The sequence below is a fragment of the Octopus bimaculoides genome, chromosome 4 (genome assembly GCF_046866305.1).
Source record: "Octopus bimaculoides isolate indiv1 chromosome 4, ASM4686630v1, whole genome shotgun sequence".
NCBI lineage: Eukaryota > Metazoa > Mollusca > Cephalopoda > Octopoda > Octopodidae > Octopus > Octopus bimaculoides.
The window spans coordinates 127,470,309-127,542,397 of NC_142931.1; the positions used below are offsets into that span (position 1 = coordinate 127,470,309).

A 72,089-nucleotide genomic window follows, 5' to 3' on the forward strand; every position below is an offset into this window, starting at 1 on the left:
AGGGCATCCAGCTGTAGAAACTCTGCTGAATCAAATTGGAGCCTGGTGTAGCCATCTGGTTTCACCAGTCCTCAGTCAAATCGTCCAACCCATGCTAGCATGGAAAGCGGACGTTAAACGATGATGATGATGATGATGATTTGCTGTGGCTGAGAAACCTAATATGTTGGACTACTGAGCATTTAATCAGTTCAAACTTTGCTATGACCATTGTGTTCTTTCACTATAGGCGCAGGAGTGGCTGTGTGGTAAGTAGCTTGCTTACCAACCACATGGTTCCGGGTTCAGTCCCACTGCGTGGCACCTTGGGCAAGTGTCTACTACTATAACCTCAGGTCGACCAAGGCCTTGTGAGTGGATTTGGTAGACGGAAACTGAAAAGAAGCCCGTCATATATATGTATATATATATATATATATATATATATATATATATGTGTGTGTGTGTCTGTGTTTGTCCCCCCACCAACGCTTGACAACCTATGGTGGTGTGTTTACGTTCCCGTAACTTAGCAGTTCGGCAAAAAGAGACCGATAGAATAAGTACTAGGCTTACAAAGAATAAGTCCTGGGGTCGAGTTTCTCGACCAAAGGCCGTGCTCCAGCATGTCTGCAGTCAAATGACTGAAACAAGTAAATGAATAAATGAAAAAGGAAGTAATCCTTTTTGTCAGAGTCTGAATGGTTAACTGTAGTTAGAGCATCCAGTTTGTTGACACTCCATAGTTATACATTCATTGCTAGCTGGCAGTTATAACGAATTTACTGTCAACAACTTCATACTGTAATGACTGTTTATATGCAACAACATTAAAACCACACATATACAGTTACATTAATTTTTCCTTTGTTATTTTGTAATAATAATAATAGTATATTTTTCCAGAGTCTCTTGTTGTGTACATTTATGACCTGAATGCACCACTCTGCTTTGCCACACCTCTCTTACAGTAATGCATCAGTGAGTAGGTTGTACATGTACAGTGTGAGACTTCAAATACTTAATATCATTAGGAAGGTGGTAAATTGGCAGAATTGTTAACACATTGGACAGAAATGCTTAGTAGCATTTCATCCAACTCATTACATTCGGAGTTCAAACTCACTTTTCATCCTCTCAGAGTCAATAAAATATGTACCAGTCAAATACTGGGATCGATGTTAACAATTTGCCCCTTCCTCAAAATTGCTGGCCTTGTGCCAAATTTAGAATGTGGTATTATTATTATTATTATTATGTAATATATAATGGAGTAAAGTGAAAATAACAGACTGTATGATGTTTACTTAATGGCTACAATACATCTACTACTGTACAATTTTTTAATTTCATCTCAGATCAAATCACTCATACAAACATTTGGATTAGATAGGATTGCCTATGTTCAGTTCAGTGCAAGATGAAGGCTTCAAGTCCTCTCCCTCAACCACAATATGATGTAGAAGCTGTGAATTTGAGCTTCAGATCATATTGGTATGATGAGCCTATTCTGCCACACTTGTTTGTCATGGCTTATCAGAAGGGTGCAGTTTTTTTTTTCTTTACTCTTACCCAGGAATATTTTAAGTTGATTACATCAACCCCCAAGTGCTCAACTGGTATTTATTTTATCCAACCCCCAAAAAGATAAAAATCAAGTCAGCCACAGCAGAATTTGAACTCGAAATGTAAAGACAGATGAAATATCACTAAGTATTTTGCCAGCTTGCTGCCAAACATAAAATAGAAATTTTAAAAAATAGGCCACTTCATCAACTGAACTAAGAAGTTGATGTCTTTCTCAACCTCCCCACCACACACACACACACATACGCAGTACTCCATGGAATTACAATTGAGGGAATTAGACCAGAAATTGGAACTAATGTGAAGTCACAGAAATTCTCCAACAACTGCTTCTGACTCTCCAGAGGTATGGCAAGGAACCAAACTCTACTGCTACTCCTGTTCTTCCAGCAGTAATCCTTTCCATCTAGGGTTTGACCACAGTTTCCAGCAGCCTCACACAGCTGTTTGATGAAGCCCTCTCCAAAGACGTAGGATAAATTTCAGAATGCCTACTATGTCCTTTCTTGCTGCCCCCAGTTTTGTAGTCTCCATTGCAGCTGTCCATATCATGTCTTGCTGCCTTTTACAGTGTTCACAGAGCATTGTGCAACAGTTATGTTGCAGGCATTTTGACATCCAGAGCAAATGATCATGATACAGGTAACTCTTTTCCAATATTCAGATGGCTTCCAGTCCTAGATGTCAGCTAACATTTTCTCAATCTTTATACTCCATCACTGTTGACTGTTTACCATTAAGTTCTTCTTGAAAAAAGGAAACCTGGAAAAAAATCAGATTGAGCCCAAACACAAGTATTTACAAAATACTCTTGTTACTGTATTGAGTGCAAATCCAGTTACAACTAAACAAGTAAATTATGCAGCACACACATGCTTCCAAAGTGTACTGTTTCTATAATGTCATTCAACCTCTGCCAATATGCATAGCTAAGTGCCAGTGTGGCACCTGTTTTATAGCTTGATTTATTAAATAAATTAGTGTCTTGGCAGTAATAATTTCATAGAGATATTTTGATTACATATCTAGCATAGAGGTGCCAATGTAGTCACATAACTAAGTTCAGTTTGCAACCACAGAGAGGGGCCTATACTGAAACACTACCTGGAAAAGGAGTCTAGTCACCAGTGTGCACTAGTGAAATGCTGGCCACCAACTTGCACCAAATGCAAAGGTGTGTTGTCAAAGCAGGTGTTATTGTTGCATGATAGTGCACACCCACATTATTGAAAGGTGGAGTTTCTGGAACACCCTGCATACAGTACAAGTCTCACCCCTTTGCCCCACTCAAACATCCTTTTTGAGGTCATCAATTTACTAAGGATAAAGAAGCATAAATGGCTGTGCAAACCTCTGATAGAATAAGCATGCTTGTGAACCACTGGAAGAAGTGCATTGAAAAGCAAGGAGACTCTGTTGAAAAATGATGTAATTGTTCAACCCTGCTTTTGTTTCAATAAATTACAGAAGAGTAAATATAATTTTTAACTTACCAATACACACACGTGTGTGTATTTGTGTAAAGCAAGGTGTCTTTTTACATCAAAAGTAACTTAGCCATATAATAAAATAAGTATTTTTTTTTTATACGAACAACTAAAGACTTCGAAAGCAGTGCCATATCATAACTGCAGTTCAATGACTGGAACCAGTAAAACAGTTGAATATAATATACTCAGCTCTGTGTCTTTTGCATTACACTTCTTTAGATATTAGAATATTCAAGCCATGAAGATTTCTAAACTATTACTTTCCATGTAGGCGTAGGAGTGGCTGTGTGGTAAGTAGCTTGCTTACCAACCACATGGTTCCGGGTTCAGTCCCACTGCGTGGCACCTTGGGCAAGTGTCTTCTACTATAGCCTCGGGCCGACTAAAGCCTTGTGAGTGGATTTGGTAGACGGAAACTGAAAGAAGCCTATCGTATATATGTGTGTGTGTTTGTGCTTGTCCTCCCAACATCGCTTGACAACTGATGCTGGTGTGTTTACGTCCCCGTAACTTAGCGGTTCGGCAAAAGAGACCAATAGAATAAGTACTAGGCTTCCAAAGAATAAGTCCTGGGGTCGATTTGCTCGACTAAAAGGCAGTGCTCCAGCATGGCCACAGTCAAATGAGTAAAAGAGTATGTATGGTTCTTTCAGTGGGCTAACTGAGTATATGGCACTTTTCATAATCATCCAATATGAATCATTGGGTGTAGCCAGGAGCCTGCTTCAGAGGGGGCTAGGCTACTGGATTTTTTTTTTCATCCTTCATATAAAAAACAAATAGAATTTTTTCCTTAAATGTCTTTAATTCTCCAAACTGTGACCCTTTGCATCACTGTGAAAACTACCAAATTTCATCATAAGAAAATATAATTTTTTTAATTGATTTTTATTTTTTTTAAATCAACAAAAAAGAGAATTGTTTTTTTTTTGAGATGTTTGCTAGAAATATCTAGAAGAACAAAGGACGATTTCGTATTTGATAAATAATGTAGTAGAACTTCTGATAGCTATCAGAAGTCCATGTCCCAACACTGGCAAAAGTTAAGGAAACTATGAAGAGGAGTTACCTTAGACAAGTTGTATAAAAATTGTAATCCTGATTGTAATCAAATATATTTGAAGACGGAAGAATCAATTAAAAATTAAGCTCTACAGATTGTTTATTAAAAAAAAAAATTGTCCTAGATGATTTGTTGAGAGAAGAGTAGTTAATGTAGAACTTGTCCTTTCCGCCAGATTGTAATACAGCTTGGTCAATGGTCGAAGTTGTTATCGGCTATTGAGAGATGTAACGAGTGATAATGTCCTGTATGGTTATTGCTTTATGCTATATTCAGACATTTCTTCACAGATTTGATAATATTAAATGGCTGTGGCAAAGCTCCCTCTTCCAGCACCTTGGCATAGGGCATTGGGACATCAGCACCTGTGACACGGAGCACTGGAGAATCTAGGTAGTTAAAAGCAGGACCTGGAATTTAAAAAAAAAATAGGTTGAAATAGGTTGAAACGGGTTGTAAGGAATATGCACATTATAGTCAAGATTAACTTATATTAAATTGGTTAATAATATAAAATGTTGTCCTGAATTAAACATTCTTACATGGATCGTATGAAAGCAATTTCTAGTGTCCCATAAGAATTATGTCAAAGTAATCTTTAGTGTTGCACTTGGATCACAAGGGGACAACTAGAACCTCGCACAGCCAATTACTGTTTTACAGAATATGCAGTGTTGTGCCAAAGAAAAACTTATGGAGTATGAGACTTGTTGGTTCTTCTTAAACAACAGGTTTCTCTAAATAGCTGAGATTTGTGTTCTTGCTCAATTTAACAAACAAAACATCATCAGTAAGCTCTCTACTATCTTTCAAATATGGAGTAGAGAAAACTGGAGTAGTCACACAAACCTGCCCAATATAATCCTCAAATCTTCAACAAACCTCCCTACTGACCGTAAAATAGGGATTGAGTTTCTGTATAATCACTTAACCTGTTCAGGGCAATAGTTAAATCACTTTCAACTATCTAATAACTGTGAGGTTAATAGATCACACTCATGACTTAAATAATAGGTTAATACACTACACTCTAGGTCAGGTTTCAAACCTGGCTACAGTCTTAGTATGCCTCTTAAGCTAAATCAATATCATTGTCACCATCATTTAACATCCACTTTCCAAGCAGGCATGGGTTGGACAGTTTGACAGGAACTGGGAAGTTGCCCAAGTCCCAATAGTCTATTTTGGTATGGTTTCTGCAGCTGGATGCCCTTATTAATGCCAACCACTTCACAGAATGTACTGAGTGCTTTTTACATGGCACCAACAAGGACACTTTTGTGTGGCACCAGCACAAGCGCTTTTTACATGAGATCAGCACAAGACCTCTCAGCTGAGAGAGAACGTAGAGGACATACCTGTATGTATAGAAGGTCACAGTTTTACTTATCTTGATGTCTCATCTCAAGTGCAGCAAACTGTCAGGAGTCTTGGTCCCTTGTCATCTTTACTAAATAAACGGTCAGTGAAATAAATGCTTTCACATAATAAAGCAAGTAATTGACTTGTCCTCTCATATAAATACCATCCAGCAACTGCATGCTCTCTCTCTCTCATAAATAAATAACATACTGTAGCTGGCCTGTCCACTCCATAAATTAAGTCCATATTATATGTTGCCTGACCTCTGTATAAATAAATACTATGATGTGACATGCATGTCCTTTCCTATAATCAAACACTTCAGTAACTGGCTTGTTCTTTTCATAAATAAAAGTCATGTAGCAGCAAGCCTGTCCTCCCAATAAACCTATACCATGCTATTACTGGCCTACTGTTAGTGTTACAAAGAAATACTAAAGCAGTACAAGTAAAAGACTAGGAGTATAAAGCTGAAAGTCAATACTTACTTTCAATGATCCTTGCACAAATCTCAGCACCAATACCACATTGGGGCCAACCTCCTTCAACTGTCACCAAATGATTTGTTTTCATTACAGAGTTCACAATAGTCTCCTCATCTAGAGGACGTAATGTACGTAAGTTGATCACCTGTGAGTATAGTATAAGTGGAAAGTAAGAGTGGAGTTGTTCTGTAAATACATAGACTTACAGATAATTGGGACAATGTTAGCATGGAATGGATATAGTTATGTGATGTCTTCAAAGTTGTAACTTTAAACAAACACCTCGAAGTCTGGAGACATCAAACAGATGGAGAGATTACTGTGGATACCAGACAGAGAAACTAAAGTCACCAAATAAATAGACAAATCACTGCTGATATCAGACAGACACAGAAGTCCCTGCAAGCACCAGGAAAACAAACAAAGTCATTGTAGACATCAAAAATAATAAGCTTATTGTATACAGTACACAGATGCATTACAACTCGCCAGAAAGAGATAAAGGGCAAAATAGGGAACAGGAAGCTGCAATTAATCAAGTAAGGTAAACAGCAATGTAATCCAAAAATTCATGCATAGCAGACAGAATAAAATAGAGACTGAAAAGTGAGCAGTAAAAAAGCCATAAAGAGGAAAGGGTACAGGGGCATGTCAGGTAAGATAATAAAATATCAACTGTCATCATAGCAAATGACATTATTATACTAATGAGGTCATCTTTATGTGGTTGTTTGACCAGCTAGAAATAGCAGCCAAATCTTCCTTAACTCCTTGCAGGCGAGAAGTGGAACTGACCACATCAAAACACTGTGTGTAAGAGCAGTGTGATGCCACACTCTGTGCAGCATCATCATCATCGTTTAACGTCCGTTTTCCATGCTGGCATGGGTTGGACAGTTCTACTGGGGATCTGGGAAGCCAGAAGGCTGCACCATTCTCCAGTCTGATCTGGCAGTGTTTTCTACAACTGGATGCCCTTCCTAACGCCAACCACACTGAGAAGAATCTGTCAATACACTGTAAAATTCCTTGTATGAAAAATTATGTAGTTACTGAACAGCCTAATGGTGATACACAACACAGACCATCGATATTAAACCCATCTGCAAGGGGTTAGATTATGCCCTACTGTCTTGAAACGCAATAGATACAAAACATTGTCTGGAAAAAGATAGGATGGTCACAAGTGGAACATCTTAGATTAACCCTTAAACTGTCTTGTGTATCGTATGTGAACACTAAATAACTGAGGAGTGCTCTGCTAGTCAGGAGTACTGAGTTCAAATCTTGTCTTAAACAGACAGTAACACAACTTCAAGACACTGAATCTTACAGGTGAGCTGACAAGGAACCAAGATGCCTGACACCTTGATGTACTCAAGAAAACCCATGCTCCATAGCAGAAGCGTTAAGGTGAAGAGGATTGGACTGCAAGAACCCTGTACCTGTACCACATAACAGTGGTTGGTGTTAGGAAGAGCATCCAGGCGTAGAAACCACGCCAAATCAGACTAGAGCCTGGTGCAGCTCTCCAGCTTTGGTCAACCTATGCCAGCATGGACAACAGATGTTAATTGATGATGATTATATATATGACAGTTTTCTTTCACTTTCCATTTACCAAATCCACTCACTAGACTTTGGTTGGCCTAGGGCTATAGTAAAAGATACTTGCCCAATGTGACCTACAGTGAGACTGAACCTAAAGCCATGTGGTTGGGAAGCAAACTTGTTACCACACAGCCATGCCTAAACCTATAATCATTCTTTTAATTTACAACACCACTCTATATACATTCACAAACATGTATACTTCTCAGTCAGTCTAAAGCCTGAAGTAATGGTAAGATTACACTTTTTTAAAGAGAGCTAATAAGATTGAAACAAGTCTAGAGTTGTCACTATTACTAAAGAGCAGATCCACAATCTTCCATATTTAATTAATTCTAATTAATTAAAATTTCTTGGTTTATTTCATCATCAACACCAAAATTTCTTGGTTTATTTCATCATCAATACATTTACTATTAAGTTTTCATACAACAGGTTGTACCTAGTTATCTTATACATTCACTTTTATTTTCTGCAATAGCTGCACAAATAGATATATGTCAGAGGAAGTGTGTTTATAGCTAGATGTGAAGTAGATGGCAGAACCTGTTTGTTTGCACCAGATTGTTTGATTTAATGAAATAAAAGATATCTTTCTTGAAGAACAACAACAACATATTAATAGCAAGATTAAAAACTTGTGACTATGTAGTGGTCAGTTATTGAGCTTCCTTACATGAAAATGATGCCCGACTTTTCTCAAAACAGTTTCATTTTTCAAGGGAGGAAATTAGGTAGCTATTTCTAACAGATTGAGTAACCATGTAGGAGTTGGTTCATTTGCATTCAGTAGTGAGTAAAGACAAGACACTTACCTCACACTCAACACCTAAGTTTTCCAGTTCCTTAGCAGCTTCTAAACATGTGCCGACTGTCTTGGAGAAGGACACTAATGTCACATGGTTACCTAACGGTGAGAGAACACAGAAGTTAGCAGTTAAGAGTTGAACCTGAAATATAACATATAACCAAACCATATTTAATGCACTTACACACACACACACACACTCTCTCTCTCTCTCAACAAGTTTTTTTTTCATTCTCTCTCTATTTATTTCCTCTTATTCCTTTCAGTCGAAAAACATAGGCTCAAAACGTAAAAGACTTTTCCATTTTTTCTGAGTGTCAAACTAATATACTTGCTTGTTGTTCCTACACCTGTCTTCATCTTTGAGTTCTATAAATTTGAACTATACACACACACACACACACTACAGCACACCCATCCACGTCAGTAGCAATAAAGCTAAACAGAAGACCAAGAAAGATTCACTGACCTGCACGTTCTATCTTAGCTTTACCAATAGGGATGAGGAAATCAGGTGACAAGGATTCTTCGGACATCTCAAATGGTGTACCATACATCAATTCATTTTCTAAACAGACAACTGCAAAAGAAGATGTAGACATATATAAATATATAACACATATACAAGGAGGTTTAAAAGTCCCGTTAGCATTCATATGAGCTGACTAACAACCAAAGCTATTTGAACTTCTTCATGTATGTCTCATCTCACTTTTGACCAAGCCCATCATCATCTCCCCATCTCTTCACTGTAATCATTAAACTCCACTGACTTCCTTCCTCCCCAATCCCTTTCACTGACTGCCACAGCTCAGAGATTCAAAGACAGCTATTGCTCAGTTGTTCATACTGCCAGCTTCCCAGGCTACCCAAGGCAATTGATATACCCAGACAATTGAACAGAGTTACCAATACAGTAATCCTTTGCCATGTCGAGGTTTATTATTTAAGCTTACGTTGATTCCTCCGTGGTGTTGTTTTGCATTTATAATAAAATGAATATACACAAATTATAAAAATACTGATGAAATGACAAAAGAACATTTGCTGATGATCTTTTTTCTGAAAGGACCCCCGGGAGGGTGTATCTGAGGACTCAGCACACTCAACCCTTACAAGAAGAATGGTTAAGAAGAGAGATGGATGGAACCTCAAAAGGATGAAAATCAAAGTCACCACAGGCAGGAACTGAATGGGAGAACAATCAGAGAGAAGCATAATATCATGTTCTCTTCCCTGTTAGCATAAAATATTTTGTTCAATTACAAGAAGACATAACAAAATAAGTAATGCTTAGTCAATGAACATCACAACATCACTGTCAAAAAGTAGACACTCATGGAAGAAACTAAAAGAAAAGCAGAGAACTCACCAGGATTTGGATCTCTTATAGCTGACTTTAGTAGACCTTTAGCATCTTCTGAGGAATATGGGCTGACAACTTTGAGGCCTGGGCACTGGCTGTACCAGGAAGCAAAACACTGAGAATGCTGGGCACCCACACCAGATGCAGCACCATTTGGACCCCGGAAAACAATGGGGACACTTACCTGAATGGAAAATTAAAGAAATAAGAGCAAGATGAATAATAATAATGAGCAGAGGATGATGAGCGATTAATAGAGTAACAGAAGGGGGCAGAAGATAAAAATGGAGATGGGCAAAGAGGGGGAGAGACATATAAGTTAACCCTTTAGCGTTTAAACCAGTCATATCCAGGCCAAATATTCTATCCATTTTATGTTCAAAACGGCCAGGTCTGGCTTTTCACACCTGTCCTACAATGTCATTCTAAAAATGCAGTCAAATCATTGAAATCTTGAAGCTACAAGATAATGCCTGATTAATCCAGAACAACGTGAATAAATAATTATTACATTCGACAAAGTAATCTGAAAGCTGAAGGGTCAAAGAAGAAAAGGGGGAGAATACATAAGTTAAAGAAGAAATGGATGGAGGGTAGTAAGTTAAAGAGGGAAAGAGAGAGGAGTGGACATAAGTTAAAGAGGAAAACAAGAAAGAGAAGAGGGAGGGTACACAAGTTAAAGAGGGTAAGAGAGAAGCGGAGGGTACATAAATTAAAGAGAATAAGAGTGAAGGAAAGAGAGAGAGGGGGAGGGATAGACAATACTTACAGAGCCAGCTGACATGTAAAAGGTTTTAGCTGCTGAGTTGATGATCTGGAAAGTAAAATAGAAAAGATTTGGTAGTCTGGTGAAAAATCTGAGAGTGAAACTGCATAGAAATGTCTAGAAAATAATCTGCTTAGGTCCAAACTGGAACGAGCTTTGCAGTATGATAGTGAAACTCTCTAGAAACTAACCATACAACAGTTGAGGGCAGCAGCAACACCACCACCATTACTACTATAACTACTACACATGCTACAGCCACTACCGTTACTACAACTACAACAAATCCTAGTCACCACCACCACTACTACCATGACCACCACACAAGCTACAGCCAACACCTGTACTACAACTATTACTACCACCATCACCAGACATGCTATTACTATTTCTACTATCACACAAAGTACAGTACCAATGTTACTATCATACATGTTACCAACACCACCACCACTACTACTACCACCACATGCTGCCAGCACCACTTCGTCTACCACACATACTACAAACACAGAAAGAAGGACACAATACCTGGTCAATAGCTTGCATAGAGAAATTGAAGGTCATAAATTCACAGATGGGTTTAAGTCCTGCCTGAAATAAGAAGAGAATGAGAGATGGACAATTAGGAGATTTAATAATGAGGATTAGTAATAAACTGTGACATTGACATGCCATCCACACAGATAAAGGACTGGGAAGAGCATTAATAAATTATGGCATTGCAATATCACACCCAGAGGAACATAAAATTACGTCCCCTGAATGTTACAGTCTTAAATCCTAGGACTCACAGCATTGGTTACCTAATTTCCATGACATATAATTGACCAAGGTCATAATATACTCCTGGAACAAGATGGCAGTCAGTCCCAGGGTTACTCATTTGAAGCTGAGTGGACTGGAGTAATGTAAAATGAAGTGTTCTGATTAAGAACACAACACACTGCCCAGCTTGGAATTGAAACCAAGATCTCCTGATTGTGAGTGTCACATGCCTTCACCAGAGACACACACACAAAAAAAAAAACAATGACATAAAATATTTGGTAGGCAAATTAGAAAAAAAAAATTAGTATAATGACAGCATAAAAGAGAAATAAAATGGTTGGTTGGGTAAGTTATGTGACAGCTGGGCAACATATGAGGATACTGACCCACTCTTACTGACATTGAATATGAATTTCTTCTTTGAAGAGTGATCTACACACACACACACACACACACAATGTGCCTCCACATATTCTCTTATTTCTTTATTGTCCACAAGGAGCTAAACATAGAGGGGACAAACAATGACAGACATTAGGATTAAGTCGATTACATCGACCCCAGTGCATAACTGGTACTTAATTTATCAACCCCGAAAGGATGAAAGGCAAAGTCAACCTCGGCGGAATTTGAACTCAGAACGTAGTGGCAGACGAAATACTGCTAAGCATTTCTGTCAGCTCGCTGCCTTGGAGATATTTTCCACATATTTTCTGTCTACTAAGTTCACTGACAAAGCCTTGATACACCTGGGGCTATAGTAGTAGACACTTATCACCCGTGCCAGTATAAACAGGGTACATAAAAAGGTTGCATAGTTAAGAAGCTTGCTTTGCAACCAGACAGCCATGTCTGCACTTGATATTGATTGGAAATGACAAAAATGTATAATGGAAAAGGGTTTCTGAAGAATTTCTCCAAAACATAAGATCTTGAGGAGTGGCAATTTACTATACAGCAAATTTATCCAATACACATTAGTTTGGACAAAACAAGTATGACAACAGCAATGCTGATGGCTAAATAGAATTTGAAAGAGGAAAGTGAAAATTTTTGAAGAGAATCCAAACTTACCATAGCTGCTCCAACTGCAATTCCACAGAAACCAAGCTAAAAAGAAAAAAAACAGTTGGAGATAGAAGTAACAATGTAATTCAGTGTAAAATAAAGAAGGCAGTTTTATAATATTGGTTTCAAATTTTGGCATAAGGCCAACAATTTCAAAGGAGGGGCTAAGTTGATTACATAAACCCCAGTGCTCAACTGGTACTTATTTTATTGACCATGAAAGGATGAAAGGCAAAGTCAACCGCAGCAGCATTTGAACTCAGAAAGTAAAATCAGAAGAAATGCAGCTCAGTAGTCTGTCTAAATCAGTAATGATTGTGCCTCCTCACCACTTAGATATCTGTTTTTTTATGATATTTCTTTCTACTATAGGCACAAGGCCTGCAATTGGGGGGGGGGGGGTAAGTCAATTAGATCAACTCCAGTATTTGACTAGCGTTTATTTTATCGATCCCAAAGGGGCAAGAAGCAAAGTCAACTTCAGTAGAATTTGAACTCAGAACATAAAGACAGACAAAATGCCACTAAACCTTTTGTCTGGCATGCTAATGATTCTGCCAACTCCCTGCCTTGGGCATTTTTTAAATAATATTAACCATAATTTGATTAAGCAACTCTGATATTGTTGTTACTGTTGTCAGCTCAACTTGAAAATAGATCTTTAAATGGAGGTTGTGAGTTCAATATTTAGAGATAACTACATCATATGTTCAATAGAATAGATAGGATGCTTTTCTATTACAGACAACTTTCACAGTGTATGTAGCAATATAGTATAATATACAGAAATAATAACAAAATATTTGAAGCAGGAAACAAAAACAAAAAATGAAAACCATGTAAGAATTTGCAGACCTTTCCAATGCATGTAGAGAAACTGAAAATATGAAAGAATAACAGTTTGAAAAGTGACAGACATGTAATTGTATCCTGCCCAACAAGACATGTAATCAAGGAAGTTTACCTCAGTAATAGGTGTGTCCTTCACTCTGGCGTCACCATATTTCTTCCACAGCCCTCGAGTGACCTACAATGGTCAACAAAATATTTTCACACCATCAATCAATATCACTGTGTATGTGTGTGTGTCTGTATGTGTGTGTGTTTGTGTGTCTGTATGTATGTGTGTGTGTGTGTATGCCCAGATGCATATGTAGTCTCAAGGTTGAGTGTATGTTTGTATATGCATTTCGTGTTCAGTGTATGGGTGTTCAGCTTTATGTGTTGCCAGTGTATGTGCATGTTTGCCTCATCAGCTCTATGTATATATGGATTCAGCTCAGTGTGTGTATTCACTTCTCTCCATGTGTATATATTCATCTGCATATCCATAATCAGCTGTATATGTATGTATAGTCAGCCATGTGTGTGTGTGTGTGTGTGTGTGTGTGTGTGTGCATAACACATGAAATATTCATGTTCAAACTCATCTGCCCACTGCCCACCACTCCTGAAACCAACTACATTACTCCAAACATATTAAACTGGGGTCAACATATACAACTGAATTGAAATACTAAGGTGTATTTACAGTCACATTAATCCATCAACATACTACCACCGGTCACTACTAACTGTACACCTTCCCTCTCTTAATACCTGCCTCTGACTGCACATCATCTCTCCACCACACTATTTCCACACTTTCCAATCAGCAGAGGGATGATTGCTAACTTGTACATCAATCTTACCATTTAGACCTCATCTACTGCCAATGTTGTTCCATCCTACTATTTAGACTTCATCTACAGATAATGTTGTTCCATCCTACTATTTAGACCTTCATCTACAGCTAATGTTGTCCTGTCTTACTATTTAGACCTCATCTACAGCTAATGTTGTCCGATCTAACCATTTAGACTTCATCTACAGCTAATGTTGTCCCATCTTACCATTTAGACTACATCTAGAGCTAGAAGTCTCATCTTACTATTTAGACTTCATCTAGAGCTAATGTTGTCCCATTTTACCATTTAGACTCCATCTACTGCTACCAATTGTCCCATTTTACACCTATTTACATCTCAACTACTGCTTATGTTATCCTACCTTAGAGAGCCGATAAATAATATAAAAACATGGAATACTTACTTTATATGCTCCATCATACATAGCAACCTCTTCTCCCATCAAGAAGACTTTATCATCTCGACTAATTTCTTCATCAATGGCTATGTTTAGTGCATCTCTGACAGCCATCTGTAATCACACAAGCAGGAAGGAAATGATAAGTCAAAACAACATGAATGTGGTCAGGTAACTTGTATGCATTTATTATTATTTAATCCCACTCAGCCCTGGCTGAGTGGATGTATAATCAAAGTCATTGCATTTGTACCCATCACCTTGTCTTATATATATATCAAGAAATACAACATACATATTCTTTATTTAAGGTGATAAGGTATGGGATGAAGGAGATTTTTGCAGCTTCTTCAAGCAGAGCAAGCAACCATTGAGAGCAGGGGAGGAGATTCTTTTCACTATCTAGGGAAATTTGCATACAGATTTATAAATCATATCTGGCGTTAGGAAGGGCATCCAGCTGTAGAAACTCTGCCAAATCAGACTGGAGCCTGGTGTTGCCATCCGGTTTCACCAGTCCTCAGTCAAATCGTCCAACCCATGCTAGCATGGAAAGCGGACGTTAAACGATGATGATGATGATCTGGCATCAGAACAAAAAAAGAATTTTAAATTTTACAAATTCAAAGGTATACAAATATTAATGAATATACATGTGCCCAGGTGAGAATTAGCAATATAAATGATGTCCATCTATTCAACAGCTATAAATCATGTCCATCTATTCAACAACAACAGACCATGTCATCTAGTTGAAAGCTATAGACTCTGTCCATCTACTCATGTTTTTGAAGTAATATTTCACTGGTGGTGAACTGCCAGAATCTTTAGCATGCCAGGCAAAATGCTTAGCAGCATTTCATCCTCTTTATATTCTGAGTTCAAATTTCACTGAAATTGCCTTTCATCCTTTCAGGGTCGATAAAAGATGTACCAGTTGGACAGAGATCGATCTAATCAACTTGCCCCACCCCTGAAATTGGTGTGCCAAAATTTGAAACCAATATTTTACTGGTTCCTAAAGAGAATTTCTTGATCTAAAATTGGTTGATTTCTTTAATAATTCACATTCTTTTTTTTTTTTGTTAATTAAAGGGCACATAGATCCACATAGTATTTTGATTTTTAAGATAATTAAGAGAAGACAAAGACACAGTGCCCATGTCTTTTGCAGGCTCAATGTGATTAGTGAGATTAACGAGCATCTATAGGTTGATGAATGCAGCAAAAGCACAGGCAGAGAGGAAATTCCAGATGACTGCAATTCTGAGGAGAAAGAATTTAATAAAATGTTTTGTGAGAGATCTGGAAGGTATGTAAGGAAGAGTGGTAGGTGGGACGGGGTGAAGGAAGCACACAACTGGTTCAGAGAGTAGAGATCATTGAAGAGTTAGCAAGAGGACACAGTAAGTCAGTGAGCTGGAAATGGTAGTGTATTTGTGAGTGATTTGTTGTCAATTAGTCAAATGGTTTTTTGAATGAAGTTTGGGCAGTTGTTTATGTGTGCAGCAGCAGAAACAATTCTTTGTTGTTCTTACTTTAACTCCATGAGGATTAACAACTGAGCTGGGAAATACTGCATGAGTGAAGGGTTTCCCATTTCAGAAGAGGAATCCCTTCCCAAAACTGATATTCACTGAGTTCAACTTAATCACCAGTCACACATTTTACTCTAGCACATTTACCTACCCACCCACATTTTCTGTTCCTCTATCAAACCATGCCAGAATGGAGAAAGAGATATTAAATGATGATGATGATGATGATGATAGGATCACCAAAATAAGATCAAAATTTTAGCCGTAGCTTTGTGATTGAATTTGGTAGGCGGAAGTTACCGCTGTCTGTATATGTGCTTGTGCCTCTCCCAGAGAGTGAGAGAGGGAATAACTGTGAAGGTTTTAGCTGTGTGTCCTTCCTGGCCAGAGAGGATGAAGTAAAATTTGTTGTCATTTAGCTTCGGGTCAGCAATGATGAAACAACAAAAGGCATTCCAGCTATGATCATCCCATATTTACAGGGTATATCTAGAACAATATCATCTACAGTGTCATTTACATTTTAAGATGACAAAGTTATGATTTGAAAGAGACTTGGCTGCTATTCTAGCAGGTCAAACAACTACATAATAACTCCCTTGTTGACTCAACACAACTATTTTTTTTTTATGTTGATAAGTGTAATTCTTGCAATCTCGTGCTATTGAAAGGCAAGTGGTTGTCATGACCCTCTTGAGCAAGTTTTGAAAGGTTCCTTTTTATGGATTCAATGTATGAGCATTTTAGGTTACCTTGGATGATAAAAGAGGATTTTTAAAAATGAGTGAAGCATAGTATCAAATGAATAGGAGTGCACTTTGTTAGGAATTATAAAGTCATTAGTGTTCAGGAAGACCCTAAAGGACCTAACCAAAACCCAGGGTAGACCCAAACTGATAGAGAGTGGTTACACAAAGGAGCCTTGTAAGTACACACTGCAATATTACAATCTGACAGGATACTTCCAATCCAAAAATGAGAGGTGAATGGAGGTCATAAGCAGACTACTTAAAAAGGAGATTCTCATGCCAGATAGAAATAGGAGATTCTTTGCCACTTTCAAGTTCAAGAACATTACTTTTGCTAAAGTTTTTAAGGGTGACGAACCACTCTGTGGTATATGAGAGCAAGATTCAAATAGATTTGGCTCTTCAGAAGTCATACTAGTGACTCTCATGAAACAGATCGATAATCCCTTTTTTCTGAGAATCGCATCATTCTCTGTAATTCTCACTTGTTGAGTGTAGGAGACTTATCCAATTCTTTTCTTTTGGAAATTCATTTGAGTTCTCTGAAGATTCTATTATGTCAGTAGGGTCTCTCATCCTTTCTGACATTGCTGACACTAACTCCCATAACTCTTTCATAGTGCAACACAGACAATTCTAAGAGAGAGAAGAATTGACCTCAGAAGAATGAAAGGTAAAGTTGACTTTGGTAGGATTTGAACTCCAAATGCAAAGAACTGGATCAATTACTACAAGGAATTTCTCCAAAGCTCTAACAATTCTACCATCTTTAAACAATGTGTCCTTTCTATTAAGATGGCAGGATGTGAGTGATGAAAATCTGCTGTTCTCACCACCTTTCAGATACTGAAAGTGAGAGTGATAGGTCAGTTTGTCAAGGCCACACAGGTTGTTGTTGTTTTTTTTTGTTTTTTTTTAAGGATGAGATAAACTGTAGCAGGTTTCCAAAAGTAGGGATAAATCTCTGAAAAGAGTGAAGTGGGAAGATTGAAACGTTTAGGATGGATAGGATCTAGCTTTGTTTCAGAATGATAGAAAGGTCGCCGTCGGGGACGGTCGTCTTTTGGAATGAGGGGGAATGACTAGATGAGCTTTCACCTTTGGCAACTGTTGGAATGTTGATGAGGATGAATCCTCTACCAAACTGATAGAGAGTAAACGTACAACAATAAAGCAGTATTTATCTATCGAGTCGGCGGCTACAAACAATGCCTATATATCTATCTATCTATCTAGGATACAGTTCAAATCACATCTGCATCTATTGAGATTAAAAACTTATTTTTAAAAACTTTCATGACAGATCACTCGATATATTCAGTTTTACAGAGGAGACTCAATCAATTTTGTAGAAGACCCATGTGAAAATAATAGTAATAACGAAAACAATAATCGCGACATTTAATGTTATAGTTTAGCCCCAAGGCGAAACTGATTAAGACCTTATCAAAGGCATTCTAGCTGTGACAAATTCATATTTTCGTATATAATGAGATGCCTTATCTAGGTTTAGCTGTTATTTCTAGCAGGTCAAGCGACTACATAAGGGCTCCCATGTTAATTGGTGCATATAAATCATGTTTCACTCAGCGAAGATTTCACGACCTTGAGACACCGATATGGTTTTATAATAGTAGTAGTGTAACCCACAAACATGAAATGCACAATTTACAGTTTTTTTCTTTTTATGAATATATTATCTGTAATGTAATACATGACTATATTTAACACTATATCTTTTGATATCTTACATGGTTTCATAATGCGGCGGGGGAGGGGATTTATGAAATGGCGATCGTTATATAAATATGAAATGAGATTTGAAGGTAAGCAAATGGAGTGACGTATACTATCTTTTCCACTAGCAGTAACAGAAATGTAGTGAAACGATCGGGAGTTCTTCGGACATTCAATCAAATCTTCCAAAAAAGGCCAAGATTGGATAAGATGAAATTTTCATAACAAAGAAAATAACACTTAGGAAGTCTTTATACAGAAAAAAATAAGAAACACTTGTATACGGAGAGGCCATCTCAGATTGTTAGGTGCATCTAACGAAGAAATACATAACCAAGCTAGAAGTGAACGAAACAAATATAACTATAGATGATTAAACGAACGGGGTGACTTCTAGAAAAGACCCATAGTTTTGTGGGAGAGAGAACGAGTTTAATCCCTGCACTCGGAGTTTTCTGGTGGGAGAAGAGGTCATTTCAAGAGCGAGGAAAATAATGAGGATCAAGAGACATTAATAAACTAATATAAATAACAGCATTTTTAAAAAATCGTAAATCTGAATCGCAGCTGTGATGTTTAATACGGGCAGAAGAGGAGAGAACATCGGAAAAGAGAAAATAATGAATGAAAATCACTGACTTGTGAAGGTTTGGCCGCTGTGACATTGAAGCATCTTCGAAATACATTGTTGACATTGGAGAGCTGCAAAATGAGAAGACGGAAAAATATAAATGAGGTATTACGCCAGATCATACCGGTAACAGTTTCTGGGTCTGAAAATGATGAATAAACAGGGGATTAAGAGACAAATAACAACCAACCTGAAGGAGTTGCCGTCCTACTTTCACTGCTGCCATCTTAATGTTCCTGCAGACGAGAGATATGACGGTGTGAATTTAGTAAAGTATCCACCCAACAAGTCATCCGTTCCACCCACTTAACACGGTTTTTCAGAATAGTTGCCCTGCAATCTCATTGAATATTATTGTTTCTATTACATGTAAATTGATTTATATTAAATATCCGAACTACATGTAAGATTGCAAAATATTTGTAAACCCTTAATATAGTGAACGATGATATATGTTTTTCTTTTTCTATATGTATATATTTTTTTCATATATAAATGTTAAGAACAGAATAACACCCGTTTAAGAGTTCACTGGAGTACATACATATTACATAAAACTTGATGTATGCAGTGTGTATGTGCGTGTTTATGGGATATATTCCTGGGAGTTATTAGTCCTCAGAAACATGGTCAGGTTCCTTAGGATAAAGAACTTAAAAAGGTATCAATATGTTATAAATTTATCCAAAAACAACGAGTCGGGGTTTCATTGTTTTGTGTGTGTGCTCTTCTCTCTCACTCTCTCTCTCTCTCTCTCTCACCATAGATAGATAGATTCAGGGATAGCTGGACGGAGGGCTGAACAGACGGATAGATAAATAGACAGAAAGATAAAGACAGTCAAAATCCCCAGCGTTGCCCGGATCAAAGTTTCGAGGAATCGGTGTTCAAACTGCAACTTACTTTACTTTTTTCTTTTTATCACAGTAAAACTTCTGTATAAACTCGAGATAGAGTATTGAACTAATAACTGGCAAAACTTTTTTTTTCAGGGTTTTTTTTCTTTTTTTTTTTTTAATGTATATTTTAAATTGTAAATTTTGCAAAAAAGGATAAATTGAAAAAGAAAAAATCGTAAATTCAGTTATTCAAACTTCTTTTTTCATTTAGCCCTAAACGTTAATGGTATCTCTTAGCTCTGTACCTTAAACCCAAACTTTATATCACTAATTCTTAATCCCTAAACCCTAACTTTCTTTATTAAAAGATTTTTTTTGTCTTTTTCTTGCATATCATAATCTGATTTTGAAGCATAATTCTGAAAACAAAATCTGAAGAAAACAATTCAAAAATGAAAAAAGTTACTGCTGGGTGTGGACTCTTCATAGAAAAATTGATGAAAAATATGGAAAAGGAAATCTAGAAAAGCTTTTATTTGAAGAATATCATACGTGCAGGCATAGCTCTGTGGTATGAAGTTTGCTTTCCAATCACATGATTCCGGATTCAGTCCCAGTCTGTGACACCTTGGGCAAGTGTCTTATACTATAACTTCAGATTGACCAAAGCCTTGTGAGTGGATTTGGTAGACAGAAACTGAAAGAAGCCCATTGTGTGTGTGTGTGTGTGTATAATGGTGACCTGACTTAGAAACGCATTCCTTTCTGTAGTTCAGTGCCAGCTTTCATTTTACTTCAGTAACCAACTGTTCTTTCTAATTTCACCTCTTCACTACAGAAATATCTTCCTTTTAACATCTATTTTGTCTCCCACAAAATGACTTGTGAGGGGCTGTGTGTAGAGTACATTCTAGTGAAATTCCTCTCCCCTTTATTCTATATACATACATACATCCAAACGTAGCAGATAACAGCTAACCTTTGGCTGCTATTTAGACATCGTTGTGTCCACCACTCTGATTGGTTGGCATTGGTGCAATTTATCTCTTACTCTATTGCACCAATATACAACCTAACCAATCGGAGTCCCTAAATAAGATCACATGTGACAGCCTGTTCACAATCCATTATTCAGGTCACTGCCTGGAATCAAACTTGGAATCTTGGGGTTAGTAGCCCGTGCTCTTAACTACTACGCCATATGCCCATGGTGTAGTGGTTAAGTGTATGGGCTACTAATTCCAAGATTCCGAGTTCGATTCCAGGCAGTGACCTGAATAATAATAATAATAATAATGATAATATGAGATCAAGAAGAAAAAAGCGAGTCATCTGTTCTACATGGATGATCTGAAAATGTACTCAAAAATGACAAACAACAAGAAGGTTTACTTGCTACAGTTAAAAAGTTCAGTGATGATATCAGGATGCAGTTTGGACTGGAGAAATGCGTGAAAGCCACTTTCATAAGAGGCAAACTGGCATGTTCTGCGGATATCCACGTAGATACAGAAGCAAGAATCCGAGCACTGGACCAGGAAGAAGCATATAAATACCTTGGCATAGACGAAAGTAACAGCATAAAACATTCAGCAATGAAAGAGAAGATTAGAAAAGAGTACTACAGGAGAGTACAGTTAGTAACAAAGACTGAATTCAATGCTGCAAACAAAAGAGAAGCCATTAACACTCTTGCAGTACCAATCGTAGCTTACAGTTTCAACATAATCAACTGGCAAATGAGCGAAATAAAGAAGCTAGACTCCAAGACCAGAAAACTACTAACCATGGCTCAAATGAACCACCCAAAAACGGACGTGAACAGGATTTATTTACCGAGAAGCATGGGAGGAAGAGGACTAACTCAATTGGAATTATCTTACAAAACTACCACTGTAGGATTAAATACATATCTTGAGCTGTCAAAAGATCCTCTAATGAAGCTTGTGCACCAGCATGATAAAGTAAAGAAGCTATACTTGGTATACAAAGGATCTGTACAGTTTAAGAAACAACTGATGACAGAGGAATCTAGGATGAAGGCAAGTGAGAAAGTTACCCAGTTTGCTAAAAGAGTTAAGGAAGAGATGAAAAAAACAAGCCCAGAAGAAGAGCAAAGAAGAATGGCTAGAAAAACTGATACATGGCCAATACCCATGTAGAGTGAACAAACCAGACGTAGAAAAACGAGACACTCATGTATGGATGAAGAGCTCAGGACTGAAGGCTGAAACCAAAGGTTTTATCATAGCAGCACAAGATCAAAGAATAAAAGAAATGTGAAGAGAAAAACAGTAAGAGGTCTACCTATGCATGCTGATCAACATACTGTGAACAGTTGCTCTTTGACCATGAGATCAGTTGATCCAAAGAGAAAGAGAAAGTTTGCCCATTAGCCAGACACTGGATGACTAATAGAGAATTAGAGCATTTACCCACTTAATTAGATTGGTTGAGAACAATAGGATTTTATTTCTATATCAGCTTTGATTGATAAATGTCTTGAAAAAGATTTAAGAGATCAGTTCATTCTCATTAATCTCTCAGTATAGAAAGGCTAAAACAAAGGGCCAAGGACTTGTTTGATGATGTGAAAAAATATTGATTCACTTTTGAACCTTAACCTAGGTATTCTGTAGTTGTCTATTACACTCTACCAAACTGGTATCAAGTGTTCTCATCTCTTATACTCACAGATGCATGTGCTGCCTTATCGAAACCAAGCCTCTATATGTAGTATAACAAGAAACTATTACTTTGGATAGGAATATATGTGTGTGCATTATATTGGAGAGCTCTTTGTATTATAAGTACAGCCATTCATAAATGTACCTAAATTACCTAGATTATTCAATCAAGAACGTTCCAATGTAACCAAATGTATATAATACTAGACAACAACCAAATAAGACAGAAGATCTATCAAGTTTATGTAAGGAAAAGTGCTGCCATTATTGAGACTAGTGCAGACAAACATGTTATTGGAATGCAAACCTTCCCTCCATGCATCAAGGATGTAGAAAGCTTTGGATCAGAAATCCCAGATATAATACCCAGCCATAGATTCTGTAAGCCTTCACACCCTTTACAATGTAAACTTTACACAGACATGAATTTCTTTAAAAAAATTAAATAAAGCATTAGTATTTTATGGCAAAGCAAAAAAACTTATACAAAGATATAAGATATATAAGCAATTACTAAACAATAGGACTGGTGTCTTTTTTTTGTTGTTGTTGAATTGATGTGTTTTTATCTTTGTTCCTCCTTTTCTCCCAGTTTGGGATTTGTATTTTCAATGTGGTTTTGTATTATATACAACTGTGTTATATTCCAGTAAAAGTTACAGCTACAACAAAACTTTGTTCACCTGCTTTTCAATGCTCACAATAACCTTGTCACTATGAGATTTCTCTCTCTCTCTCTCTCCCTCTCTCTCTCTCTCTCTCACACACACACACACACACACATACACAAAGTACTAAACAATACTATAACTCAAAATTATATGAGGTCAAAGTCAAAGGCATCAAGAATGATCTGGGAAGCAAAGGCATTAGCTGATAGACTTAAAAACCACAACAGTCTAAAAGTATTAGCTATAAATGTCATTAATATAAGGATGACTTTGGATCCAACATGAAGTGCAGGTTTAGGAATCATCCCAGCTAAATCTGAATTAGGGTTAATTAGCAAAAAACTATTCAGTAAGTTCAGTCAAAATGTTAGGACAGACATGAATTTTCAGCTGTGAGGCCTGGTGAGAGAAAGTATAGATGATGAGAAAATGAGGGCTGGAAGAGTTGTGAATGCTTGAGTGGAAATGGACTGAGACTAGCCATCTCCAAGGAACTGAAACCAGTTTCTACTGGGAAGGCAGAGAGAAGATATAATATATTATAGGAAAGTTGGTTATACATCATTAGATGTATACCTGACTTTCCTATATAAAATTAGAAATTAAACGGAACGCTGAACTCCAGACTATCAACTTAAACAACATTTATTCAGGTGGTAAATATATACATCTTTAGCTCTTGTTGTTACAGCTTCTATGTGTGTGAGTATAGTTGTTGGGACGTTGTTATGTAGATGTGAGCGAGCTGTCGAGTGTAAGTCCGAAAGATGGAGAGTGACAGCTATACACGTAAAGAGACTGTCTCCAGGTTGGAATGTCAGAGACACTGCTTGACACGTCCATTCTCTATTGCTGGCCAGCAAGAAAGAGAATGAATTGAGCGGGAACGCTTGGTTGTTTAATTCTACGCATGCGCACGGCGTTACTACAATATCTTTGGGTCAGAGGCTGGAATGTGATGATGAGTAATATCCTGTCAATCAGGATGTTTGTGTTAGTAGCTGCTGCACCATCACAGATGTGGAAACAGTACTCCATACTGGATTTCACCCGAGTTTTGCATTAAATGAGTAGTTGGGGGTCCGAAATATTTTCTAGTTCTCAGAATGATGGTCTGTCTTCCTTTGAAGACGATGGCTTACTCGAGATCGTGTGTATCAACAGGGCAGGCAAAACTGTATCTTAAGGATGCAATTTTGGGGCGATCTTTCGGTACCAGGCCAAATTATCGGCCTTTTCCGTAAAAAATGTCTTCGGTGATCTTTACCAAAGATCGGCCTTTTCCGTAACACCCGCACGATCTTCACTAGGGTTAGTGTTTAGGGTTAGGATTAAGAGAGATAGATAGTGGTAAGCAGCAAACAACAAGCAAAAACAAAAAAAAACATACCTTCTCTCTCTCTTAACCCTAACCCTAACACTAAAACCCTAACCCTAACACCCCAGTGAAGATCGTGCGGGTGTTACGGAAAAGGCCGATCTTTGGTAAAGATCACCGAAGACACTTTTTACGGAAAAGGCCGAAATTCCGGCCTAGTATAGAAAGATCGCCAATTTTGGCGAAATTGAAGATATTCACTATCATAAACTCCGCCTTAAATTCCATGTGGCCAATTTAAAACTTATGTATAACATTTAGTGGACAAGACCAGAGTATATCAGAAGTATTTTAGTCATAAGCATGCAAAAGAAGCTTTTTTTTTTTTTAGAAACATTTTATTAAGTTTATTCTTGCTAAGTATATTTTTGGATAAATATAAACCTACTCGAAGCTTGGGGCAAATAATCCAGCTGTAGCTCACAAAGGGAAAGAACAGAATAAAAAAAAACAAAAACAATAAATGCGATTACCTTATATTTAACAACGAACTCGGGAGTGGAGGAGTAAAAACAAAAGATCGGAATATTTTTCAGCGCTATCACTATTTCGTTTATCACCGAACGCGACCGCAACTGTTTTGACCTTGATGTTTTAAGTCCATTTGACTTTGACATTGAAAGCGATTTACTCTACATCCATTCTCTTGACCTTTTGATTATTTATAGAGCATAGTTTGTCGGCGATAGTTTGCCGAACCAATGAATGGAAAGTAACTATCCGAAAATTCACAAGATTCGAGATTTTCCCTCATAACTTTTAGGAAAACGGGGTTTTTACAATGAAATTTTATATAAATACCTTTCAAAAGTCATACATTACAATTATAAACAAATTTGTGGGTAAAATCTTTTCCAAGGGGTGGGGAGAGGACTTCGGAAAATTCCCAAGAATCGTAATCCATGTCGTTTGAAAGGTATTTATATAAAATTTCATTAAAAGATATCCATTTTCCTAAAAGTTATAAGGGAAAAATCGGATCTTGTGAACTTTCCGAAAGTCCTTTCCCCACCCCCGGTTCGTTGGCGCAACTTTTAGTTTTCATATTCGTTTAATACACATTTTTTTTTTACACCAATTACACTTAAAATTTTTTTGTTTTGTTTTGGTGACGTGGAGTGAGAGTCAATATTAATCGAATCTTGTATGCATTTAATATTTGTAAAATAATATAAATTCGTGTACCGTGAAGATACGCAAGTATTTAGCAGTTCGAATAGGACCCTTAGAAGAAATGGGAAGTCTGTTAAATACAAAACTAAAACTTATTCTATTTCACAACTTTCATTAACTTTTTTCACAGACGCAAACCTATAGCGGGGAAACCATTACTAGTAACTTCGATTCTTTATTTGCAAAAAAATTTTTAAAAATAAAAATTATGTCTGCAGCTGAAAACGTCCTAGGAGGGGTGGACTGAGAGTATTAAGGGCCCTCAGGTATAACTGTTTACCGGGCCCCTTAGCTCTGATATCAAAGACTGCAGACCTCTAGATAAAAAGAGAGGTTTAGAGGATGTCAACCTAAAAGTGGCTGTGTGGTAAGTAGTTTGCTTACCAACCACATGGTTCCGGGTTCAGTCCCACTGCGTGGCACCTTGGGCAAGTGTCTTCTACTATAGCCTCGGGCCGACCAAAGCCTTGTGAGTGGATTTGATAGACGGAAACTGAAAGAAGCCCGTCGTATATATATGTGTGTCTGTGTTAGTCCCCTCCCCAACAGCGCTTGACAACCGATGTTGGTGTGTTTACGTCCCCTTAACATAGCGGTTCGGCAAAAGAGACCGATAGAATAGTACTAGGCTTACAAAGAATAAGTTGAAAAGTTTTTTACTACAGAAATGTTATTGTCGTGTAATTTTTTTATTGTCATAATCCACAAAAGCAGTTGTTTCAAAAATTCCAGTAAAATCCTTTGAGATATTTTCAATTTTATTAGCAGCTTCCTTTATCATACGCCAAGCTTGTATGACATCTAAGCTTGATGTCTATAGGTAATCTGATACTGGAGTTGTTACATCAAATATTCATATAAGTGTAAATGCCACTAACCAGGTTTCAAATTTACAGATTTTCTCTCAATTTTTGTGCTTCGTAGCGAACTGAACTTTTGAAATCCATAGCTTCACTTACTTGCTAAAGGTTTGAAAAAAATTTCCATTGACTGATTACTGCAATTTTCTAAGTGCTCTACTTTTACTTGAGCATTTGGTTTGACCAATGTGTTAGATGTTTCTGACTGCCTGTTTTTGATTTTATTTGGTTTTCCCAAACCTTAATCTTTTTATAAAAATCACTAAAAAAGTAGTAAGTTCGGTAAACAAGCCAAAAAGACTCACTGCTGGAACACACACTCTGCTTGCATCTTTAGAACATGTGCATAGCACCAAGTGTGGATATGGTTTAGGCAAGCATCTTTCATAAATGCCTAAAGGCCAGAATATATTTCACTCATACTAGGAGCTCCGTCAAATGAATCTCCAATACACTGTTCTAGAGTCAGAATTATCTCTGCAAGAGAATCACTTAGCAAGGTGTGTAAGCTTCTACCGCTTGAGTTCTCTACATTTACCAGACGAACTAGTCTTTCTTTTACTCGGTCACCAACAACACATCTAAGAACAATGGCACATGACCGTGAATAGAGACATCTTGGGTAGAATCAATTTGCACTGAAAATATACCCACATCTTTAACCTCCTTGACAATTTCTCCTTTAATCATGTAAGCAATAATATTAAATATTTTTGTCACAGTTGTTTTACTAAGTAAAGTTACGAATTTTCCACGCCCTTTTTGGAATGGTTGTTGTTTACCTTTTATAATAACTTTTTGTAAAAAACCAAAATTCCACCAAAATATTAATTTATTAATGAATCTTGAACTTTAATTGACACACAAGTGGACCTAGTCAAAAACTTCTGGTAAAATGTATTGCATAAAAGCATATCCTTCAATGATAGATAAATATTTTGTATTTGGAACTTCTCAGACATTTGTTCTGTCAACCAATCAAAATAGACTCACACAATTATTACTACTAAAAATGTATATGTTTCTTAAAAGCCGGAGATGAATTGTGAATAAGATAAAAATTTTCCAGGCTATTGGTTTCATCTATCAAGTTAAAATACATGCATAGAAGACAGGTTACAACAGGTGGACAAAAAGCTGATAAACAAGATTCCAAGAGACTGGCAAAATAAATAAAAAAATAAAAAACAGAAAGAGGATAATCCCAAACAACATGAAAGGATGAACTGGATATATTTGACAATAATTAAGGGTTTCCTATAACTGGGGATGGATCTCTAAAGCTGAAAGTTATAGAGATAAGAGGAAGAGGCACTTTGCCTACAAGTGGGGGAACAAAGGTTGATTGGTTGGTAAACATGGTGTACATACAATATTTTACGTATACACTCCTAAGTTAGAGTTATTAGTCCGGAAAATAATCATAGAGGCTTCTGTTGTGTTAGCATATATGGTGAAAGTAGCAGTCCAATAATTGTTTCTTTGTACAATTATTCTGCAATCATCTGAAATATATATTAGTTTCTTGATTGAATACAAGGGGATTTATTTGTGGGAAGAGTAAGTAGGATGTGTTACAAACTTTTTTCTCAGAGCAGTAACAACAGAAAATAGCTTTTGTTTCTGTTTCCCCCCTCCCCCACCACTTGAAAACTGGTGTTAGTGTTTTTACATTCCCCCATAATTTAGTTGTTCAGCAAAAGAGAAAGATAGAATAAGCACTCGGCTTACAAGAAAAATAAGTTCTGAGGTCGATTCATTCGACTAAAAATTCTTCAAGCCTCAGCATGGCCACAGGCTAATCGATTGAAACAAATAAAAGATAAAAAGATATTTCTCAAATAAAATTTGGATTCTAAAGGGTAAAAGAAAATTATGCGTTCATTAATTTTATAATGAATTTTCAAAAACATTTTTCAAATTCATACAAGCATTAGAATATGCCGGCAACTACAGCCACTAATGAGAAAGCTTCTGCATTCTCACCAAATACCTCTCAAATGCACACCCTATTGTCTTAAAAATTAGGTATTAGATATAGCAGTTCTACTTACAATATGTCTAAGTAAAAGACTAGATAGTCCTGGCTGGAACGTTCTTAATTATTGTTTTCTTGGATAAGTTAGATAATAATCACTACAAAAGGAAAATCTTGCTTTGTGACAACACCTGGCCATATTTCCCAGAAAAGACTAATGTGCATTACAATAAGATGATTCTGTATATGAAAATATTGTTAATCTCTCTTATAAAGTAAATTTGGAAGTGAAAGTGTCTTTACATAATCTAAATATTCTGTGCAGATCTATGAAGTTGGCAGGACTTTGACAATAGCTTTCTCTATCTGTACACAAACACTGTCATTAGAAGCAATTCCCATTAAGTTTTCTTTTTTTTTTTTCAGCAATAAAATTCTCGTAACGAAAAGAAAAGCGTGATTAGCAATTCACATAATCTATATAGGTGGTAAACTATGAGTTTTGTGTTATAAGTTGTAAGTTTCACCACTTGTAAGAAATTAGCTGTAAGTCAAAAATGATACTCTTAGTCAACTATTGTTTCAGCCACCAAATTACTGCTAGACTGAATGGGGAAAGGTTGACCTAGTTAGCATTAGTGATAATTTATTCAGTTTTGTATTGGGAAACCACGAATTCAAAAACAGTCGTCTATGTATCAGCTAAGAATTATCTTGTTCCACTTGAATCAGAAAATACATAGAATCACTGAACAAGGGACTAAACTCATACACACTTGATTCACTCGTATTTGCTATATTATGATTCTAGTAAGCATAATTTTTTGGTGAATGTGTTTATTAAGTGTCTACATTTACCTGGTGGACCTGATTTCAAAATATCGGTCAGTAAAACTCTAGTTGAAGTGGAATGAGCAAACAGCATCACAAATAGGATAAATAATTAGTACAAGAGTATTGCTAACATGGACTACAGAATGAAAACGATCTACATCTGTGGACCGAATAAAAGGTTTCGTTTGAAATTCCAAGTTACCAACTAGGCATCTAAAGAAGGCTGAAGGATACATAAAATGGCTGAAACAATGTGACTATAACAACCAAGATGAAGTCCCTTGCTTGAACATATCAGTAGATAATAAAACTGGAACAATCAGCTAGGATCGTTCAGTAAAATTTGTAACTAAATACTATATTTACTCATGTATAATTCATACACATAATTTAGTGTTAAATCTTGTTTCAAAATGTTTTCATTTCATAGTTTTAGCTTTTCCACATGTTTAGGACTAACGCACGACTGAACACAGCATATAAACAACACTGAAAAAAAGTTACCAGGCATGAATTTAGTCTTTAATAACTTTCAAAGCTTTAAGGCGACGAGTTGGCAGAATCATTAGCATACCAGGCAAAAAGTTTAGCGGAATTTTTCCATCTTTACATTCTGAGTTCAAATTCCACCAAGGTTGACATAGACCTTCATGCTTTGGGGTTGATAAAACAAGTACCAATTGAGTACTGGAGTCGATATGATTCACTTAACCTCCCACGAAATTGCTGGCCTTGTGCCAAAATTTGATACCAATAACTTTCAAAGATTATCTGTGACAAACCACATTTCATATTGGTTTCAGATTTTGGCACTAGGCTGGTACTTATTTTATTGACATCAAAAAGAGAAAGGTCAAGTCGACCTCGATGGGAATTGAACTCAGAACATAAAGACGGATGAAATGCTGCTTAGCGTTTTGCCTGGCGTGCTAACGGTTCTGGCAGCTCGTCGCCCCAACCGCATTTTATATTATCCATATAAATAAATCCATGTGTACCTACACTAAAGTATGTGTATACAGTTAACTGGGTTGAATCACTTGTGAGTTTGCTATCTTGAGTATGGATATGACACAAAACTGGCACTAGAATATGAAGCAGAACTATCGATTCAACTGGTGCTAATCACTAAAATCAATAGTTTGTACTGATAAAACTAGTAATTAGTTGAAACTATTGATTTTATTACTGAATCAGTATTGATTCAATAGGAGAATCACTTGTTTGGTGGCTTGAAAGCATGTTTGTGTGTGTGAGAAAGAGGGGGGGTAATATTCTCATAGTGATAAGGTTATTGTGAGCATTGAAAAGCAGGTGAACAAAGTTTTTTTGGCAGCACCAGAGCCCAAAGATTTTCAAGCCAGCAAGGGATGGTTTGACTGTGTCCAGAAACGGTTTAAAATAAAATGTGTTTCCCTGCATGGAGAGACAGCATCAGCCGACAAAGAAACTGCCGAGAAGTATCTTGAAACCTTTGGGCAGATCATCGAGGACAATGGATACAAGCCAGAACAGGTTTTCAAAATGGACGAGACTAGCATGTTCTGGAAGAAGATGCCTTCCAGAACGTACATCATGAAGGATAAAGAGCCCTAGGATTTAAGGCACAGAAAGACAGAGTGACACTAATTGTGTGTGGTAATGCTGCTGGCTTCATGATGAAACCAGGACAAGTCCGCGAACCCGAGGGCCTTCAAAAATAAGAATAAAAACTTGCTGCCAGTCCACTGGATGCACAACCCCAAGGCCTGGCTTACCAAAAGTCTAACTTTGAATTGGTTCCACCAATACTTCATCCATTAAGCCAAGGAATACCTCCAAAACGTATGTATGGAATTCAAGGTGTTGTTTGTTGTGGATAGTGCTGGTGGTCACTCTGGAGTTGAATCACGAAGGAGGTTCAAGTCGAGTTCCCACCTGCTAACACCACCTCATCCAGCCTATAGAGCAAGGCGTGATCCGTGCTTTCAAGACACTTTACACTCGGAACTCTTTCCAACACCTTTTGGACGCAATGGATTCGGACGAGAATTTCAAGTTAAAGGAGTACTGGCGTAACTTCATGATCGCAACGTGCCCGTCAGTCATCGACGCTGGTCTTAAAGACATGAAAAAAGATACCCTCATCGCATGCTGAAAGAAGGTGTGGCCAGAATGTGGTCAGGACTACAAGGGCTTCTCACCCGAAGATTTTCAGCACGAGGCTGTCAACAATGCGGTGAAACTGGCAAAGGTACTTGGAGGCGAAGGTTTTGACGACATCACGCAAGATGAGGTCAACAATCTCGTCGATGCCCACTCTGAAACCCTGACAGACGAAGATTTGTTGGAGTTAACTAAGTTTGTCAGCGAAGAGGAGGAGGAACCTCCAGATCCAGAGAAAGAGGAGGATGAGGTGGGCCTGACACTCGAACGCCTGTCCGACTTTTAAGGACAGCAAAGGAATTGCAAGGGAAGGCGAAAGCATGGGATCTCTATATGGTTCGGTCTCTCCAATTTAAAAATGACATCGATGCTACTATGCAGACATATAAAACTCTCTCACCACCTTGACGAAACAGTGACAGCAACTTCCCATCACAATGTTCCTTAAGCCCACCAAGAAAGCCCCGCAGGAACATACATCTCCTAAAACACTTGAAGAGGTGTCACCTGAAGAGCTTTAAATTTTTGCTGTGCAGTCATTACCTTCATTATTTTCATCATCAACATCTTAAATTAATATCATTCATTATTGGTGAGTAACCGTACACTTTACTTTATTTTTTTATTAAATTATTATTATTATTATTATTATTATTATATATTTATATTTTACGTTATATTTTGACATTAGAGGCATTTTTATGGACGACTTCCAATATTCGCGGGGGCTCTAAGAACATAACCCCCGCGAATACCGGGGGACTACTGTATATATATATATATATATATATATATATATATATATATATATATATATATATATATATATATATATATATAGGAACTACACCACAGTTATCTTGTGTTCTTTGCTACCTTGGTTTCTATTAACCCATTTATTCTATCCGAAGAATTTTTATTCATTAAGATAGAAGAAATACATATAATTAAATATATATATATATATATATATATATATATATATATATATATATATATATATATATATATATATATGTATGTATGTATATAAAATCAGTTTCACAGTACTGGGTTTTCAAACGAAAGTGACCTCTAAATATTAAAGAAATGTCATCCGAGAAAGACAGGCACATACATATTTATATATATGAATTAATGCGTTTATATCACAGGAAACGGCAAAGGTTTCAAGACATTAACTAGTTTGAAACTTTGATGCGTTTCAAACATCTACATAGTCTACCAAACAGCAACATTTCTATGATTATTGACTCCACGGTTGTTAAAGAAATAACCGAAATCTATGGGTTTATTTCTATACTGAGAGCTCTCCGGTTCTTCAGTATTTGGTGTCTGTTACAGTTATCTCACCTTGCAACACCAATAATGGCGATCCACCTAACAAACCTCGTGTCGAAAACTTTAGACACGCGTATTCGGAGAACATGTGTGAACATTTTTAGGTTACTGTCGACATTTGATCACCGTTCATCAGATGCCGAAGAATTACCAAAGCCTCCAAAGAAACCGTACTCTATGTTTTTTGAATTCTTAGATAGAAATCGCCCAGCGGTAGTTTCAAATAACCCAGGTATGAAAAATCCAGAAGTTATTAGTTTGATATCGAACATGTATCGTAATTTGTCTGAGGCCGACAAAAAGCTTTTGAAAGAGGAATCGACAAAAAGATTCCAGGCTTATAAGGAAGAATACGTTAAATTTAAGGCATCTTTATCTCCACAACAACTCCAAGCGATGACTGTGTTATCTCAGAAGAAAAAGGCCAGTCGCTTAAAAAGAGAAAAGAAGCGTGCTGAAAAGAAATACGGTCATCCACAGAGGCCAATCAGTTCTTACGGCATTTTTGTACGGGAAAATAAAGGAAAACGTGGAAACATGGGTTTTATAGAGTTTTCCAAATACTTGTCACAAATGTGGAAAGAAATGCCAGATAATGAAAAGTCTGTTTATCATGATATGTCTATGGCCGAGAGAGAGAGATACGCTGCTCAAATGGTAGACTGGGAACAACTGATGCTGGAGGAAGGTCGGCCGGAGTTGTTACGAGGTTACACCAAAACGAAGGCAAAGAAAAAGAAAGCGAAAACGAAAGCTAAAATGAAAACAAAAACTAAAGCTAAGAAAAAAAGAAAAACTAAGAAAACGAGCAAGAAGAATCTTGAGGATTTTTGATCTGCAATGTTTGAAAGTTTTGCGATCGTCTTAGAGCATTCTATTTGAACAAGTAGGAAGTTATATTTTTAATTTGTTTTCATTTAATAATCTATCTAGCTATCTTATTATATACAAGAGCAGTATTAATTCCGAATAGCAATCTGTATATCTCAACGGGGATATACGGATCTTTTCTGTTTGGCTTTCACTTTTTGAAATTTTAAAATTTAGTATAACGATGTGATTTTTGATGCTGAATCTGATGTTGCTGTTATTTTATTGTTCCAGAAAATTTTTAGGAAAATGTTACAGCGGTTTAAAGTTTGATTATTTTTACTGGTAATTTTTCAGATAGGTTAGATTTGAAAAGGTAAATAAAAATTAAGGGGGAGATAAGTAGTAAAAGAAGGGACGAATCAGTCTAAGCGAAATCGTGGACTATCATTCAATTAGGAAATGTTGGAGACAACATTCTTCAGTGATTGGCACGGCGTCGACTAATGAATATGTATACATGTGAAAATTGTAATTCACCATATGGCCTTACTACATGTGCTGACGTTACTGATGGAGAATTATGGCACTGCAAGCGTTGTAAAAGGGGCAAATCTTTTCGTTTCCGTTCATTTTTTGAGAGGTCATATTTCGCCAGTGTTTAGGTTGTGAAAAGTAACTTCAATTATCTCCCCCTTAATTTTAATTTTTTTTAATCCAACCTAACTGAACAATTACCATTTTTACCCCCATCAGAAACAGGATTTGGAAGCTAGCATATTCTGCTAGCTTTCATTTAAAATGAAAAGCAATATATTACGACGATATAAGTTGTAAGAAGTTTTGAAATTTTAATAAGTTTAAATGAATATATTTAAGAGATGAGGAATTATGTACATTATTTACAATTGACGGATATTTGTCCTCATCTTGTTTGTTGTTAACACGTTTCGGCTGATATACCCTCCAGCCTTCATCAGGTGTCTTGGGGAAATTTCGAACCTAGGTTCTCATTCCTAATATTTCCATTGATGTCTAATGTCGGCTCCGTACCAATTAGATAATACAGTTCTATATTTAAGAGATGAGGAATTATTTACAATTGGCGGATATTTGTCCTCATCTTGTTTGTTGTTAAAACAACGTTTCAGCTGATATACCCTCCAGCCTTCATCAGGTGCCTTGGGGAAATTTCGAACCTGGGAATGAGAACTCAGTGAATAACAAAATTAGATCCATCATGGAAAATTACAAAAAATACCAAATTTGAAAATTTTCACTCAATTTCAAAATCTTTGACAGCAATGGAAAAGACCCATTAGTTTTTTTGTCAGATAAAAGAATGAGAAACAAACGTTTGAACAGGCATGTAAACAATTTAAAAACGAAAAATCTTCAACAAAATATTTTTGTGAAAAAATTACAAAAAAGCAAGGTATATGTTATGCTGTAGTAGTTCAGTTCATGAAAACAAAACATTTTTTGTAGCAAAGTTCAGAATATAGGTATTGATTGTAGTAGTTTTAAGCAGACAACAGCTTGGTACCAATGTGTCTGGCTTTCGATTTGCTAAAATTACCAAAAATTTGCAAAATTTAAAAGTTATTAACTTTTTGTTTATTAATTTATGGCAAAAATGAATTCCATTTCCATAATTAGCATACAAATCTACTTCAATACACCAAATTTGAAATCAACTGGAACAAAATTAAAGGAACAGAAAAGTGAAAGTCAACCAAGAAAGATCTGGATATACCATAAGAAAGCCACAATACTGTGGTATACATCTTCAGAAAGTGTCTCGTATGGATGTATAGTGCTAAAAAGTGTACAAGTAGCAGCAGCTGTTCCTGCTAGATATGTTTCATGTGCTACTGGTACTTCTGTGCTTTTTTAGCACTATACTTCTATGTGAGGTTCCTTTTCCAGACAAATAGCACAGTATTGTGGCTTCCTTACAAGTATATCTATCCATGTTAAGATATACATATATGTGTGTGTTTCGAAACGTCTAGATAGAATAGAGACAGCTGATGAAGGGATATTCCAAGGGGCTTTCCGTTTTCCTATGTGTTCGTTCCGTTGTCTGTAGTTTATTGTTCTAACGTCCTGTACCCTGATATGCATGTATATACACATGTAGATGTAAGTATGTACATATATGTGTGTATACATGTATATATATTCTTTGTATTATTATATATATATATATATATATATATATATATATATATATCCGTGTGTATGTATATAAGCATTTTAGTTTGCTTGAAGCACTGTAATACTGAAGAAAGAAAAGAAAAGAGAGAATAAGAAAGCTTCTTTCAATGCTGAAAGTTTTACAAAACCTTTATATTTCAGGTACAAAGACCCATCCTCAGACAGAAGCAGTCTGGATGCACCTATTACATTACCTTACTCAAACTTGTCAGTGTTAATGCTGAAAAGTTTGAGTAAGGTAACAGAATTGGTGTGACTGGACATTTGTAAAACTTTCTGCATTGTTGGAAGCTTTCTTATTTTCTTTATGTATGTGTGTGTGTGTATATGTGTATATATATATATATATATATATAAACCAGAGTATATGTCAGCCCAGTTAGAGGATCCCTTCTCTTGACCATACCTGGCACCATCAGTTGGTTTAGGCACTGTTTTGAGCAGAATAATATTAAGACTATTGAAAATGTTTTCTTAAACAAATAGTATTCACTTCATGGATTTCTCTGATTTGCATGTGTTATTGTCAAACTAAAAAAAGATTCACCGAGTTGTAAAATTGTTTGGAGAAATCCGTAAAAAAAAAAAAAATCTGCCTCTTTTTTTGAGTAAGGAGTCAGGAAAATGTTAGCTGATAGAAAATATGTGAAGATAATCATTCAGTAGACAAACTGATTGAATTTCGGTGAATGGCTGTGAAGATAAACAAATATTTTGATATAGTTACCTTTTTTGTAGCTCCAAAATACATTACCATCAATTGTTTTGGCTTGACTCCAGTTCTTATTCATGGTAACGTTTTCATAACAGTTCTCACCAAAGAAGAAAAGAAGTTCCCAATTCTTCAAATTTATAACTTTCTTACCATGGAAGAACATACAACTAAAGTTCCCAAATTCAGTACAGATGTTGTTTTTTTACAAATTCTCGTTGATACTATGTATATACAGTATTGCAAAAAAAAAATAATACGAATACTCAAACAAAATATCCACATTCAGAGAATTGTTCTCTGGATAATCGCTGACATTTTAACATGCTGAAGTAAGACTCACATCAGAGTGCTGGTCACATATCTTATACATACATACAGACATCCTGGATTAGATCCACAATTGTTTTCTCTTCAGACTGGTGTTATGAAGGGCATCCGGCTGTAGAAACTCTGCCAAATCAGATTGGAGCCTGGTGTAGCCATCTGGTTTCACCAGTCCTCAGTCAAATCGGCCAACCCATGCTAGCATGGAAAGCGGACGTTAAACGATGATGATGATCTCAAAACACTTTCACCCTATTCAGTTACTGTCTCTTTACAAAGCTCAAGTAAGTTTCACTTTGGAGTATTGCTCAGATATTTGGGAGAATACTGCTACTTCACATACTAACATCCTGGATTGCATTCAAAAGCAAACCATTCAGTTAACTGGCAAAAATTCACTCAAAATAAGATGACAGAGATGTTATTTCTTCTAGGTTTTTAAAAAATTTCTGCTGACTTCTTTTGTACTTTTGAGCTTGCTAGATGAATACCCCTCTCCCCTAGGTATCACTCTTTTTGTCCTTATACAGTTTTTACATCCTACCACTCAACCGTTTTTCCAGTCTTTTCTTCTGGCATAACTGCAGCCCTGCATTTATTAATAGGTTAAAACATTAAAAGAAAACAAAGCAATTCTTATTTTCATCTTTTAGATTTATTATTTTCTAGACTACACTTAGCATTTCTAGGATGAAGAACCCACTTCTTTCTCTCAAACTCACATACCTGTGGGTATGGAACACACACATCTGGCACCTCCATCTCACACACGTGTCTAGGATACAGTATATACTTCACACACTCAGGGATACATCTAGGATGCTGCACTCCACAAGCATACACGCATTTATGACAAAGTGTCTACCTCATGCACACACCTCTCGATTAGTACATACATACACATGCAATGAATTACCAATGTCACACATGCATATGCATCTAGAATGGAGTACCCACCTTATTCACGTTTACGTAGAAAACTGCATCTGAAATAAATCATCTACTTGTGACAATGAAATTTTATTCAGTAAAACTTTTGAAACCTGTCCACAGTTTAACTTTTACTGTAGAAGATGTGAATGTGTCGAAAAAAGCTATGGAAACTGTCTCTGTGTTCAGTTAACAAATAAATGAATTATATTTTTACCTAAATTAGTTTCTTGTATGCTTAAGTATTTCAACTTTAGTAAAATATGAAATGAAAAAGACAAACTTTTCAATTTGATATGAGTAATTGTGTTACATTTTATACCAACGATAAAAGTTAGTGACATGTTGAACAATGATTATAGAAAGAACAGAAATTCACATTTTTTCTTAGCTGTTTTTTCATAGGGTTCCACCTGCTTAATATTAGCCAGGATATATTTTATGGTGGAGGGAATATATTTGATTTTAAAAAAAAATAACTTCTATTCAGTCATTTGTTTTAAAATGACTATATTTAAATTAAAGCCATCCATCACAATTTTATTTCTGAACCTATAATGATTATTTTACTAAATTCCTAATTATTTCCAAAATTAATAGAAACAACTAAGCATTGTTTTTGATTAGAAATATGGTTATGAGGGAATTAATTTATTACAGTATTATATTCCATATAAAGATTGAAATCTAGTCTATGACCATTTTTTAATTTCATTAAATATGTGCAATCAGTTGAACCAAAGACATTTTCCCACTCATTTATGACCCATTTATTTCACTCCTGTGTGAAAGTTTATTTTTATTTTGAAAAAATTATGTGAAAATTTGCTCAAAATTTTCTCTTTTGTGCTCCGACTTTTTTTTCTAAATAAAGATTTAAGACTTGATTCATTACTTTTGAAACCAATTTATTTATGTAGATGGCTGTGTGAAGAAAAAGTTGAAAGATGAATGATAGTCTTTTATATTTATTTAGTTTTTAAATCATCCTTTCAGGGCATCTTTCAGACAAGTCCAATTGGCATTCAGCTTCAATATCTGTTTTGGAAAATCTTATAATTGTATGAGTGAAGGCATGTTTAAATCAATATGTATAGAATAATTAAAGCTGAGAGTTCATATGATAAATGTGTGTATCTATATATGTCGATATATATTTATATATATATATACATATATATATATATATATATATATATATATATATATATATATATATATATACACACACACACACACATACAACAACAACAAAGATAGAGAAAGGTATACTAAATACCATACAAGAGAAATTTATTGGAAATATCTTTGCTTTCAGATAAAGTAATGAAATGTCTTGTGACAGTAGTGACTGACTCCAAATGAGAAGGGAAGATGATTTCAAGAATCAAGAATTGATATATCATTAAGGGAAAGATGATATTTTAATCCTGGAGACAAGAGGACAGCTGTTGGCACATTTGTATCCCATTGGCCATCAGCAACACAGAAGTTGTCCTATCTTAACTGCAGCCATAAATACAACTTAGACATCAATAAATGAATTTATTTTGTATGTTATTTGGTACACCTTTCTTTGTTGTTATTGTGCAAATTTATGCCACTAGTCATTCTGATTTGTTTGTCTCAGTTCATTTTCATTTTAACTATGCCAATAGATACCTTAGCCCATAAATGTTCTCTACTGTTTTTAGATATTGCATTTGTTGATGAAATGAACAGATTATGCAATAATGAACAAAATCCTGAAATGTGATTTTGCACAGTTTAAATTTACATTGACAGATGATGCTTAAGAATGCATATGCAAATGTGAGGAAACAAGGTGTTGACCTGCAGAAACCTGCAATTTATGTTGGTCTATCAGCCTACAGACCACATTAATTACAAGGATATATGGATTATCACAATCGTTTTTGTATTAATGTTCATGTTTGCATGGGTTAGACAGATTGAGGAAGATTTTCTACAGCCAGATGCTCTCCTTGTTGCCAACCCTTACATGTTACGAAGCAAGGTAATATTTCCCCACAGCCAGACATGTTTTCATGGAAAATTGGAAACAAATGGCACTGTTTACATGAGTTAAACTCACAACTATCATGCAATGTCAAGGCAAGCAGACATACATATATGCATATATATGATAGTCTTCTTTCAGTCTTCATCTACCAAATTTAGTCACAAGATTTTTGGTTGGCCATATGCTATAGTACAAGACACTTGCCCTATGTGCCGTGCAGTGAGACTGAACCCCAAACCACGTGGTTTGTAAGCAAGCTTCTTAACCACACAACCAATAACCCTTGTAGGAACAAATCAAAGTGAGAATCATAAAATATGCCACTGAAATTGAAATGTTAACCTAAGTTTTGTATTGTCCTATAATTACTGGTGTGTTCTAATTTAGCGCATTGTACGGAAAGTTGAAATGTTTAGATTTGGGTTACGAAAACTAATTTTTTTTCAGGAATCTGCTCAAGTCTCTTGTGATGACTAAGAAAGTCAAGGATCACTAAAAGTAATGCTTAGGATGTGTATATTGGATGTCACCAATTGTAATGGTATAATTGGTTTAGATATAAAATTTGACTATTATTGGTAGATTAGCATAAAGTTTGGTGGAGGCTACACATGACAAGTTGAGAAGGCTGCATGTTGGTAATTTCAGGATTCTTGAAATAAATTGACATCTCCGTAGATGTCTTGTTGGCTCTGTGCTGATTGGATAGTACTTTTATAAATTCCTCATTTCAGAAATAGAGAATTGTATTATCCAATTGGTATGGAGTTGACATAAGGCATCAAAGATTTATAAACCTTAGAAATTCACACTGATACTGCCTATGGGCATAGCATAGTAGATAAAGGCTTTGAAATGCAGTGCAATCATGTAGAGGCTCTGAGTTCAATCTCAGGCAAGGTACTAAAGCGAATCACAAGACACCAAAATGTAGTGAAAACAATAATCAAGATAAGGACACCACTTTTATTCAATCATTAGCAATTTTAATTACACTCTTATTTGAGTTGGAAGATTACAAATGCTAGTCTGTTAGAGAATTTCTGGTTGTTGTTGAACATGGCTCACTAAGTTAATATGAAAGGAAGCAGATAGTAATAAAGCTCATGAAAGATTTGCCATTGATAAGTTGGTTGATAGAAAAAAAGAGTGAGAAAGGCAGCAAGCTGGCATCTTTACGTTCTGAGTTCAAATTCTGCCGAGGTTGACTTTGCCTTTCATTCTTTTGGGGGTCGATAAATTAAGTACCAGTTGTGTACTGGCATCGATCTAATCAACTGGCCTCCTCCCTAAAAATTTTGGGCCTTGTGACTAAAGTAGAAAAGTAAAAATTCATGAGAGAAATTACTGCTCTGAAAGTTGCAAAGTAGAGAGGATAAGAGGGGCATGTTACAACCACCAAATGATGAGAGAAAAAGAGACATAGTAACTCTCTGACAGTGCTGAAGAAAGAAGGGATATTTTGTTAGAAATGTCTTGTTTTTATATTTGATCTCAACTAAGAAATAGGTCTGTATAACAATGAAAATTTGGTAAGTTATCTGGGTTGAACTGAATGAGACAGGGAGTGGGGGAGGGGGAAGAATAGCTTGTATGCATAGATGGCCATGATTTTACTTAGCTTGATGTGTCTTCTCAAGTATAGCAAATTACCAGAAGTTGCAGTCCCTTCTCATCTTTTCATACTTCTTATATACAGTTATTCCACCTCAGCTTTTGAAATGATGGGAATCTTTTTATGAAAAAAAGTATTTAGGAGAATTTATGATGTTTTTAACCATCTTCCCTCACCACTTTCACTGGACCGATTTGGGCCCATTTTTTTGTTTGCACTACGCTCACATAAACCATGGGATAAGCCTTTTCAGTAAAAAATAAAAAAGCAAATATTTACAGACAGAAAGGTGATTTAAAGGAAATTTGACTGTTGTTTCTAGCACATCCCATGACCACCTCGTTTCTTCTTCACATGTATTGATGTTTTTCAATATTTCTCTCTATAAAAACATTTATGCTATTAAAAAAAAAAATTTGGAAAATTTACATTTTCAACCTCTTCCTCCCATTGTTTCTGTTTGTAATTTTAAAATATTGGAGAGAGCATAAGGTCATTCCTGGGATTTTAAATCCAGTGATTAAAAAAGAGGTATGCAAAAGTTAATTTATCGTCTAATTTATTTTAATAACAACCTACTTTTCTGTTAGTTAATATATTTTTTCTTACACATGCACAGACTTGTTTGATTCGGGGGCGGGGGTTAGAAATTCAAATTACAATATTTTTTCTAACTTATAGCCCAGCAATGGACCACGCGTGTGTTACTTCTGCATCATCATTCCATAAAATGGGTTTATGGTGAGAAAATATTAAGATGGTCGTGGAATGTGCTAGAAACAACAGCAAAGCCTCCTTTACATCACACACCCTTTCGTCTGAAAATATTTACAATTTGTTTTCTTTTACTGAAAATGCTTCTCCCACAGTTTTTAAGTGCAGAGTACAAAAAAAAAAAAAAAAACCCCGGCTAAAATCGGTCTCCAGAGACAGCTGGGTAAAAGTTAGGAAAAACACTCTTTACTCTTTTACTTGTTTCAGTCATTTGACTGCGGCCATGCTGGAGCACCGCCTTTAGTCGAACAAATCGACCCCAGGACTTATTCTTTGGAAGCCTAGTACTTATTCTATCGGTCTCTTTTGCCGAACCGCTAAGTCACGGGGACGTAAACACACCACCAGGCGATGCTGGGGGGGGGGGGACAAACACAGACACACAAACATACATATATATACATCCGACGGGTTTCTTTCAGTTTCCGTCTACCAAATCCACTCACAAGGCTTTGGTCGGCCCGAGGCTATAGTAGAAGGCACTTGCCCAAGGTGTCACGCAGTGGGAATGAACCCGAAAAATATAAAATTTTCGAAAATTATTTTCCAACCATACTTTCCAAGGCCATGGTAAAAAAAAAATTGGAAAACTCCGTTAAAACGCAGAAAATCCAACTTATATGGGCGTCCTGATCCGAAACTCCGCCAGTTACGCACTGTTGTTTCAAACAAATCTGAAAACAAAAGGAAAAAAAAACAAAACAAAAAGGTACAGAAATTAACGAAGATAGGGCTAGTAAGAACGATATGATACTCTTCCAAACATTTTTGTTCCCAAACTTCATCCCTATAATTTTAATCTGCATCCTCGGAAACGTATCTGAAAAAAAAAATCATTAAAAACATGTACTTTTGTAGAAAGTTATGAATAAACAAGATCGAGAGATAAATATTAGTTCCTATTCCTTTTGGCAGGCGATGTTAAAATTTTGTGATAAATTAACGGTAATTTCTTCCTTAGACATGAGACTTCGAATTTGGAGGAACGTATCATACCAACACCAGTTACTTAGTTTATCTACTCTGGAAGGACAAAAGTTTGTTGCCCTCGGCGGCATTCAAACATCTTCAAACAGCTGTAGTTAAATACCGCACGTCTTTTTGTCCATGTTTTATCGCACCAAAGTTCATAGGCCACAGAACTACTTCTGAAGAACTACATTTTTTCTGCAAGCTTGTACGGTTTATATGAGGAAAAGAAATCTTCGCGGAAGTTCGGTATAACTGAGGTAGTGTACGTGATAAGTTATTGTAGGTGACATAATTACCCACGCAACGTAACTTATGTTTTGTCTTTATTGACCGGCTGTGAGTACTTTAAACGACGTTAGCCAATCAGAAGGTTAATAAGTGTTCACGTGATTGGTATCTTCCACCCTCCCCCTTTCAGCGCCATCTTGCATTGTAGTCACCGGAGGTTAGTTCGCTTTCTCTCATCTCTCTTCTTATTTTTACCTTCTATTATTGATCATATTTATTTATTCAGTTAAATATTAAGACTTAAAGAACTGTCACAACAATATCTATTGTCAAATGCTATAATTCTCTGTTTTGCCCCCATATTACAGGCTTTCAAAAATGTTCGAGTCTCTTATAAAGGCAGCCAAGGTGAACCCACCATTCAGTAATCCATTCTATGCCAAGTGCGAAAGCTTGCTGCCTGTTAATGAAACTCGGACAATAGCGGCAGCCAATGCAGCAGGTGAGTCTTCATACATCTTAATATAATAATCTATCAACCAGCACCTCTGTTATTATATCACAAAAGAAATAATAATTATTATTATAACTTGTCATTTCGTCATTTTCCACCTCGTTATTCACGTGGAGGTCGAACGAAGGCCTACTCTTAATAAAACATCGACAATTGTTCGTGACATTCTACTTGTTTTCTTTTTTGATGTGTGTTATTTTGCGGAGGCTACTTAACCTCGTGGTTACGTCGATCGAGGTAATCGAAAATTTTCTTTCTTTGAAGGCTGTTCAGCCACTCCTATCAAAAATATCCTGTCACAGATATTTCCCCATTCTGTTTTACTCATTTCTCTCATCCTTATACATATAAGCTAAAGCTGTATTTAATGTTCTTTGTCTCATGATGTGTCAGTATAACTTTTGAAGATGTCAAGTTAATAAATGTAATAAACTGGCGAAGATGTGAAAGTGTTGTTGATGTAGCATGACCTTGTCTTTTTATTAAACTCCCGTGATAGAGGTTATGTTCACTGATGGAATCTTGTGACGGTCAATTTAGCCTTTCATCTTTCCGGGACCGATTAAATATCAACCAATTATTGCATCGACTAAATTCGCAGTTTTATGTCTTTAAAAATCATTATTATAGAAGCTATAATATGAATGCCGACTTGACAGGTGACTGTATTCATGTTTGAAGGACAACCACTGATCTGTTTCTACCCTGTATACATACCTCACACTAATACACATAATACGTAAGTTAGCTTACTAATCCGACTTTTATCACTTCAGATGTCCTTGAGAATTAGTTTAATGCGAGAAAGTTAAAATCTTACTCGTAGTGTGTAATAAGTTGTCTAAATAACACGTTCAATCACTGTTTAAACTGTCATATGTGTGTGTCATTATTTCTGATCTTTGCCTAGTGTAGTCTTACATTCCCTGACATTCATGTTATCGTATCACTGAAGTATGTCTCCACAAAGGTGAAGTAGGTGATGTTGCTGTAGTATCCTGGTTACATAATACAAATGTTTTCTTAATCAAATTCCTGTCTCTGAATATAATCTCAGCTATTTTATTTACAAAAAAAAGTACCCTGCCATATGTTTTTGTCCTTCTCCAGTTGGGTTGGTGTCTTTTCTGATTTATTTCTGCTAAGAAAAATAATGCATGTACTGTTATGTTTTAAGTACCGAAAATAGATGTATTCAGATTACTTCGATCTGTTTTCATATATTGATAGCGAGATTCCATAATCAGGGGGAGGTAATAAAAGTATTGGAAATCGACAACTATTTATGGAAATGCTTTTGTTTTTTTAAAATTATTATGTCATTTGCCGTGTACGTGTAAATCCGTGAATTGTTTTCAATAGACATCATCATTAATGAATTTATATTCTAATTGTGAACATCAGTAATGATTTAGAATTTTATATACCCATTAACTGATCTTCACACCAAAACGACTGAAAACATTTGGAAAATATGTACAATCTCTCAATTATGTGTAGCGTACAAAGAACAACTTCACCAAGTCACTTCGATGAATACATGTGGCGTCAATTAAGAAACACGTGCTGATTGGTTCATCCTTTAAATTGAATACATAAAGGACATTTTCAACTAAATAAGTCTACTTTTTTTTTAATCTTTAATAACTGAATATAAATTCTTTTCATAGATCTCTCTGATTTTGAGATGGGACCTCAGTACGATCTAGGAGCTATTATCCTTAGATAACTCAATCACGAGTCACTGTATACAGTAAACTCATGATTCAGTTTTTGACACCAAGTTGACCTCCTTCAGTGTTTATCTTGTGTATTCTTGATACCTTTACCCTTTATATTGTTTGCAAGTTTTTTAAAACTCTATTTCGGATATCTCCTTGACAATAGAACTCTGGAGTATTCCTCTAATATACTTCGAATGACCTCTCTCCGACAACATTAGGCGATCACCCTCTGTGTATAATTTTTCTACGTCATTTTAACTATTTTAAGATTGTCAAGAGCGACAGCCCATGTCGGACCTGTGGTGTTAGTACTTTAGGTTGGTTTTCTTGCTATTCTGGTGTTATAAAGTCATCTGATTATTTCTCTGGTAGCTGCTTATCTATAGGGTTGGTGATTTGTCTCAATTCATGTTATATCAACTACTGCCGAGCAGATCTTTATTCCATTTGAAATCTAGATGTAAATCGTTTTAAACCTGTTGTATGTATCTCTGTGTCTATAGATAGGAGTGTGTGTGTGTTTTTTAATATATCGTGGTACTCCGTCGGTTCCAGTGAAATTAACGTGCAAGCGGCTGAGCACTCCATAGATACGTGTACCCTTAACGTAATTCTCGGGGAGATACAGTGTGACAAGGCTGGCCCTTTGAAATACAGGCACAACAGAAACAGGAAGAAAGAGGGAGAGAAAGTTGTGGTGAAGGAGTACAGCAGGGTTCGCCACCACCCCCGGTCGGAGCCTCGTGGAACTATAGATGTTTCCGCTCAATAAACACACAACGCCCGGTCTGGGAATCAAAACCGCGATCACACGACCGCAAGTCTGCTACCCTAACCACTGGGCCACTTTTCCATCTCTCTCTTTCTCTCTCTCTCTATCTCTCTCTCTTTCTCTCTCTCTCTCTCTCTCTCTTTCTCTCTCTCTCTCTCTCTCTCTCTATGTATGTATGTATATATATATATATATATGAGAGAGAGAGATATGCGTATGTATAGATAGTGTATGCAAGTGCTAATGTTGAAATTTTGCTTGTCACACTGCTTGAGTGTGGTGGTACTCTCGGCATTATAACCAGTCAATCTGCACTTTGGAAGACCTATGGAATATAAAAACCTAGTGAAAGTTGGCAACAGGAAGAGCATCTGGCCAGTTAATTCTGCCTCAAAATCAGTTCTCATCTTAGCCATATTAACTTAGATTAAGATGTTAAATGAATGATATGATATTTAACTGACTAGTGCCTCTTTTAGTCCTCCTCATTTATATAAAATAAACATTTTAAAAATTTATTTTTCCAACCTTAGTGAGGTACATTATATTTGCTATTGATTTATTGACTAGAAATAGTTTATTATTTTGAATATATTAAAAATTATCTACTAACAAGAGTGATATCCTCTACATAAGATTAGCTTCATTATATTCTCTAACAATTATATCACTTCTCACTGTATTTCTCATGACAATCCTGTTAAAACTAATATTTATTTCTTTTTCAGAAACCACCAGCTGTGAATATGGTTCTGCCAAATATTATGCTTTGTGTGGTTTTGGTGGTATTTTAAGTTGTGGTATTACACACACTGCTGTTGTTCCTTTGGATTTGGTAAAATGCCGAATCCAGGTTGATCCTGCAAAGTATGGCAACATTTTCAATGGTTTTAGAGTTACCATCAAAGAAGATGGAAAAGTTGGTTTAACTCGAGGATGGGCTCCTACATTCATCGGATATTCTTTGCAAGGTCTTGGGAAGTTTGGTTTCTATGAAGTCTTCAAAGTAACATATAGTAATATACTTGGTGAAGTAAGTTTATTCTTAGTTCTCTCTATTACATAAAACTATTAAGTTTACTTAATCTCTCACTAATTGCCACAATAGTTATATCTTACCAGATGTCACCATTGGCTGTTATTCACTAGATGTCATCGATATGTTTCCACCAGATATCATAGTTATGACTGTAACTAGATGTTGTGATTCTCTCCCTGTATTATTGTCTACCAGGTGTCATCTTAGTTACACCTCATTGGATGTCCTGTTGGAAATACTACTCTTTGACTTGTTTCAGTCATTTGACTGCGGTCATGCTAGAGCACCGAACAAATTGACCCCAAGACTTATTCTTTGTAAGCCTAGTACTTATTCTATAGGTCTCTTTTGCCGAACCACTAAGTTATAGGGGTGTAAGCTCATCAACGTTGGTTGTTGAGTGATGGTGGGGGACAAACACACATAAATATATATATATATATAAACGACAGGCTTCTTTTAGTTTCCGTATACCACAGCCACTCACAAGGCTTTGGTTGGCTCGAGACTAGAAGACACTTGCCCAAGGTGCTACATGGTGGGACTGAACCCGAAAGCATGTGGTTGGGAAGCAAGCTTCTTAACATACAGCCATGCCTGTTGTGTATTATTTCATGGATCATTGATTTTAACAAAAGTTGGTATTTTACCAAAAGTTACATGGTTAGAGGTGTTGTGTGTAGGTGGATGTGTTAGTCTTTTTGTCTTGATGTGATGATTGTAAATGAGCATCACCGTTTTAGAAAAAGTGTCCTTCGTTTGTCCTTCAGTGAAAACGTTTGGCCTTGGAGAAATATCTTAGTTGGAAACTAAGGGTTGCTGACAGAAAGGGTATCCAGCTGTAGAAAATTTGCATCCAATCCAGATAAATGTAGAAGTGTATATATATATATATATATATATATATATAATACACACACACACATACACATACCTACAGGGTGTAGCAAAAATAATACTTTTTTTATTTATTAACTTTTATTGAACAAAATTTGCTGAAAGTAAATCATCATTTAACATCCACTTTACATACTGGTATGGGTTAGATGGTTTGGCTGGAACTGGTAAGCTGGATATCCTTCCTAACCTCAACCACTCCATAAGTGTAATAAGAGTAGTATCAACCACAGCTACAATTTCACTTAATGAGTCTTAAGTACACCATATTGCCAAAGATCTTGGTCATTTCTCATTGCCTCCATGAGGCTCAACATTAGATCATGTTTCACCACCTTGTCCCATGTCTTCCTGGGTCTACCTCTTCCACAGATTCCCTTCACAGTTAGAGATTGGCACTTCTTTACGCAACTGTCCTTGTCCATACTTATCACGTTACTGTACCAGTGCAGTCTCTCTTGCACACCATATCTGATCCCTCTTGTACCCAGTTTTTCTCTTGATGCTACGACTGTGTTGTACCTGCACACTGATGTTGCACATTCATTTCTTTCAAGCCTTCACATGTCCTCTGTGGCCACAGCCCATGTTTCACTGCCATGTAGCATGGCTGTTCACACACAGGCATCATACAATTTGCCTTTCACTCTGAGAGAGAGAGAGAGGCCCTACCCAACCTACTCTTATTCTAGCAATTACACTTTTGGAGCACCCATCTCCTGATGCTAGTTTGGTCACCTAGATAACGGAAGCTATCAACTACTAGGTATCCTCCCTGGCATTTGATGGAGTCTATTTTCTGTACATTTCTAGTGTTTATTGTATCTGTACATCTGCCACACATACTGACTATATTCCATGTTAACCTTCCTCTGATATTGCTGCATCTCTTACATGTCCATAGCTTGCATTGGGTACATCTTATGAAGTTTCTACCTACACCTTTTCTACATTTCGAGCAGGACCTTCTAACACATAGAAAATTATATAAAACTAAAAATATTATACAGTAGAAAACTAAAAATTAATAAGAAAAGGTGTTACTTCTGCTGCACCTTGTTATTGTCATCATCTGTTTTCCACGCTGGCATGCATTGGATGGTTTGACTGGAGCTGGTAAGGTTGAGGGCTGCACCAGACTCCAATTGTCCGTTTTGGCATGGTTTTTATGGTTCGATGCCCTTCCTAACACCAGCCACTTTACTGAATGTATTGGGTGCTATTTATGTGACACCAGCATTGGGAACAATTCTGCTGTGGTGGACATATCTATCATTTTTTTTAACCCTTTAGCATTTAGATTTCTTTGTCAAATGTATTGCTTATTCATTCACATTGTTTTGAATTAATGTGAGAGGTTGGATATGGTCAGTTTTGGCATGAAATAAGTCAAATATTTGGGCTGGATGTAGCTGGATTAAATGCTAATGGGTTAGTGTCTGTCTTCCATGATGGCATGGGTTGGATGGTTTAGCAAGTGATAATGATCCAGCGAATTGTGCCAAGTTCCAGTGTCTGCTTCGGTTTGGTTTCTATGTCTGGATACCCTTCCTGTTGCCAACCAGGGGTATATAGTATTGTGAGAGGTGGCTTTATGCTAGGTAATGAGAGGTTAAAGTAGGATACAGGGACAGAAACTGTTTTGCAATAGAATATAAGAGAAGTGGTTTGGATGATTGTAGATGAATGGGTAGGTAAGTTCACAAGTGTATGAAAGCAGAGTAGCAGATGGTTAGAGATGGAGGTGGAAGTGAATGGTCAACATGGCTTGCATGCATGGTGAATGGTAAATATAGGTTATGGGGAAGGTGGAAGCAATAAGAGGCAGCACAAATGATATGAAGTGTGGGTTGTGTGAGAGATGTACAGTGCCTGGGATGAGGTTAGAGGTATAAAGAGGTGGAAACAGTGGGAAATGAATATAGGTCATTAAGGTTGCCAATTGCAGACAGGACATACAGGAAAAAAGTGGCAGTGATAGGGGTATTCAGTGGAAAATGTACAGGATGATACTGAGAATGTTGGAAAGAAAGGAAATGGTTTCGGCGAATGAGTTGGAGCATAAAAAAAATGAGGAAAGAAATGTCTGCTGTTCCTCTCTCATCTAACTACTGCAGCTGACTGAAAAATGCTGTAGTCAGAAGAACAGTGGTGGAAAGGAGGGTGTTAGAAAGATGAGTTCTTGGAGAAAGACTAGTCAAAAAGAGATTTCGTGCAGAGCCATAGGCATAAATGATTCATTTTTGCTGTGATAGGTGGGTCTTTTCAAGTGCATTCCTTTGTTATCTCTGTGAGGCTCAACATCCAGTGATTGTTCTTTTCTACTTTGTTCCACACCTTGGGTCTCCCTCTTCCAAGGGTTCCTTTCATGTTTAGTGATTGGCACTTTACGCAGCTGTCTACATGTGCATCATGACCATACCAGTGCAGTCATCTCTTTCACACTACATCTCGTGCCTGTTATATCCAGTTTTCTCTCAACACATTTGCACTTTGTCATACATGGACACTGGCATTGCACATCCAGTGAAGCATGTTAGCTTCATTCTTTAGCCGTCACATGCCGTCTGCATTTCACTATACCGTGTAGCATTGCTGTTTGTACAAAAGCTTCATACAATCTGCATTTCTATCTGAGTATAGCTCTCTAAACTTTTTCTAGTGACTGCTTTCAGAACATCCTCCCTCACTGCTAACTCGGTCCCTACTTAGGTTTGTTTGAGGTAGTAGACCGTTTCTATTTGGCATTCAAGAAAATCTATTTCTTGTGTTGTTATTGTTTATTGCTCCTGTGCATTTGCCACAGTCAAAGCCTACATTATCTGTTAATCTTCCTGTAATTCCAATATACCTTGTGTGTCCACAATCTACACTGGGAATACTGTCTGCAAATATCTACCAAAACCTTTTCTACATATTCAATAGGTCCATTTTCCTGGAAGGATAAGTGGTTTATTTGTTTTTCTGCTTCGATCTTTGCTAAGTTAACTTTAAGGCTCTTTGCAAGTGTACACGTATGTATGTGTGTATATATGAATTTAAATAAATTGCACTTCATGTTTAAGGCTCTGATGAAGCTGTGAGGTGTTACTCAGGCACTCAACTGAGTCCATTGCATCTTATAGTGGAAACAGTTGTAAGCTTATGAAGTTTGATAATCTTTTAGTCCTTTGTCATTTTTTTTTCTTATATAGCACGGGAGTGGCTGTGTGGTAAGTAGCTTCCTTCCCAACCACATGTTCCAGGTTCAGTCCCATTGCGTGGCACCTTGGGCAAATGTCTTCTACTATAGCCTCAGGCTGACCAAAGCCTTGTGAGTGGATTTGGTAGACAGAAACTGAAAGAAGCCTGTCGTGTGTGTATACGTTTGTGTCTGTCTCCCCCCTCCCACCATCGCCTGACAATTGATGTTGGCGTGTGTACGGCCCTGTAACTTAGTGATCCGGCAAAAGAGACTGGTAGGCTTACAAAGAATAAGTCAGCTTGTTCAACTAAAGGTGATGCTCCAGCATGGCCACAATCAAGTGATTGTGACAAAAGAATATATATATGTACACATCTTGTTTCATCATTAGACTGCAGCTATGGTGGGGCACCACCTTGAATTAAACCCCAGTATTTCATTTTTTGAGCCTAGTGCTTATTCTATCAAACTCTTTTGCTGATCCGCTAAGTTAATGGGGCACAAACATAGGTTGTCAAGCAGTGGTCAGGGACAAACACACACACATATATATACAGGTGTGTGTGTGTGTATATATATATATATATATATATATGACAGGCTTCTTTCAGTTTCACAAGGCTTTGGTCAGCTTGAAGCTATAGAAGACACTTGCCCAAGGTGCCACACAGTAGGACTGAACCTGAAACCATGTGATTGGGAAGCAAGCTTCTTACCACATAGTCTGCACCTATATATATATATTACTCATTAACATTGAGAAACTGCAGTTTAAAAAGAAAGATTATAGGTTACATTCTTCTGTGGATGTAATTACATCAGTTCAGAATTGCTAATGATACAGCATTTACTAGCATTGATTATCCAGAATGGAACCAATGATTAGCAATTGTTACAGGAACCACTTGGTAATGGTTGGTTATAATATACAGCCTTGTGAAGCTGTTGTTTAAATCTCATGTTGTGCCAACCCAGTTGGTTGTGGATTGCTGATAAATATCATTGAAGCAGTTCCCACATTAAAATCTGAACTGTTGACATTTGAAATCTGTTAACCAGAAGTCCTTGCTCTAATTTTAGATTGCTCCTTTAGTTGAAAAGTAAGCTTTATCTAATCCGCCAGATCTATGTATAAAGATTATGGTGTAATCATGCTTTTTTTTTTTTTTTTGGATATGTCCAGAACTACATTATCTAGTAGCTACAGGTTTTTTACTAAATCCACTACCAATTCTTTGTTATATTGAAGATTAAGACATAGTCTAGTCATAAGAAATATTGTTATGATAAGGTTCAATTGCACTTTTCTTAAATGTTTTTTTTTTTTTTACTTTTTCTTAAAATATATTTCATTTCTATGCATGTTTATTATTATTATTATTATTTCTTTTTAAACTATTTCAACATATTTATTTCTGACCCTTTCATTCTGTTGTATGTTGTAGGAAAATACCTTTCTATGGAGGACATCTCTATATTTAGCTGCCAGTGCATCCGCTGAATTCTTTGCTGATATTCTTCTCTGTCCTATGGAAGCAGCCAAAGTGAAGATTCAGACATCTGCAGGTTATGCTAATACTTTGAGAGAATGTCTTCCAAAAATGATCAAGGAAGAAGGCATGTCTAGGTGAGAAAACTTTTTTTTCCAGCATTATACACGTTTACATCATTTGAGAGTTAAATATTAACTGCCATGGCCTGTTACTGGCAGTTGTGTAAAGTTTGTAATGAACCACTGGTGGTACAAGTGTTTAATGTGTTAAGAAAATTTCATTCTCATTTCTGTTGTGAAAATGGCATTTTACACTAGAATTTTGATGAAGAGATAACATTTACAATAAATGTGATCTTTGTAAACATTTCTATAGATAAAAAATTAAGAATTACAATGATAGGAAAATGAAAAGGCAAAACCTGTCACATATAGAAAACTTCTTTTAGCATTTGTTAAAAAAAAATGCAAATTTAAAAATTTTCTCTCAGCTAATTATTCTTTAGATCTTGCAAATTTGTACAACTCATGTACAATATTGTACACATTCTTCCAACTGTATATTAACCGTTTAACATAGTTTTGAATTAATCATAGGGTTGGATATGGCTGGTTAAATGCTGAAGGGTTAAATACTCTGAAGTTGTCTCTCATACTTGCTACACTAATTGAATATTAGTCAAATGTTGTCTTTTTCCTATTTGTAATACTCTAGTGCAAGTGAGACCCACAACAAAATCCTTCTCCCACATCTATGACTACTGTTGTATCCCAAAACACATCATTCGACTAATTGATATGGTGGTTGCTCACCAATACAATCTTATTGTCCCTTTGATTTGCCTTTCTACTGTTACTTCATTGGGCTCAGTTCCTTGGTGTGACTCATCTTGTTACCCCTTAATTTGGCCTACCTGGTTCACAAGTCCCTCTCATCCTACAATATCTACTTTTCCCAATCTTTATCCTGTTGGTATTGCATCTCTGCCCATGTTTTTTCCTGAAGCTTCTGTCACCTTGAAGAACAACTTAAACTATATTGGTCTCAATTTTCTCAAAGGACCTGTGAAGGCCACTGCCTTTCTCAGATGAAACCATTAAAAACAACAAAAGCTGCAATAAATATAGTAATGCAGATTTGACTATTGTATGCAATAAAAAAAAAAGTGGGTTTGAATACCTCTGGTGTATTCAAGAATAAAAATAATCACAGTATGTTTAAATGGGTATGTCTGAGGGTAGATAACCGAGTATTGGCAGCATTTAAATTAATGTATTTAATTTATAACTGCTTTTAGAATTCTATATTTAATATTGTTCTTTATTTTTATTTCTTCTAGTTTCTATAAAGGTATTGTTCCATTGTGGGGACGACAAATTCCTTACACAATGATGAAGTTTGCTTGTTTTGAAAGAACCGTTGAATTTTTGTACAAATATGTTGTACCTAAGCCTCGTTCTGAATGTTCCAAACCAGAGCAGCTAGTTGTCACATTTGCTGCTGGTTATATCGGTAAGTTTTTATTATGCCTTCTTCTGGTAGTCTGTCATGTTGCATGTCAGTTATATCTTTGAAAATATCTGGGTATCTAAAGTTTTAATGCAATGTCTTGTAAAAGACTCTAATTACAGCCTGTCCTTGTGCGACTAACTTAGACGTCTCTGTAAAACACTCTGTACATTCATCTAGCTGTCTATGCTGGCATAGATTATTACAGGTCTGCAATACAACATTCCATGAGTCTTAGTTTTGTGTTGCCTTTTTCTCTGAAGTTCAAGCGTCTCAGATCTGATATTATTTTCTCCTAAATCTCTCCTGGTGTACCTCTGTCAGAGATACATTTCAGGGAGTCTTCATGCAGCATATCTCTGCCTGTTTTGCACAAACATTTATACCAGTCCAGTTATTTTTTACATTGATTAATCTCCCTGATACTTGACTGAAGTTGCATATACTAAATCATTATTTTAAAACATGTATCAGATCATGTTCAATTTTATATTTGTCACTTGTCTCAATAAGTCTGTTATAAATACTGCTATACAACCTTACCAAGAGTCTATCATTTGTGCAGTGAAAGATTTTTGCTACAATTTTTCATAGGAGCTGCTTTATTGGCTTGAATGAAGTGTTAGACTGAAATACTAATGGAAATCCACCTGTTTGCTAAATCATTTATTCTGCTGTTACCCTAACTTGTATATAGCCTGAACATTTTTATGAGCCATTAGCCTGCATTTTAATTTATCCTTTAATTTATAAAAGCACCTATTGCTCCATATTCTGATGCAAATTTGAACTACTCTATTTTTCCACATCCATGACAAGATGGCTTGTTCTCCTATATTCATATTTTCATCTAAAGACTTAGGCTTCTCTAACTACTTTTTAGTGACTAATTTAATCATATTTCCACAATTTCACTAAATATTGCTAAATGTCCTAGCTTTCTTTGCTTAGATTTTTTTTTTTTATTGTAGAAAACTGAGAAAATTTGGATACTTATAAAGTAGAAATTTAAATATTTAAAATGTTAACCTTCCTACAATTTCAAACTTTTGTTTTCATCTTTTCAGCTGGTGTATTCTGTGCTATTGTATCTCACCCCGCCGACACACTCGTATCAAAACTGAACCAAGCTAAAGGGAGAAGCATGGGAGAAATTGTTAAAGAACTAGGATTTGCAGGTTGGTATATTCTATTTATTGATTGTTGGACACATTTTACTTGAGATAAATATAAAGCATGAGAAGTAGCAGTTAATTATTTCATGAGTGAGTTCACATTCATAGAACATTGTTTTAACATTTCTGTCTTGTGCCTCTAAGGTAATCAATCAATAAAACTATTAATATAAAATATGCTAAGTGCTGTAGTTGGTTGATTTTGTAACCTGCTTTTGATTGTTGGTTATAATTTTAACAATAAGCTTAAGAGGCATGAATGTCATACAGTTTCATATCTATGATAAACCCGTGTATCTGAACATTTCTTAAAAATGTGTTAGTAATGTGTGGTTGAATAAATAGATGACATTGATCTGGTTTGTGCACTCACTGGTCAGTGCCACACTCGAAATGCGTGATACATTAATGTAAAGTTGTGATTACTGGTCACCACTACAAACTAGATACTCCATCGAATGAATGAGAAAATTTCAAATATTAACAAAAAAAAACTCCTCTATCTGACTACTGTTATTAATGCTGTTTGTTTTGTTGTAGGTCTGTGGAAAGGACTTGGTCCCCGTATTATCATGATTGGTACATTAACAGCTCTGCAGTGGTTTATTTATGACACTGTAAAAGTAGTGTTTAAACTTCCACGGCCACCACCACCATCAATGCCGGAAAGTCTAAAGAAGAAACTTGGTATAGTTGAATAAGTTTAGGAACTGATGACATATCATCCTGTCCTGTTTTTTTCTCTCTCCTTCACTCTCTACAACCATAAACAGTTGATTAGTCCATAAGTTGATGGAATGTTCCATCAGTAATTAGCAAAGAAGTTCAGCAACCCAACTGAACTGTTACAATGCTATTTGAGATCGTTTTTGCAGAATACCAATTCATGAAGCAATATTTAAGTTGCTAATCTTCACTGATCACTCCACTCGTGACTGCAGCAAAAACTGCAGTAGATGCAGCTGCAACAGTGGTGATGTTTCACTTTATCCAGCTGCAAGCAACAACATTGTACAATGTACACCAGAACTAGTGAAATAAAATATAACTTAACTAATCTTTTTGTTCATCTTTTCTTATAACCCTGTGTTGATATTGTTATTGTTAACTAGCCCAAAGTCGATCCTGATCAGAGATGTATGTTTAACCCGTTAGTGTTCAAACTGGTCATATCCTGCCCAAATGTTCTAGATTTATGTTGATATCAGCCAGGTCAAGCCTCTCACACATCACCTACAATGTTACTTTAAACATAAACAGCTATACCATCTTGAAGCTATGAGATAATACATGAATACTAAGGGTTGAGTGTTTTAGCCATTACAACCCTTTTTATTTTCAGAGGCTTCCCATTGTAAGGAATAATAACATTAAGTTGCTCTACATATGACAGTTGGTTTTGGTTTGTATACATCCCTGTAACTTTGGCAAAAGAAACCAGTAGCATAAGTACTGGGGCTGATTCAGTTAAACACTTCCACATATGTTCATTCAGTCCAAAGTTCAGTATCAAATTTGAATGTGTTGCAATTGTGAGTAGGAGCCAAAATATGGACATATTTGTGGAAGGTGTGTAGTGGTAGTTTAGGCTAAAAGAGACTAAATAATTGATTTTTTTTTTTAAATTTCATTCTTACAAGAAATAACATGAAGGTCATAAGGAAATTGATTTGCAAGTTGGTTGAACTTAGCCAGCTTACTGATATCTACCATAGGCTTGATACCTTATTTTCACATAAAATAACCACTCAAGTGTATTTGTTTGTATATATTTTGAGTCTTAGTCAGAGGCAGTAAAGTGTCTGGGCCTCTTGAGAATGATAGGGTAAAGGAAATAAGAAAATACTAGCAGATTGTTGAAGAATGCAGGATATGAGGTTTTCTATAGACTGGTGATCTGGTCCAAATGCTTACAACAGAGCAGACTGCTGTAAGCTTCCAACTAGCAGGTGTTGAACAGATGCAGTCCATCTGATAGGTTTAACATAGTTTCCATGTACCCAATTTCACTGAAGGAAATATTTACTCAGAGTGTTGTAACCATGTAATAGTGAAGCAACATTTATGTATGCATGGCCAGGCATATGTGAATGTTGGAAAATGTCTATTTGTGGCTGATACTATAAAAATCAAAGCTACTGACATCATGGACAAAAAGGTACAGATACGGCTGTGTGGTTAAGAAGCTTACTCTAACATGGTTTCAGGTTTGGCTCAACTACACAGCACATTGGACTATAGTCTTCTGATGTAGCCCTGAACCAATCAATGACTTACGAGTTAAGAGCATTGTAGTTTGCTTGAAGCATTATAATACCAAAGGTAAGAGAAAATAGCTTCTGACAATGTGGAAAGTTTTACAAAACCTTTATATTTCAGGCACAAAGGCCCATCTTCAGTAGAAAATAGTCTGGGAAATGTCCAGTTATGTAGGTTCTGTTAACTCATTCAAATTACTTCTCTCTTTAGTGGATGGAAATCCATCGTATATATGTGTCTTGGTGAGTTTGTTCCCCCACCACTGCTTGACAGTTGGTTTTGGTTTGTATACATCCCTGTAACTGGCAAAAGAAACCAGTAGAATAAGTACTGGGGCTGATTCGGTTAAACACTTCCAAGGCAATATCCTCAGCATGGCTGCAGTCCAATGACTGAAACAAGTAAAAGACGCAGGATAGGTTTTATTAATTTTGAGACCTCACTGAAGATGGTCAGTTTTGATGTGACAATTATGTGTATATATGTCTCTTATCATGTTCCAGGTACCACCTTGAATTTTTAGTCAAATAAATTGACTCCATTATAAGTCATCTTGTTAAACTTGGTATTCATTCTATTGGACTCTTTTGTCAAATCACTAAGTTATGTGGATGTAATCATACCAACACCAGTGGTGGTAGGGGACATACATTTACACTATGGGCTTCTTTCAGTTTCTGTCTACCAAATCCACTTACCAGGTTTTGGTCAGCTTGAAGGTTACAGTAGAAAACTACATTCAGTGGGGCTGAACCCCAAACCAAGTGGTTGGGAAGCAAGCTTCTTATTAGGGTAGGAACTATTGTGGTTTTATTAGAGTTGTAACAACTATATAAAAACGTTGTGGCACTGGGTAGTGTGTGGTGTTTTGTTGATTAACTGAAGGTCATTGATAGGAGAAATATGAAAAATAAAGTATTGCTTCTTAACTAATTTTGCAACTGATTAAATATGTGGCAAGACAAAGTTTGTATTCCATATTTTATGAAAAGCTTTGGGTTTTTTGTTACATAAGATTAATCTAATTATTAGGGCCATCTGGACCACTGAGGTGAGACTGGGCCAACTTGATGTATATTTGATTCCCACACACCTTATATTGTTACCAGTCCTCTTTCACCAAGATAGCTTAGTCAGTAGACTTTGCTCTGAAAAAGCATCCACATTCACTGCTCATTTTGCCTCCAGCCCAGCATTGTACATGAACAGTCTTCTGTGACTTCTAACAATATACAGCACTCATATACAGATGCTACTACACTTCATAGAGGTATGATTCACACTCAACCTAAAAGCCTTATAACAAACATATGCTGAAACCATGATCAGAAATCTTGATAGTCCTTCAATAAAAACATCTTAATCTAGTTACTTTGAACTACACAAAGATTCTGTCACTACATATCAAGAAGACAATCTTATATCTTATTCTCCAGTTGATGAATTTAAGTGTTTCCTTGTTTTTAAGGATGTTTCTGGGTTTATTTAGTGTAGAGAAAGTTTTGTATGTTTGATCTCTACAATGCTTGGTATTCAAAACTCCTATATCCATATTAGACTGTGTTGAGATGGGAAGCTTGTTTGATTGATGCTGGTGCCATAGTATATCATGATCTGTTCTAATGCCTTTTTTAGTGCTAGATGGTCATATTTTAAATTTAGAATGCAAGCAACTAGAACAGATACCTTCAGGCAACTCATCTGATGTTCTAGAAAGTGTGCTTAATTGATGAATAAGTCAAATAAAACCCTCCTGAACTCACAATATCTTATCTCTCAAGGTGACCTTACAGGCATAACATTGCCAAAACTACATTACAAAGACTAAGATTTCTCTTAAAGGTCGGAAAAATAATTCAACTGATTAGTCAACTCTCACATGTTTGGGATGATGCAAACTTCTGAAACTGAATCCAAAAGCAGGTTTTCTATTCGTTTGACAAAGGCTCAACCATCTACACACTACAACCACTAGTTCATATATGTGGTTTATTCTTCATGCACCTTCATGAAAGATATAGAATATACACAAGGAAACCAGAAAAAATGACGTGTTAAACTGGATGCACCAAAGAAACAGTCCATTCAACAAAGCTACATTCAGGCTCAATGATTGAAATGAGAAGTGAATACAGCAATTTGGACACTGGAGATTTGACACAGTTAACTAGACACAACCTGTTTTGGTGACTACTTTTTGGCACTGGAGATAAACATGCATATGCAGAAATATCCACATACAGAGAGAATGAGAAATATCTGATGTAAAGTTGAATCAGCAACATCAAAACAGCTCTGCTAAAATGTCTCGTACTCCTCAGTGTGACTGCATCCCAGGAAAAGGGTGGTCTAGGCTGTGCACTAATCTTTTGACAACAGGCTCCTATGAGTCCTTGGGACTGAGATATGTTGCTGGCCAATTATTCTTGACAACACTCGAGATGCAACAGTCCAGGGGCTTCCAATCAGGAGAGCTTGGAGATCATGTGGTTACACAGTTTTCATGAGTCTTATCAGGCATAAATGCCCTCTCCTCAACACCTAGAGTTTGATACCTGGTGTCCTCATGGCACCACATGTTTAATAGAGGACACTGCCATTGTTGTGAAGTGAACTTAACCACTCAGTCATGCTTGTTTATATTTTATATTATGATTTCACTTAAGTATAGTAATACTAATAACCAGTTGTTAGAACTCAATATTGCTTCATAGTAATGCACCAGGAGAGTACAGAGTATATCAATTAATGAATGACAAAAGAACAAGTTATGTAATCACTTGCATAGGTTTCTGTTTCTGCTATATGAAGCAATACATTGAGGGCTGAGTGTGTTCATACAACATCTCTAGTGTCTCAGTTTTGGCATGGTTTCTATGACTGGATCATCATCATCCATCATTTTTAATCTGGGTTTTGTCCCCGTTAACAGGGGTCGCCGGATCTACCTCAATGCTATAGCAACTGCCCTCATACCATCTTGCCCGGTTTTGGGTGTCCTCCCTTCTCAAGCCAACCCTCTCAACCTGTCCCCTCCACATATTCCACAGTCTACTTTGCTTTCGCTCTTCATTTACTTCAAACTCCAGCACCCTCTCCAGAACATGCCTATACCACCGCACTCCATTCGCCATTCCACTGATTCCTCCAATTCCAGCATCCCCATCAAGTCCTCAGTCCTCCTCTTATCAAACAGCCTCATGCCACACATTTCTCTCTCTCTCCCTCAAATACCATGTCTCACTCCCATACAGCAATGCAGCTCTCACACAACTATAGACCTTTCCTTTCATTTTCAATGAGAACCTTTATCCATATAACAACACTCCACATTCCCTGAACTTCACCCAGCCAAGTCTCTCTCTTGCTGTCACAGCTGCTTCACATCTGCCACTTACATTCACCCTATCTCCCAAATTACCAAACCTCTCACCATTTCCACCTCGTCACATAGAGTTTTCACTGACTTTGCCAGCCCCCCAACTCCTTTCTCACATCTTCCACAAACAAACTCTTGGGGTCACCTTCTTCATTTTTGTACACCTACCATGAATCTATTTCTCACATCTCGTACACAACACTGCATTTACCATTACCTTCCTCCAACATACACCACATGGATCCACCTTACTAACACTTCTCCTTCCACCCCACTCACCATCACCTTTGTCTTCCCAAGGTTTACCTTCAAACACCTCCTTCCTAATACCTACGATTTTACAGGGTTCATTTTTTTCATGGCATCACTACTACAGTGGTTGTTTTGTTCTTAGCAAGACTGAAGAATCTTCTCAACTGTGTGTTGTCTCTGCTTGAAAATGGGTGTTTTTTTTTCTTTCTGACACCAGCACTATTGAGACCACCTTATAATTCAGAAGATGGAAGAGTGTCTGCCACAAAAAGAGAGTGAAAATTTTAGGCGAGGTGTTGGAAGAAGTGGATTTATTGTGAGTGGGTAGTAGTAACAGAAGATGAAGACAAAGTGAAGGAGGGGGAAGTGTTAGAGCAACTTCTTCAAGTATTATGACCAAAAATGTGAATAGAAGAGAGTGGTGTGAAAGACCCAAGGAGAATGGGCATAGGCTGTGAAAGCACAAACATGATTTGGAAGAGTGGTACAGATAGGAGAGTCTTCTCAGTTCCTTCACATGTCACTGTTGTACAGTAGTGTACTTTGCACACAAGCATCATGCAATCTGCCCATGACCTTGAAAATTAAATCCTTTGTTTCTAGCAGAGATAATATGTTCCTGAACTTTCTTCAGCCTCTTTTTATTCTGGAAACCACAGTTTTGGAATACCTGTTCCCATATTGCTGATTAGGTTGCCTAAACCTAGGTAACATGAGCTATCAACTACTTTGATAGAGCCATCCAAACATTTGAGGGAATTGCATACATACACACACGTTCTCTCTCTTTCCTTTCCCGAGCGTCTAGTAACATAATCTGTATCACGTCCTCACGTTGTGTTTTGTTGTTGTTTTGTTGTCTTTTTATTTTTTTGAACCTATATATATATACATATATATATATATGTGTGTGTGTGTGTATGCGCAGGAATAGGGCTCTTGGGTAGCAAATACTATGAACCGCCCAGTGATATTTTCAACAACTCTTCACCTAAAATCTCAAGGGTCTCCAATTCAGCATTATATGTATAAATAAATGAATTTCCGTCGAATCCAACAATGAATGTGACTGAATATTTCACAGAAAAAATATACTTTAATGTAACTCTCAGGTAGAATCCGTATAAGCAAGGTTGACCTCTTGAATTACAATAGGCTTCTGCATAGTTTCTGTCTACTTAATTTCACTCACAAAACCAGAGACACACTAAGTCTATACCCAACAAAACATACAATTAGATCGAACTCTGGAACTTTCAATTGCAAGGTCAACTTCTAAACCACTCAGCCATCCCCACATTTTATTTAATTGTATGTTAAAAGAAATATTTTAATAGTGCAATTTCAGCAACTAACTGATAAAACGATTAGAATGTTTACAAATTACTGTAACATAAAATCGAACCGATCACGAGAGCATGATCTTTTTCGCCTGAGTGATGTGTAAATAATACAAGGTTTGTAACTCTTCAGTAAGTGAGGCCTAGCATTAGTAGAGGAAACCCATGTGCTGTTGTCTGGTTTCAGTTTAAAGGTATGTTATGTCTTTTCATCTCTCCCGCTCCGTTTTAAACTTCTCCCTCTCTCAGACATCTTTTGCAAAAATATATTAAATGCAGTAGTTCAGGAATTTTATTTAACGTCATCTATTATATTTTGACTTAGTTTCAAGAATGCGGTTTGTTATTATTTTCGTCTTCCAAACGTTGTTTTTGTATATAATGTGAAAAATAAAGAATACGAGAGAAGTATTAGAGGAACATTGTCTTTTTTTTCTCTCATTAAACTCAAGCGTCGTCTTTCCCGAGGACAATTATCGACATACGAAACTAGTATAATTTATGAAATACAATAAGATTTCGAACAGATTTGGAGACACAGATAAACAGAATGAAAGAAAGTCAGAACAGCGAAATTATTTTTCAGTTACGAAATCAAGAGAAAGGGTGTGGGGTCTGAAAAGTTAAACATAAGCTATTGTTCTATTTATTGCCTACCCTGTATCAAAGGTGACCAGATAATTGCATCAACAAAGACAACATATGAGTTGATTAGAAAATATGATACTTTCTTCAGAGTTAGACAGCGCCAGATTTAGACCCGTCGAGGACCTAAGCAACATAAAAGTTTGGCGGCCCTTTGTTAAAAAATTCCATTCCAGGTTACGCAAAAATTGAAATCGTAGGCTTTTAATTATTTCGAGGGCTCCTGTAGATTGTGAGGCTCTTTGTTGTAGTTTGGTTAGCTTTTGCCTATATCCGCTACTAGAGTTGTATCAAACGTTTAACCAATTCTTTAGAATTCGAACGAACATTTTCCTATCGACTATATTTCATGGTTTAGAACATACACACTCACTTGCTGACCAACTGGACTGTCACATCTCAGTCAAAAGACGGGTACTCCTCAAAACATTTTTCTAACGCAACACGAACTTACCGTATTCGGTCAATGTGTTCGACTTCTTGGGCAACGGAGTCCAAGTAACAGTTACGATATCCCGTCGGAAACATTTTAGTTCATTAATGAACATCATAATTTCATAGTTTTAACTCGTCTTTAGATCCGTGGTTTCGTGCCTGTTGCAGAAATCATCGGAAAGTTGAGGTTAATTCTCGGTCTGGGTTCGATTCTCTGTGTGTGTGTGTCATGAAGTTGCTCTCAATCCATTTTTGTTCCATTTAAAATTCTCTTTCTAAATAATTACTAATATTATTAGAGTTTACAAATTTCAAAGTTGTTCAAGCGGTGTTGAGGGAAAATCCTCCCTTGTTGATATTTCAACTGTTTTCTAATTTGCAAAAACTTTGGCACTATCATGCTATTAGCTGTCAGAAGTGAAAGTGCTCACTGCTAGTGAAGTATCTGTCTGTCTGCCTGCCTGTTGCTGGCCTGTCGATTCTTTGGCTACTGACAGCTAATACCATGACTGGCCGGAGCGAGCTATATGTCTGTCTGTCTGTCTCTCTCTCTATCTATCTATCTATTACTCGAAAGTTCGCGCGTCCGCGCTAGCTAGTCGTGAGTAGAAAACACAAATTTAATATAAAAACATATTTCCTGAAATTGCAAATTATTTAAAATATAAAAATATAATTTTCAACAGAGAGAATTTATCAAAATAGAAAACAAATGAAGTTTGAAGTTTAAAAATAATAGGATCGACCACTCACGACTAGCTAGCGCGGACGCGCGAACTTTCGAGTAATAGATAGATAGATAGAGAGACAGACAGACAGACAGACATATAGCTCGCTCCGGCCAGTCATGGTATTAGCTGTCAGTAGCCAAAGAATCGACAGGCAGGCAGGCAGACAGATACTTCACTAGCAGTGAGCACTTTCACTTCTGACAGCTAATAGCATGATAGTGCCAAAACTTTAAATAAATAGATCGCCTCTAACACTAGTAAATGATTTTCGTTTATAAAAAAAATGCGCAAGTTAAAACAGCAATAATAATTTCTTTTATAATAATAACGAGAATACTAGTCAAAGTCTAAATACTTTTCAGTTACTCTGTTGTTCTTTTTTTTAATTTTTTATCTAATCATTAATTTGTCTGTCAGCAATAAGTATGCTAGTCTGCACTTTAATTTTCATAGAGCAAGGCGTCCCGAGGTACCCAGTCTCTCTCTCTCTCCCCTTATATCTGTTTCTTTTTTTTTTTTTTTATCTGGCAATCCATCTCTCTTCTCTCACTTCATATTTGTTTCTTTGCCCATAAACCATTCCTCCAGTTCTCTATGGTAATTTGAGATTTGTTAGCTATAAAAAAAAAAAGTCAGTCCAGCTCTTTAAAGGCATGACATTAGTGATTATGTTGTGTCTTGTTTCTTAGTATTGACTTATTTTCTTTGTTGACGCCTTCTGCTAAATTCCCTTCAAATAAACGAATAAAATGACTCTGTTGTTAAGAAGTTTGGTTAGCAAGATTATACTTTAGGCCTGATCCCGTTGCGTGGCACATTGGTCAAGTGTCTTTTGCTGTCACCTTGTAAATTGAATTTAGTGGTGCGGGGATGGGGGTAAAGTGAATAATTTCTGATTTCTCCTTATTTTCTCTTTGCCCGTTTCAAATCATGACATTATAAGTATTGCATCATCATTTTGTATTGCTACATTATATTCAAAAGTAAAAATTGGTCAGCATAATTGTCGTTGTTGAAGTCCAGAGAGTTTGGGATATATTCAGCTGACGGGTACTTTTTCTTTTTCAAAGAATTTTTCCTCATCTTTGAACCGATTATAATTGAAGTTGCTAAGTAAATATCTGGATAATTTTTGGTATTTAACAATCAATATTCTTTTCTCTGTTGGATTCCAAGTCAATTCCTCCTCCCCCTCACTAATGTTTAATTTGATAATTTTCACACACAAAAAAAATGTCTAAAATAGGGTAAAATGAGTAATAACTAATTTCAATAATTTCTTCTCTTTAACTGCAAGGTGCATAAATATATCGTGAAGGGAGCCACTCTAGCAGATTATGAAGACGCTCTAGAGAATATTTTATGTTACGTTTTTGATTTAGTCGAATTTCGTTAGTTTCATATCATGTGCCATTCTCCATGATCCTTTGACTTAGATATTTAAAATTCTTGTTGCATTTCCGATTCTGATGTCTAAGGACGGATATTGATGTGTATGAAACTGTTTCCAAATGCAATTCTGGAGTATTGAAGATATAAATTTACCTTACCTTGGACTACTCATTTTGCCCCAGGTAAATTTGTCTTGTATATGCTCGAAGAGAACGGTGATAATTTTCTGAAACAGTGTCCTGAATATGTTATGGTGTTTTTAATGCATTTAGGGAAGGTCATTTGCTTAGCTGATATAGTTTTTGTAAGGCAGTGAACATTTGTAAAAAAAATTTTTTTTTCTCAGTCTAAAATGCAGTAAAAACTCCTCATTGTGCCCCGGACCCAATCAGAAACTATGCAGAAGCCTGTGTGTCATCTGTCCGTCCGTCCCCATGTTTCTAGACAGTACTGTTTATCTACGAGATACTTCTATTTCGTTACTGCCCACAAACAAGGACAAACGGATTAAGGCGATTATATCGACCCCAGTGCGTAACTGGGGATCTTTTTTAAAACGGGGGCCACATTTTTCATTAACGAAACACTTTGAAACTTGGAACACTGGTAGAATGTGTCATATAAAACATCTTTTTCTCTTAGTCTTCTTTAAAAAAAAAGAAATCCATAAATTATTCCATGTTAAAGTTGTCGTATTTCTGTAATTTCAACCAATCACTGACGTCCATTCAGCCGATATACATTAAGTGCCGACTACATAAACAAACGATTCTGAAACAATTAACCCTAACCCTAACTCTAACCCTAACCCTAGGGTTAGGGTTAGGGTTAAAGCAAATTTAAAATGAAAAAAGCAAATAAAACGAAGAATCGTTTGTTTATGTAGTCGGCACTTAATGTATATCGGCTGAATGGACGTCAGTGATTGGTTGAAATTATCGAAATAAGACAATTTTTTACATGAAATAAATTCGAATCCAAAAATATTTTTCTGTTCTATAACACAAAATAGATAAGTATACGAAGTTTGAAAGTCTTTCGGTACCAAAAACACTACGTAAAACATTAATGAAAAATGTGGCCCCCGTTTTAAAAAAGATCCGTAACTGGTACTTATTTAATCGATCCCGAAAGGATGAAAGGCAAAGTCGACCTCGGCGGAATTTGAACTCAGAACGTAGCGACAGACAAAATACCGCTAAGCATTTCGCCTGGCGCGCTAACGTTTCTGCCAGCTCGCCGCCATCGAGATACTTAATTGACAACTTTCGTCGTCGTTTCTTTTTTTGTTCACTTTTCAGTTCATGCATGGGTTTGATGGAATTCATTGAAACAAACTTTCAACGGTTAATTGCCCTTCCTGTTACCAACCTTCACCTGTTTCCAAGCTAAGTAATATTTCCGCATGGCCAGACATATTTTTCACGGAAGATTAACATTAAATGACATAGTTTGCATGAAACTGACGCTCGTTCACAAACATCGCGTAATGTCAAGACATGGGACCATTCTCTTTCTCTTACTCGCGCGCACATTTATATACACACATACATGTATGTGTAGTAAGAAGTTGCTGTCCAGTCACATAGTTTTGAGTTCAGTTCCACTGCATGGCACTTCAGGAAAGTGTCTTCTATTATAGCCTTAGGCTGATCAAAACTTTGTGAGTAGACGTGGTAGACGGAAACTGAAAGAAACCTGTTGCTCGCGCGCGTGTTTCTGTCTCCTTGCCTTTACATCACATGATGTCTGGTAATGGGGAAATATTACCTATCCTACAAACAGGTGAGTGTTGACTACAGAAAGGGCATCCTGCCGTAGAAAATCCACCTCGACAAAATTTCGTTTGACCCATGCGGACATGGAAAAGTGGACCTTAAATCGATGAAAATAAATATAGTTAACGCACGAAACTCTCGGACGTTGAGTCACTCTGTTACTTCTGCTAGATATTAATAAAAACATACATATACTCATATTTCGACTTATTTTAGAACATGGTTGAGTCCATAAAATAGGATTTGACTACACCTCCTTTTAGAGCATAGTTTAAGCTATCATTTCTTGGAAGAAAGTTTATGTTCCTATAACCTGTGTTAATTCTGTAACCCTTTAAAATGGAAGATAAGAAAGTTCATTTTCGGCACTTGGTTCTTTTCTTTTTCCGTAAAGGGAAACATGTCTCACAAGCAACCAAAGAAATATGCGCAGTTTACGGTTATGTTTCTTTATCCGAAAGAACTGTACGGAAGTGGTTCGCAAGCTTCCGAGCTGGAGATTGTAGCCTTATTGATAAAGAGCGATCAGGCAGACCATCCACTACAGATGATGACCAAATCAAGTCATTGAGAATAACCCACATTACACAACCCGAGAATTGGCAGAAAGCCTCAACCTATCAAAATCCGTCTTTCATGAGGACCTGGTAAAGCTTGAGTACACAAATCGCTACGATGTTTGGGTACCACATGAGTTGAGTGAGAAGAACCTTTTGGAAAATCGGCACGAACTTTTCGGACAACCCATTAGTTGGGAAACTAGTTTCTTAATTGAACAGCCATGTCAAGGGAAGCAACTCTGAAATCCAAATTGATTAAAGATTGAATGTGGTCGTGCTGTAGAGTGTGTCTGGTAAACATGGTGACAAACTCTAGGCACATTTCTATGTCATTAGAACTCTTTGGAACGTGTAGTCCTACATATACATAGCAAGCATTAGATTGATTGAGAAATTATAGAGATTTTGAATGAGAAGATATTTATTGATTAAGCAGTTAGGTAATTTAATATCTGCCTCAATGAATTCCTCTGGCCCATGCAAGCATGGAAAAGTGGATGTTAAAATGATGATGATGGTTATTTATTAAAGAAGAAACAAGCAAAAATGTAGCTTAACTTGAGAGTTATTCCAAAATTCCGTTAAGAGAAGGAATATGTGTCTCTGTGCGTGCACGTTTACATATACCAGTGTAAATTGCTGTAAATACCTTTTAATGTTTCCGTCTGTAAAAGGGAAGTAAACTTCTGTTGGTTCTACTTGGGGAAGGTTCCGTCTCTACCATACATTCTCCTCGCTCAGTAATCTTTCATGACATTTCCTTGTTCATTATGAGGACAAGTGTGCTACTATCTTTCCATATACATTTCTTTTCAATGATAGTTTTGCACTCAGGGATATCTGATGTCATTGATCAAACACACACACACACACGTTTGCACACACACACACACACGTATACGCACATACGCACGGACATATACACACGCACACATGCTGATAACATCCTTGGGGAATGAATGCATGAAGCAATGTTGAATGAAATGTTTTGCTCAGAAACGCAACAAAACTTCTGCCGTAGATTATTACCCACAATCAATGAACTGACACTGTTATATCTTGCTGACCCTGCCAATATAGAGTTATATGTACCAATCGATATAAACACGAGATCTATCCTCTTGCGGTGTTGCAGGGTATATCGTAGGACATAACTTATAGATGAAGCTATTTTCCTTCACATTTATCTGACTTTCAGCCATTTATTGGTCATTCTTGTTCAATATATATATATTTTTTTAATCGACCTTTTTAATCTTTAATGATTGTTAATTGGTGCTTCTCCCCATTTTCTGCTTATCAACTCCCTAACATTATTTCAGACTGAAAAAATAAGACAGCTACAGGTTAGTTTTGCATAGTTACCTCCCTTTAATTTAAAAAAAAAAAAATAATAATTGTAACTATCCTGAAATGACTTGGTACATAAAATTTTCTCCTGATTGTCAACGTATATAACAATGTCTCAGACCGAAAATAGACCCAACTCAAGAGAACCATGTTCGGCAAATTGGTATCTTGAAAGTCAGCGTTGGCGTTTATTTTGTCTTGCCATCTGAAGTCCCATATCGTTGTTCTTTAACTCTGAGTGGTTAATTTTCCAGTCACCTTCTTCGACAATCAAAGACATAATGTCATCTAACCAAAAATTAAATTTACAGTAACAGGCGCAGGCGCGACTGTGTGATAAGAAGTTTGCTTTCCAACCTCATGGTTCCAGGACAGTTCCACTGCGTGGTACCTTGGACAAGTGTCTTCTACTATAGATCCGAGCTGACCAAAGCATTGTGAATGGATTTGGTAGTTGGAAACTGAAAGAAGCCTGTCGTATATATATATACTTATTAAATTTTAAGTCCGTTATTTATTCAATCGGTCTCTTTATATATATATATATATATATATGTATAAATATATAAAAGGATAAAGAGAGCAATGGTAAAGTTGGAAATATAAGACTCTATCCATAAAATATATTTCCAACTTTACCATTGCTCTCTTTATCCTTTTATATATTTATACATACACACGCTAATACACGACTTATAATCCCCAATCCTGTTCATACAACGACTGGGGCATAACTAGTCGGTATACAGCACTTACTCGGTATTACCTGTATCTTTTTGGGTTTGGTTAAATCCAATACCCTCCTCAACCTTATATATATATATATATATATATATATATATATATATATGCATGCTTGTGTCTTTCTGCCTATGTTTGTACCCCACCACTACTTGACAACCGGTGTTGATGTGTTTACGTCACCGTAAGTTAGCGGTTTGGTAAAAGAGACCGATTGAATAAATAACGAGCTTAAAATTTAATAAGTACTGGGATCGATTCGTTCGACTAAAATTCTTCAAGGTAATGCCCCAGCATGGCCACTATCTGCTGACTAAAAACAAAGTAAACAATGGCCCAGTGGTTAGGGCAGCGGACTCGCGGCCTGAGGGTCGTGGTTTCGATTCCCAGACCGGACGTTATGTGTGTTTATTGAGCGAAAACACCTAAAACAAAAGCTCCACGAGGCTCCGGCAGGGTTGGTGGCGACCCCTGTTGTACTCTTTCGCCCCAACTTTCTCTTACTCTTTCTTCCTGTTTCTTGAGTAATGCTGCGATGGACTGGCATCCCGTCCAGCTGGGGAGGAACACATACGGCATAGAAACCGGGAAACCGGGCCCATGAGCCTGGCTAGGCTTTAAAAGGGCGCATAAATAATAAATAAAAAGAAAGTTCACTATCAAAATAAGCTATGTAATTGGTAATTTAAGGGGCATAACTGGGTATATTATATTTTGACGTTTATCTCCCTTGCCTTTGTGTCGCGCTTGTCTACCGAAGTTTTTCACTTTATTCTATGTGCGATATTTTTACCATATTATCAATTTAGCAAATTCACCAGCATATATTGGATTCTTGATGAATATTCCCCTAAAAAATCTACAAGAAATAAAAATATTAAATTTTACCGCTGAAGCTGATTTCATTTAACCTTGGATAAGGGTTTAAACTAATGACTTTCTTTCACCAAGGGACATGTCATTATTTCTTATAGGTTATTATAGAACAGTAAGACGTGTTATTAGTTAATATAAGTAATGAGCAGGTAGAATCATTAGAGCGTCGAAAAAAATTTTTTATGGTAAGACAAATTTGATAGGAGGCTTCTCAATTCTAGGTTTGTTCCCACGTCTGAAATTTCTTTTCTAATTCTTCTATAGATTTAACTTTAAGAACCAGATTATTAGTATATATGAGTTCCCAGGGACAGTTTATCTTGATTTTATTTTTGAAGGCCTGGAGGATGATAATGATGAATAAGAGAGGGCTGAGGGCTGAACCTTGATGGACTCCCACATTCATGCTTATTATTATTGCACTTATTATT

The 72,089-nt window shown here is 36.5% G+C and overlaps 4 protein-coding genes across 6 annotated transcripts in view; 3 read left to right on the forward strand and 1 right to left on the reverse strand.

Moving 5' to 3' along the window:
* Positions 1-3,925: 3,925 nt before the first annotated feature.
* Positions 3,926-25,703, reverse strand: LOC106879672 (pyruvate dehydrogenase E1 component subunit beta, mitochondrial). 3 transcript variants are annotated; one of them, XM_089351428.1, is made up of 13 exons: positions 25,145-25,703; positions 19,287-19,332; positions 19,105-19,167; positions 14,448-14,555; positions 13,321-13,383; positions 12,363-12,398; positions 11,049-11,111; positions 10,521-10,565; positions 9,758-9,935; positions 8,855-8,965; positions 8,393-8,484; positions 5,970-6,111; positions 3,926-4,529 (listed from the first exon to the last, which is right to left on the reverse strand). In XM_089351428.1, exons 2-13 carry the CDS (start codon positions 19,320-19,322, stop codon positions 4,381-4,383), a joined length of 1,086 nt encoding a protein of 361 aa, XP_089207554.1. In that variant the 5' UTR covers positions 19,323-19,332; positions 25,145-25,703; the 3' UTR covers positions 3,926-4,380. The 3 variants fall into 3 exon arrangements, with proteins under 3 accessions (XP_089207554.1, XP_089207552.1, XP_014784831.1); XM_089351426.1 differs by lacking the exon at positions 25,145-25,703 and adding an exon at positions 19,858-19,931; XM_014929345.3 differs by lacking the exon at positions 25,145-25,703 and having other exon boundaries at positions 19,287-19,349.
* Positions 25,704-32,815: 7,112 nt separating this feature from the next.
* On the forward strand, positions 32,816-39,561 carry LOC106879671 (transcription factor A, mitochondrial). Its single transcript, XM_014929344.3, has 2 exons — positions 32,816-33,888; positions 39,320-39,561. Exon 1 carries the CDS (start codon positions 32,859-32,861, stop codon positions 33,834-33,836), a length of 978 nt encoding a protein of 325 aa, XP_014784830.2. The 5' UTR covers positions 32,816-32,858; the 3' UTR covers positions 33,837-33,888; positions 39,320-39,561.
* A 4,240-nt stretch (positions 39,562-43,801) lies between these two features.
* Positions 43,802-56,977, forward strand: LOC106879670 (solute carrier family 25 member 3). The gene is made up of 7 exons (XM_014929343.3): positions 43,802-43,830; positions 43,982-44,115; positions 47,352-47,656; positions 53,189-53,370; positions 54,576-54,748; positions 55,813-55,923; positions 56,461-56,977. Exons 2-7 carry the CDS (start codon positions 43,992-43,994, stop codon positions 56,619-56,621), a joined length of 1,056 nt encoding a protein of 351 aa, XP_014784829.1. The 5' UTR covers positions 43,802-43,830; positions 43,982-43,991; the 3' UTR covers positions 56,622-56,977.
* Positions 56,978-62,908: 5,931 nt separating this feature from the next.
* Positions 62,909-72,089, forward strand: part of LOC106874002 (mitochondrial inner membrane protease subunit 2) — a 421,447-nt gene continuing 412,266 nt past the window's right edge. The window contains exon 1 of the mRNA XM_089351430.1: positions 62,909-63,344. The gene's annotated coding sequence lies outside the window, so the exon portion shown is untranslated. The remainder of the gene's footprint in view (positions 63,345-72,089) is intronic.

Excerpts from the sequence above, each read along its gene's own strand:
- LOC106879672 (XM_089351428.1), bottom strand. The coding sequence starts at position 19,322 with ATGGCAGCAGTGAAAGTAGGACGGCAACTCCTTCAG. Across the intron at positions 14,556-19,104 it reads CAGCGGCCAAACCTTCACAA|ATGGCTGTCAGAGATGCACT; the intron begins GTCAGTGATTTT and ends GTGTGATTACAG. Across the intron at positions 12,399-13,320 it reads AGGACACACCTATTACTGAG|CTTGGTTTCTGTGGAATTGC; the intron begins GTAAACTTCCTT and ends TTTTCTTTTTAG.
- LOC106879670 (XM_014929343.3), top strand. The coding sequence starts at position 43,992 with ATGTTCGAGTCTCTTATAAAGGCAGCCAAGGTGAACCCACCATTCAGT. Across the intron at positions 54,749-55,812 it reads ATTTGCTGCTGGTTATATCG|CTGGTGTATTCTGTGCTATT; the intron begins GTAAGTTTTTAT and ends TCATCTTTTCAG. Across the intron at positions 55,924-56,460 it reads TAAAGAACTAGGATTTGCAG|GTCTGTGGAAAGGACTTGGT; the intron begins GTTGGTATATTC and ends GTTTTGTTGTAG.
- LOC106879671 (XM_014929344.3), top strand. The coding sequence starts at position 32,859 with ATGCGTTTCAAACATCTACATAGTCTACCAAACAGCAACATTTCTATG.